Source organism: Carlito syrichta, unplaced genomic scaffold (assembly GCF_000164805.1).
Source record: "Carlito syrichta isolate Samal-C Ts95f unplaced genomic scaffold, Tarsius_syrichta-2.0.1 Scaffold313443, whole genome shotgun sequence".
NCBI lineage: Eukaryota > Metazoa > Chordata > Mammalia > Primates > Tarsiidae > Carlito > Carlito syrichta.
In genome coordinates this window covers 322,082-394,170 of record NW_007257539.1, presented here as the reverse complement: position 1 = coordinate 394,170, position 72,089 = coordinate 322,082, and the positions used below count along the sequence as shown (strand labels likewise).

The window sequence follows — 72,089 nt, the reverse complement described above, 5'->3', positions numbered from 1 at the left end:
ATTAATTTAATCTTCACCTCCCTGCAATGAAATTAGTGTGTTAAGGCAATGTTAGGATCTTTTTTCTTTCCTTTTTCTTTTTTTTAACAATTAGAGAAATAATTCTTCTCAGGGAGCCAACCTCTAATGGGGTACCACCAGGACAGACACCAATGCAGTTTCTCTAAATTAATTTTTTTCCAAGTATGAAGACAAAACATTAAATATATCTTGACTTTTGTAGTTTTCTGCAGTTTATGGCATTAATACATTTTTTTCTTGTATTTCTCTATCACTTATAAATCTTACAAATGTGATAGCATGGCATTTATTGGTAAAATCTGTTTACAAATCAAACTGGATATAGAGAAACTCTTATTTTTCAGTTCGTTACACAAAACCTCTTTGGTATTATATGACATGTCACTGCTACATTAACTTACTGTATATTTTTTTGAGAGTGGAATCTTTTCAATTTCTCCCACTGCATCTTGTTTTCTTCACTTTATGCTGGTATTTTTAGACTCTTTCTAACTCTAACTTTTTTCTTCTAGGCAATATATTTTGTTATTCAGAAACTTGATTTTGCGACTTTTGACTGAATCTGACTTTTCTTAACAAAATTTTTACTCTGTTTTGAAATTTCAATAGCTGTTTAAAATTATCAGCACTTTTCCCTTTCAAATGGATATAATTTGTAGTTAACTGTCTTTTCACAATTTCTAGACATTGCAACATTTTAACTTATCTGCCACAGACAACATGGAATGGGTAAAGCAACTTGGATTACCAACCCACGTGAGACTCATAGATAAGTAGCTTTCCTTGTAAACACAGATTTTTTTTTGTCTTCCTTGATGTACTAGTGCAGAGAAATATCCCAGAAGATTGTAATTCTTCATCACTAACCTTATGAGAATTGTTCATAGGCCTAAGTTTAAAATCTTTCTCTTTCATGGCACATCCTGTCTTCAAGATTGCCATATTGAAGCATCCAGAATTGGTTGTAAAATATAAATGCTAATAAAATATAAAAAGAGGGTGTATAATAAATGAGAACACTGCAAAAAATAAAACTTCATAATCATAACGCAATTTACTTCTAACCTACACAATCTATGTTTTGCAGTATTTATAACCACAGGAAAGCAATAATAAGACAATTGAGTTATGGCACATAGAAATATCTTTTTTGTAAAGAAAATTTCTCTCTGATTGTCTATTACTTCAGGGGAGTTGTTCTTTCCCAGTAAGTCAGTAGGAGGCATTCAAAGCAAAGAGCATAGGAAGAGATTAAAAGACTCAGGGAAGGGACATGTTGGAACAGATGAAGTATGAATATATGAGGCCAGAAAATTCATCAGGAGTTAATGAGAAACGTCAGGAAAAGCCTGAAGTTTAACAAAGTCTTCAAAAAGGCACTGGAGTGATGGGCACTGTTATCTCTAAGAAGTGTGCTTATAGTTCTCCTTTGCAAGTGACAGTACAGTACTGATGGCAGGAGAGGTGGTCACATCCTTGGTATATTAATAATAATGAGGATGACATAATGGATCCCCCAAGACCACAGCAAAGGGATTGTAATTATAGTAATAATTCACATGGTCATCGGGGCAGCAATAAAGTTCAGAGATGATTAATAGATTATTATAGCATTGGTGGTAATATAGATCAGCAGCTAATAAGAGTGTTACTTAATACAATACAACCAAAAGAAGGTAAGTCTGCATGTGCAAGAGACTTCCTTAATTGGAAGTCATGATCTTGTGCCAAGATACTCAACTTGTGTCAGTCAGACCCAGAACCCTTTAACTGAAGACATAATCAAGTCCCTAAGAGGAAGAGCATGTAACACCATGGCAAGTAAAGTTTGTGATGGTTTCCCCAATCTCTCCTCAGAGACACTTTTAGTCATTTACTCACTTGACATTGTTTCAGGGATAAAACAATTTCCAGACATATTGAAGGTTATTGAAGGCAGGGCCTGAGTTTACACTGACACTTGAAGTCCCAAATTATTACCACAGCCCCTGTGAAAGTGATGGCCTACAAGGACAAGGTAACAAACTACTGGACAAAGTTGGACTTAAAGTAAGACTACTGGTTCTATGACTTGACCCAGTGATCAACTTCCAGATTCTTCAATTTATAATAACAATTGATGTACGTGGCAGTTAAAGTAATTTTCACCATAGATCTTTGGTTTGTGGAAGCAGAATGATTATGTGGAAGCTTCTGAAATCATTGCCCTCCTCCATCAAAGTATAGTGAATCAAAAACATATGGTATTTCAAGAGTGGAATAAATTCTGCTCTTAAGAGTGTAGGAGTGGTTGCTCCTATTATGCCACTATTAAATTCAGAAGTCTTATCCCTGCATAAAAAGTATATATTTTAGAGAATGACTTTATAATGCTGCAAGCTCATCCACCTAGTAAAACTGATTATGCTGCTGTGGCATAAAAGGGGGTGGGGAGGGCTAAAAAAAAAGAAAAAAAAAACCAGAATTATTTTTGGAGAGCAGAATCCTTATAGTATAGGCTACCTCCACTAGGTAAGTGTCTGAGGAACCCATTTGCATCAACATACCAGCGAGCATTGTTGTAAGATGCTATGTTCAACTTCAGTGAATTATTTTTCAGAGATTCTGTCAACACATTTGCCCATTTTATGGATGGATGATTTACCAGCGCACCTGCCCACACTTCACTGAATGCTTAGAAATTTTTGAACAAAAATTGTGTTGCCCCCATACCCCACCCTACCTATTCACCCAATTTCTTCCCAACTGACTTTTTTTTCTTTTGTTTCCCTGGATGAAAAAAGTTCTCAAAGGGAAATGTCTTGATGATGTGGAAGAGGTAAAACAAAAAATGGCAGAAGCACTAAAAGGCATCATAACTGAAGAGTTGAAAAACTATTTTGAGCAGTGCAAAATATGTCTCAATAACTGTATTGCCCAGAGTACTTTGAAGGTGACTGAAATTTAAATGTGTAAGAATAAATACACAATTTTTAGTTCCCTCTTATATGTGGCTTCTTTGCTAAAGTAGATTATGATGGCTTCAGGAACATGATATGCAGCCACCAATTTGCAAATGCATTATTATCTATCACAATGTGTAATAGACAATTTGCTGTGTATTAATGTGTAATAGACAATAAAGTGAATTTGCTGTTTCGCTTCACAACTATATCTACTCTCCTGTTCTCTGTCCTAATATACTTAGAAGAGATCTGGACTGTTTAGACATACTGCAAAATATCACATTGGTCCATTATATTGATGACATCATGTTGACTGTGATGCAAAGCAGTCACATTCGGTGGCTAGCATGCTAGAGGCTTTGGTAAGACTTATGTGTTTTACATGAAGGAAGATAAAATTGCCATGCAATGATTCAGGGACTTGAAATAGTTGGGAAAATTTTAAGGGTCTGGTAGTATGGGTTGTGCCAGAACACCCCTCCAGAGTTAAAAGACATCTTTCTGTCCCTTGCATTTTCTACTGCTAAGAAGAAAGCACAATGCCCAGTAGGCACTTTTGGATTCTGGAGGAAACACAATCTGTACTGAGAAATAATGCATCATGTTATGTCTTAATTCATTTGGGATGCTATAATAAAATACCATAAGTGAAGTGGCTTATAAACAACTGAAAATTATTCTCACAATTCTGGAGGCTGGGAAGTCCAAAATCAATGTACTGACAGGTTTGGTTTCAGGTGAGGGACCATTTCCTGGTTCATAGTTGACACCTTCTTGCTGAGTCATTACATGGTAGACACTAGCTCTCTAAAGTCTGTTTTATAGAGGTATTAATCCCATTTATAAGGGAACTAACCTCATCACTGAATCACCACTCTTAAATCCCCACCTCCTAATTCCATCACTTTAAGGATAGGATTTGAACATATGAATTTTGGAGGAAAACATTCAGACCATAGCAGTTTGTATATGAGGTATTTGGAAAAGCTTCTAACTCTGAATGGAGCTGCAGCAGAACAGGGTGCTGCAGTAGTTCTAGGCAGTGGTAGAAGCAACACTTCCACTTAGGCCATATGATCTAGAAAAAACTACGATAATGGAGGTGTCAGTAATGTAAGTGAGGGTTTTGGCAAGTCTCAGTGGGAGAATCACAACACATGGCCCTGGGATCCTGGAATAAGCACAAGCTCTTTTCAGTGGAGAATTATGTATTTCTTATGAACAATTTCTGGCATAGTCTTGTAGAGATGGAACACTTGACCATGAGACACTAAATGACTATGCATTCAGAGCTGTCCGTTATGAGTTGGATGCTGTCAGATCTGCCAGGCTAATAGTCAGCAGCAGTACAGTATAAAATGAAAATGATACTGTGATACTGTGTTTAAGCTCAAGCAGGAATAAAAAACTTCCAATAAGCTGCAAGAGAAGTTAGTCCAGACACTCATGTCATCTAACAAAGTTGCATCAGTGCTCCTCCCTCAGCTTATATTTTTGATCACATAAAGGAAGGAGAAAAGAGATGGATCAGCTTGATTTGTGGGTATAGTCTTAAAATGTGATATAGCCACATTCAGGGGAAGCCTTGAAATAGTTATGAGGAAAAATATTCCCAATGGGCAAAGAATCAAGTGTTTTACCTGATCATCACCTCTGTGTGGAAGGAGAAGTGCCCTTAGGTGCGACTAAATACAGCAATTTGAACAGGGATTAATGGACTGGTCAACTGTTTGGGAGCCTGAAAGGAAAAGGATGGGAAGATCAGAGATGAGGAGGTCTGGTGAAGATATATGCGATGGGCATATGGAAACAGACACTAAATGTGAGAATTATTTAAACAGTGGGGGCAGGGAGGAACACATGAAAAACCCAGATGATTTGCATGGGTGCTTTTTAGTACTCCGTTGCCTAATTGTGACTATGGGTAGACAAACACAGCCAAGTGTGTCCTTAGAAAGATACAGTTACTTAAAAAATAAGAGTTTGAGTCACATCATCAGTTAAGCCACTGAGACAAGTACAGAATGGATACTTAGGATGGATAGTAGAGAAAGTGGCCCAACTGCTGTACTTTATCCCATGGATCTACCTTTTCTAAGTTTCTCTTCAGGATGAGTGGCCAACTGGGATCTGTAACCCAAATGTTTATGGAAAAGTTAATTTATCATGCAGCACATGGTATGGAATGTGGTATCCATGGAGGTATGCTGCCCAGAGCTCCCTTCAAGAAAAGTCTTGCTGATTAGCTATGAAGACACTACATTTAGTGTTTGAACAAAGACAGTATTTTTCCTGGGCAGTATCCTGTGATTGAGCATGACAGAGTAATACAGTCTGACAATTTATATCCCATGAGACACACCTTTATGGGCTATCTTTGTGACAGAGTTCCCTCTTTGACTGCCTGACACTTTCACCAAACTGCACTGTCTTCTTAAAATCTTTCTATCTGATTTTCATTTCTTCCCCTCTCCATATATAGATGTTAGATCAGCATTCCAGTCTAAAGGCTTTCCAAGCCTACCTCTGTTTTTTTCTGTATCTTTCATAGGCATTTCCCTCAATAAATCTCTTTTATTTTAACTCCATCTGGCACCTGCACCTGGAGGACCTAATCAATATGGCTTCAGAGAAGACTGATGAACATGTCTTGGAAACGAGAGGCTGATATCAATTGGTCTGCTATCTTCCCCTCAGTGTAATCCCATGCTCATCAACTATTATTGACCTCCCCTATCTTGTGTCAAAAACTGAGAATTTACTCAATCAAGTTAAGACAATTCTTCTGCACTCTGCTATTTACGGCTAAAAGACATCTAATTATATTACCAATTAGGCTGTTTGGTGACTGTCCACCACAGTAAATATTAGCATTATACAGAGCACAAAGTTCCAAAAACCACATTTAATTTCTTTTTTCAGTCACAATCTCTCAAGAAACCCCTAGTGACATTTTGTGGAACCTTAGGTTTCCAGAGAACTCAGCTTGAGAAACTCTGTTCTAGAAGAGTCTTCTTTATTCTTTTACTCATGTCCTCTATAAGTTACCACTTTTCCTTCCCCTTTTCTTTCTTTAGGCCTAACCTTCCATCATTTCTGGGAGGAGATATAAACCATCTTTTCAGATAAGTCTATGAGATTTGAATCTTTATTTCTGTTTCAAAACTGGACTGGAGAAATGGAAATAAAACCCAGTGTTTTTCCAAGAAAGAAGGGGGAGGGTCCCAGAAGAATAACACTATAATCCTGTCACATGTCTTTTTAGTAATGAACTTTGAAGGTCTAAAAACATTAGGATAACCCTGAATGAAAACATTGTCTTAAAGTAAATGTTTCTTTATAACACTGGCAAAGTTCTATAAACTCCCTTACATTTCTGTGAATTTTATTTTCTTTCACTGGCTAATTTACTTCTTGACATGTAGGTGCTGTTTGGTACTACAGAAAAAGAACTATGACTGTTTAGATGATTCCTCCATAGGCCCTAATTTCTAGCCTCATTTGCTAATTTAATGTAAATTGTGGCTCTAGTTTTTAGAATTTTTATTTGTTTTATACCAGTTTGTGACTTTAAACTTTTTTTTTTTCTCTAGAACTTATCTAACTTCTCTATCAGTGGGTTGAGAAGTAGCAAAAAGCACACCCTGACAAGCAAATGGGTGGATATTTGATGACAGCACTGAAATCCATGGGAGAAGAAGTCTTGTAGGTAGATTAGAAGACTGGCAGTTCACACTTGTTTTTAACAAGCTACATGTTTCTCGAGTACTTCAACATATATTTATGTCAGAATAATGACCATGCGGATCTGAGTATCACAAACCTGAGGTGGAGACTATTAAAGAAGTTTTCCCATTATTTTTATATCTGTTTATCTAGCATATCACAGAATTAAGTGTCTTACAAAACATATTTTGCAATAAATGTAGTGGTCCCTTTCAAGTGACAGTTAAAAAAAATCTTACTCATTTTTGGTGGAAATATTTCAAAACAACGTTACATATTTCACTGACTTTCTAAACTATTCACGTTGTAATTTTAACACTTTTTTTATAAAATGACTTGGAGGTTGTTGTCAGCTATGGAACAGTCTAATACATTATGTTTTCTACACTCAAGTCCCTACAAGAGAAGGGGAATTCTCACCTCAAAGATATGTTTTAGTTATGGAAAGAATCTCTACTCTGAGTTTCTGGAATCTGCCATGCCCCAGTGGGCCAGGATAAGCTACCTGTAAGAAGCCTTGAATCTCACTTTTCCTATTCTTTTGAGGTTAAATCTTGAGATTGGCAAAAATGGCAAGATTTTTTTTCCTTGAAGCTCAACTTTGTTAAAACTTACTCTTTTCAGCCCCATTACAAAGTGGGCAAAATATATGAATAGACACTTGTCAAAAGAAGACATATGAGCAGCCAACAGATACATGAAAAAATGCTCGGCCTCACTAGTCATCAAAGAAATGCAAATTAAAACTACATTAAGATACCACCTAAGTCCAGTCAGGATAGTTATCATCAAAAACTCAAAAAATAACAGATGCTGGAGAGGATGTGGTGAAAAGGGAACACTTCTACACTGTTGGTGGGAGTGTAAACTAGTACAGCCTCTGTGGAAAACAGTGTTGCGATTCCTAAAAGATCTAAAAATCAACCTTCCATACGACCCCGCAATTCCCCTACCAGGAATATACCCAGAAGAACTCAAATCACTCCATAAAAAAAGATACCAGCACACTATGTTTATCGCAGCATTGTTCACAGTAGCAAGAACATGGAACCAATTGTGCTGCCAATCAAAAGAGGACTGGATTAAAAAAATGTGATACATATACATGATGGAATATTATGCAGCCATAAAGAAGAACAAAATCATGAACTTTACAGCAACCTGAATGGACTTAGAGTCTATAATACTGCGTGATGTATCACAGAAAAAAAGAACTGAGTATCACATGTTCTCACTCATGAGCAGAACTTGAACAATTATTGTAATACTATAAGAAAAAGATTGGCAGTAGCGGGAAACTGCCAGGGCTGGGGGGTGGATGGTGGCGGTGGTGGTAAGCAGGATTGGCAGTAGTGGAAGTCTGCCAGGGGAAGGGAGCCCACACCTCATCAACAAGGGTACCTACATAATGAAAATTTGTATACCTAACACTGAATTGTACCCACATCTTTAAAATAAAAAAAATAAAAAAATAAAAAAGAATTCTCTATGGAAATCTCAGTCCCTAGGAAACAGATTTTCTGCTTTAGAAATTTTCCTAAGAAAATCTCAGTCCCTCATTCAGATACCATTTTATACTCAATCTTTTAGTCCTACAGACAGGTAGGGACTTGTTTAAATTGTGGGTTGAAATAACTAGGATGTACCTAGGATTCTGACATACAAGCATACATAAACAAAGAGCCTCGAGGGACTATTTGTTTTCACGTACTTTCTTTTTTCTTCTACTTTACACATACATGTGCTGCACACACGTGGACTTTTCAAAATGGAAGTGTAACTGAGTTCCTTAGGCAGCTGGAGCAGGATATCTGGGAAGTCTTGACAATAGCTACAAGGACAGTATTCAAAATTTTGAGAACACTGCAGAGGTATTTCTAATATATTTAGTCTTTCTGTCACCCAGTTGAGAATTGCTCATGCATGGACATTTGACGCATTCTCTGTTGCAGGTAAATCCATTGACAATACCATAGTTTCACATTCAGAAGACCTGAGGCCTTGTCCTGATTCTGCTGCTCAGTAGCTTTATGACCATGGCTAATTATTTCACATTTATCATCCTCAAGTTCCTTAGCTGTAAGGAGACATTAATGTTTAACAACTGAGTTTTGTTGAAGATTGCATGATATGTATGAGAAACTCTGAATATTCTAAATTTTTATGAAAATTGATAAATTTGTAAATTAGAAAACAACAGGAAACTCGCATGGTCACTTGTTTAACCATCATTCTAGAACCTTCCTAAGAGGCACAAAATTACTAAACTGGTCAAAGTCTGAGACATTCACTGGGACTCTTTTTACTAGGGTAGGTAAAATGGAAGGGGTACCCCCAAAATGGAATTTATTTATTAAAAATTGTGTATTTATTCTTACATGTTTAAACTTCAGTCACTTTCAAAGTACTCTGTTTGATGGAATACATCTATCAGGATACTTTTTCCACTGCTCAAAACAATTTTTGAACTCATCAATTTTGATGTCTTTTAGTGCTTCTGCCGTTTTTTGTTTCACCTCCTCCACATCAGCAAAATTTTTTGAGGACTTCTTTCATCTAGGGAAACAAACAAAAAGTTGCTTGGGGTGAGATCAGGTGAACAAAGAGGATAGGTTACTGGGATCATGCCATTTTTGTACAAAAAACTACTGAATACTCAGCATGATGTGGGCAGATGCACTCATAAATCACACATCATAAAATGGGAAAATACTGAAAGAGTCTCAAAAAAAAAAAAAGAAATTACTGAAGCCTTACACAACAACGCTAGCTGGTACACGAATGTCAGTGGGTTCCTGGAACACTTACCTAGCAGGGGAAGCCTTTATTACAGGCCTTTCAAAAAATAAGTTCTTTTGGGGGGAGTTCTTCCTCATATAGGGTCTTGAGTTTCACTTGCCTCTTATACTCCTTATGTCTATTTGGTAAGTTTACCTAGAGAGGCTTACCTAAGCAGGCTTTCTGTGTTCTGTCGGCAACTAAAGTAGTAAAGTGGGTCTCATTCTCATCCATATTGATGGCCATTTCAGATCAAGAAAAATTAATTCAAGAAGGTTTCATACATTTTTCTGTCTTTTTTTTTTTTTTTTTTTTTGAGTTGGAGTCTCACTCTGTCGCCCAGACTGGAGTGCAGTGGCCGATCCTGGCCACCGTAGCCTCGACCTGCTGGGCTCCGGCCATCCTTCCGCCTCAGCCTTCCAAGTAGCTGGAACTACAGGCGCACGCTTACCACGCCCGGCTAATTTTTGATTTATTATGGAGATGAGATCTCGCCAAGTTGCCCATGTGGGTCTCAAACCCACGGGCTCAGGCAATCCACTCACCTCAGCCTCCCAAAGGCACGGGATTACAGGCTGAGCCACTGAGCCCGGCTAGTTTCATACATTTTTCAAGGCCTAACCCTTTCACACTAGTAGACCTTACCGCGAATCTCTACATTTGGAAGAATAAAAAATTGACTGTGTTAATAAAGCTTATTCTTCATTACCTATTATGTTATTGTTATTTTTATATTTAACCCTTTTGGCAGAAACCCTCTGAAGAGAGAAAGAATAAATGTTAGTGTTTCCAGCCTCAAAACCACATCCCAAACTTCTAGTACTAAGCAGGAAAAAAAAAATTGATTGCTCATATGCTTCTGAATATCAGCAAGGGAGATAAATGCCTAATCAAATAGTTACAACATCACAAAATAGAGTGGTAAGATTGTGCAAACTGCATTTTTCTGCATCCAGGTCTGGAAAGGTTAGGAAAGATTCCAGAATAGTGTGAGTTCAGCTTGAGTCTTAAAGGATAAGCAACAGTAAACTAGGGGCAAGATCATTAGAAGTTGTTCTAGGTACAGGAGGTAGCATGAGTAAATGCATAGGTTTGTATGAGTAGAAATCATTAGTTTGAAATTGTTGGAGCATGCATTACAAGGTAAGGAGTAATGAGAAATGCAGCTGGAACACATGGCAGGGAATTTACAATGACAGGCTTATGCCACATTAGGAACTTGGATTTTATCCTGCAGTCAAAGGGAACTGTTGAAGGGTTTTGAGCAGATACTGTGCATCATCATACTTCAGTTTTTAAAAACAAATTTTGCTCAGCCTGTAATCCCAGCACCCTGGGAGGCCAAGGTGAGTGGATTGTCTGAGCCCGTGGGTTCGAGACCCACCCAGGCAACTTGGCGAGACCTTGTCTCTTCAATAAATCAAAAATTAGCCAGGCATGGTAACATGCGTCTGTAGTTCTGGTTACTTGGAAGGCTGAGGCAGAAGGATCGCTGGAGTCCAGCAGGGTGAGGCTGTGGTGGCTAGGAGCATGTCACTGCACCATCCAGTCTGGGTGACAGAGTGAGACTTCAACTCAAAATAAATAAATAAATAAAAACAAATTTTGACAGCAATGCACTTGCTAAATTTGAGAAGAATATACTGGAAATAGAAAGCATTTTGCAATAATAATTTATGTGAGAAGTAGAATTTAGCAATCTATGCAATATATATATATATATATACACATATATATATAAGTTTTAAGCAGAAATTCCTCCCATTTTATATATGTGCTAAAATAGAGGCATATCTGAGTTCCTTGGGCAGGTGGATCTAGACAGACTCAAGAATGGCTGCAAGGGCAGCCATATAAATTTTGGAAACAGCACAGGGGAATTTCTAACATATTTGGCCAATCTGTCTCCCACTTGAAAGTCAGTTATGCATGGACACTTGAAGTATGCTTGACTGAGAATTGCTGAGTTGAAAATTTCATAGCATTTTATATCAAAATTCTATCTCACTGTTATTGACATCTTGGAATATGATGAGTTTTTATTATGATGATAAATAATGGTTAACTTTTTTCCATTAGAGAATTGAGACCTTCAGGACAATATTAGCATGATCTTTGTTCACAAGTTTCTCTGTAATTAATTCTCAATTAAATGATTAATAATTTCAATTGCTAGTTATCCAAGAAACATCATGCTTGCCTACACTTTTAGCATGATATAATCATTACATATGACTAGGGCTTTCTCCTTCACCAAATAAAATGTATGATGTTTACTTATCTGTACTTTAGCATGTAGGTAAAGTCACAGAATATACCACAGTGAGAAAACCAAATAGCTACTGTCTTCAAAGTGTCTCTTTGTAAGAGTCTGATATTTTCTGAGGTGTGACATTTCACCTTCTGCTTGTAAGTGATAACTTTAAGCAGTCACGGTACTTTTCTGTTTATGATTATATCATATTATTTGAAAAATATTTGAATAGGATTGTATAAAGGAAAACACAATTGCTACATCTTCAGAACAGATGAATATTAAACATTGGTTCCAAAAATGATTTAATGGAAAAAGCTAGTGTGATTTGGAATCATCTTCTAACTTTACTACTTCTTGGCAATATGACCTAGGGCAAATACATAGCATCTAAGATCTTGGTTTTCTTTTATAAACTGTGGATATTGAAGTCTGCTTCACAGGATTGTTTTAAATTATATAAAGTATTTAAAGTGTCTAACTTCAAAGAGCAGATATTCTGTAATTATTATTTCCTTTTTGTTCTTTGCTGTCACTTTGTGATCATTGATTTTTGTTTCTCTCCATCACTGGCTGGAGGTTTTCTTTCTTTTTTTTTTTTTTTTGAGTTAGAGTCTCACTCTCACCTAGACTGGAGTGCAGTGGCTGCTCCCGGCCACCGCAGCCTCAACCTGCTGGGCTCTGGCGATCCTTCCACCTCAGCCTTCCGAGTAGCCGGAATTGCAGGCATGTGCTACCACGCCTGGCTGATTTTTTCATTTATTGTAGAGATGAGGTCTCGCCAAGTTGCCCAGGTGGGTCTTGAACCCGTGGGCTCAGGCAATCCACTCACCTCAGCCTCCCAAAGGCGCAGGATTACAGGCTGAGCCACCGAGCCCAGCTATGGCTGGAGTTTTTCTTGCTAAGTGTTGGAGTATTACACAGGTGTTAATGAGAACACATGGCATTTTCTATTCAAAGTGCTATGTATCCTCATTCAGTTCCAAGAACATCCTCAGTGTGCCCAAGACCTCCAAATCTGTATCTTCACCCATGACTCTCCCCAGTAACTCTGGATTTGCATACCCAATTTTCTATTTGAAATCAATACTTAGATAACTAGCAGGCATTTTATTTATTAAACAAATGCTTATTAGGTAGCTACTGTAATTGTAGATGCTGAGGATATTTCAGAAGAAAAAATGGACAGAATTTCCTCTCAATATGTTTACATTCTAGAAATGGAGAATTACACAACAATCAAAATAAATAAAGCATATGTTATAATAGTAATAAATGCTATGAAGAAAAATAAAAGTGAGGAAATAGATATTTATTGTTGCATTACAAATTACTCTAAAACTTAGAGGCTTAGAACAACACATATTATTATCTCCCAGTCTCTGTGAGTCATAGATACAATTGTGGTTCAGCTGGGTGGTTCTGGCTCAGGATCTTTCACAATATTTTAGTTAAGACATTGATTCATGAAAATGCAAACATCCAGGTTAGGATACTATCACACATTAATAAGAAATGTTAAAATAAACTGACTGACAATGTCATGTGTTGGCAAGGATGTGGAATAATGGAAATTCTCATTCACTGTTGGTGGATGTTTACCTTTATGCAAACTATTTGAAAACAGTTTTAAGTTGTTTAGTCAAATTGAACATATTCATGTTCTTATACCTAGAAATACACTTTCAGAGATTCTACTCCAGGAAACCAGGGAACCTTTGAACCACAGCACTTGTACAAGAATGTCCAGAGCATTATGATATTCATATGTTCATTACAACAGAATAGGTAAGTATATTATGGCAGTTAGAAAGGTGAAGAGAGAAATGACACGTTTTCTTTTCTTTTTTTTTTTTGAGTTGGAGTCTCACTCTGTCACCCAGACTGGAGTGCAGTGGTTGCTCCCGGCCACCGCAGCCTCGGCCTGCTGGGCTCCGGCCATCCTTCTGCCCCAGCCTTCTAAGTAGCTGGAATTACAGGCATGCGCTACCATGCCCGGCTGATTTTTTGATTTATTGTAGAGATGAGGTCTCACTGCCTAGGCGGGTCTCGAACCCACGGGCTCAGGCAATCCACACACCTCAGCCTTCCAAAGGCGCGGGATTACAGGCTGAGCCACTGAACCTGGCTTGACACACTTTCTTGATGAGGTTTGGGAAAAAACTAAGGCATTAGTAGCTCAGACACCTTCTCTTTTCTTTCTTGTATGAGTGAGATATTGCAGGGAATATGTTAGTTTCTGCTCTGCTAGATGTAGGTACCCATGTGTGAGGTCTGTCCCAGTCTACAGTTAACTGTGCATGGATGGGCTAGTCCCATTCAAGATCTAAGAATAAGGAGGATCACTTGCTCACAAAAGAAGCTACATTCTCAAATTTCCACATTGCTAGTAACAACATCGGTGATTTGTATATGTATCTGCTGACTTCTGACCTTATTTTTTAATTAAATCTAAACCTTTGTGGGTTAAAACCCTTATTACTACCATACACAATCCCCCTGTCATGGTAATGAGTAAGACGGCCATGTCAACTCATTTAATGAGGTCTATATCCAGCTCCTAACTTATTCTGCTTCAGAATTTGAGTGGCATTATGGCTCTCTCTGTGGCTTAGCGGTTTAAAAGTAATTTCATCATCCCTATTGTTCTTCAGATTAGAACTAATGTAGGACTATTATGATCAACTGTATAGTTATGGACACATTTGGTAGTCGGTCCTCAGGATTTCTTGGCAGCAATGACAAACATGAAAAACAAAGGCAAAGCCAATGCAAGGATGTGTGCATGAGAAGCATAATACAGTTGTAAGGAATAATAACACAAAAGAAATGGAACAATACTAAAAAAACAGAAGCTGTTATATAAAAGTCTAGTAAATGTCTACCTCATGATATACCTTTACTATATAAAATAGAATAAAACTAGAACACCTCAATTTTAAAGAACCAAAGGGCATATTGTAACTATATATAAGTACAAGCCAGGTTAAAAAAAAGAATGTGTAGTACAATAAACACTCTAATAGACCCAATAAAATAATTATTGTTAATAATAAAAATGTTATTAGTAGTAATATTTGTAAGTGCTCTATGAATTTGGTAGCTGTTATTGCGAGTTATTAAGAACACTGATATCAAAGTGAGAAACAGAAGAGGGTTGTGAAAACCCAAAGAAAGAGTTAAGATCTATTTGTTTCTCTATAACTGTACCCTCCTTATTATTTCATCCTCCCTCTCGGCTGTTTGACTCTTTCATATCTACTTATTTACTGAAGAAACTTGTGGTCTCTGGATCTAGAACATTATTTTTTAAGAAACATACAATTGTAGTAAAAACAGATAAATAAAACAGAAAAAGAGAGGAGTCTTTCTGTGAAAGACTGAAATAAAGAAGTAGCTTAAGTTTAGTAATGGCTCTCAGTTCTCATTAGAGATCAACATCATATTTTACATTCAAAACGAAGAGAAGCTCAGCCAGTGTAGAGTTCAGGATGTCACCAGAAAAAGATGACTGAGTTGTCTTTCATGAGGCTTCTCAAGGTGCCATTTAACTTAACTTGGTGAATTTGTCAAGGTCCAGGGTATGATCTTTGGCTTTGCAGTCTCAGAAACCTGAACTACTTTTCAATTCAAGTGGAATCACAGTAACTAAGTTCACCAAACTCATGTATAAAATCAGAATGCTAATATATTGACTTAAAAATAAAAAGAAAACTTTTACATACATTAGCATTCTTTTATTGGTATTTCTAGAATGTGCTTTTCAAGCAGGCAAGTTAATGTCTGAGAAATGCTTCATAAGCACAGAAGCAGAACAAACTCACCATCATCTCCCACTTCCACTTTTTTAGTAAACTTTAAATCTGGGCTTATATACATGTTCACTCTTTTCTTCTTAATACGTTCACAAAGTGAAACCAGAGTGATCTTTTTTCAAAAATGCAAAACTGTACAGTTTTGCCTCTATGTAAAACTCTGCAGTTACTTGTCACTGTAGACAGAAAACCTAAACCCTTAATACTGCCTAAAAATCTCTGCATATTATGACCCTATTTGCATGAGAGAATTTAAATTGAGATACTTAAGCTTTACAATACTTTCAAGTATAAAAACATGATTATTCAGATTTCTGGAAAAATATTTTTGTTGTACTCTGAAACTATCCAAAACACTTTCTACCTTTCCTTGTAGAAAAATAATTGTTTTTATAATTTTTTAATAATGTAGGTTTATTTTTGGCAGAACAATTTATTTTGAAAATCAATTGGTACCAAAATGGGCATGATCACTCTCTCTTATTGACTTATTGAAACAGTTTGACCTTCATTCACAGGAGGTACCAGAGATCATATACTTATTTGTCCATAAATTTAATGTTTATTAAACACCCTATAAATATCAAGTACTATTTTAGATGTAGGAAAAAAAAAAAAAAAAACTAGGGGAGAGGATACATAGCCACAACTCAAGACGTCAGTGGGAAGATGCATACCTGGAGAAAGCCCCTGAGGCTACCCAGCTCTAGCAACTCTGCTCACATCATAAAGTGCAGGACTAGATCTAGTTACCCAGCAGATTGGTAAGGAAGAGAACACCAAGGATTCTGCCTGGAGACGAAGGGTCTGGCCCAGATTTATTCCTTATTAGTTTTTGATTATAAGATCGCTTTAATTTTTTGTTTCTAATACTTACTTTGTATGACCCATTTGCGCAGCTGCATGAATAGGTAACTGCCAATTGTCCTCATTACAGTAAAGATCAGGATCTGCCCCACTGGACAGCAAAAGCTCCACGCATTTTGTGTGACCCTCTTGAGCAGCAATGAACAAGGGAGTAGCTTTGTCCAGGGCTTGACAATTGACATTTGCACCTAATACAAAATAAAGCATTTAACAGATAATCCTCATTTAGGTTTAAAAAAAATTAACATAAATTTCAAAGCAACTGCCATAAAAGGGTTTCATAGTACAAAAGCTTTTCCCCATCGTTGGATGTTGTTGTATAAACATACTTATTTTGCTATCTTGTTGGTAATCATATAAATCATTTTTGCTTTTATGTTAGCAAGAAAACAAGTGGTTCATATTTTGGGATTCATTTTTAAGCTAAAACAAAAATCTTATTGAATGAAGGATTCATTTCATTCTAATCCCTTCTCTAATTTCTAGGCACTCTGTGGGTCCAATAAGAAAATGTTAAAAAAGGAAAAAATGCAAAACATCAGACATGGATAACATTTCTAATAATTACTAAAAAAGATAAAATCTAAATTATAAAACTTTATAGAGTCAGGCTAAGATTTATTTTAAAAATTACCAGTAAATACGACATAAATGGAAGCTATGTTTTCAAACTAGTATTGACTAAGCTCTTTATTACATCTCTTCTTTCATGACCATCATATGACAATTAAAGCCTATACGATAAAAGAAATTAAGTTTCTTTAAGTAGGTTTCTGAGTTCATTTTTAAAAATCATAAATATAAGCAAGTTATTTAGATACCAGTGTATAAAGACTTGAAAAGACCTCAGTTGAAAACAGCAAACATTTCCAAACTTTTCTTGTTGGTAAATAATGTATTAAATATGCTAAGTATGGCATTATTATATGACCATAAGAATTTTCAAATTTCTGGAATATATTGCAAAGATGTGGAATCAACCTAAATGCCCATCAACTGATCAGCGGATAATGAAAGTGTGATACACACACACACACACACACACACACACACACACACACACACACACCATGAAATACTATTCAGCCATGAAAAGGAATGAAATAATGTCTTTCACAGTAACTTAGATGGAATTGGAGACCATCATCCTAAGTGAAATAACACAGGAATGAAAAACCATCCTAAGTGATATAACACAGGAATGAAAAACCAAACACTGCATGTTCTCACTTATTAGTAGAACTAAACTAAGGAACTACAAAAGCATAGATAATGACATAGAGTTGGAAGGGAAATAAGGATGAAAAATCACCTATCGGGTGGAACGGACAGAGGTGGGGATAGAGGGTACATGCAAAGCCCAAACTTATTTGCTACTGGTGCATCCATGTGACCAAAAAGTATTTGTATCCCCTAAAACTACTGAATTTTTTTTTTTAATTCTGGAATATATTTCAGTGGACAAATCATCATCAAGTGGGAAAAGACTATCCTCTACTTAAAAGAATATTCCATAAATGCACCTTGAATAAACCATAAGTCCTCAGAAGGGTTAAAAACTATGCAAAATAGGCCCGGGTGTGGTGGCTCACATCTAATCCTAGCACTCTGGAAGGCTGAGGCAGAGATCACTTGAGGCTAGGAGTTTGAGACTAGCCTGGCAACATAGCGAGAGCCCACCCCCTGAAAAAAAAAAAAATATGCAAACCACAAATGGTAAGTTAAAGAGTCTATGGAATCGTCAGAAATTTCAAATGCTAGACAACTAGAATCTTCTTGATTTATATGGGGTAGATGCTTCACCTACTGTTAGCTTCAGAAAGAAATAAACACCATAACTGAAAAAGGACTAACTTCCTTTTTTTAGTCAATGCTTCATTTTGAGTGACAATGTCAAGATATCAGAAAGAATAAGGACAGTCCCTAAAAGAATACAAGTGGAAAAGCTGAAAAAACGACAAGCCAATTCACTGAAAGGAGACTAATTTATGGAGCTGGAAATATACATAGCTACATTATAAACATACCTACTTGTTATTGACTTGTTATGAACTTGCTATTCATAACAATTCAGAGAGGAGAGAAGGCGGGGGAAAGAACAAAGCAAAATGAAAGAGGAGCTTAGAGCTCCAGGTGACAGGAAACAGACTTAGCATGAAGAGAGGGCCATTAAGGTGTAGTTTAGCCTACTGTATTCTAAATATTAATTAAACACTAATAATTGGTACTTATGGGACTACAAGCCATAAACTGCATTAGGACAGTCCTCAAGAAGGTATGCTGTACTAGAAGAAAGATTAGAGGTCAGAAGGCCTGGATCCAAGCCCCGATTCTGCCAGGAAATAGTTTCTAGATCTTTGACAAAGCACTTAGACACTTGGGACCTAAGATTCTTACTCTAAAAAAAACACATGTTTGAATAAATGATTGAACTTGATTTAAGAGATACCCCTTAACTCTAAGATCTGTTGACTCATTATTTATAACTGACACTTAATGTATGTTTGTTTATTTTACTTCCTATTTTGACTTAAATGTTTGAAGGCTTGTAAGGAGAAAGCAGAAATAAGAAAACACATACTCAGATGTCTAAATAAACTTTATAATGTCTATCTGTAGGTAGCTTATAAAAAGTTCGGGTATGTTTTTTAAAATTGCCTGGCAGCAGGAAAATCTAGTAGTATTTTCCTTTCTTTGACAATCATGCTTCATCAGGTTAGCATTGTGTGAGCATACGGTGTTGGGAAAGAATTTAAAAGCCCCTACCTAAGAAATGTTTCTGGTCACAAAAATGTTACACAGAGTAACAATGCCACCTTAGCACCATCTTCTCTGGCTGAATGTATAATGGTGTCACGGGGAAACCTTTAGCAGGTTTATGTTGCTATTAACTTAACAAGGTATAAACATGCTTTGGAAAAAATCCATTTAAATAATCCCACAATTAACAAAACATACAACTCAAAGTCTTAATATACAGACTAACTATCTAATAAATTAAGCCTAAACTAGTCTTGAACCCTAGAAACTTTGAGTTGCTCAAGTCCCTATGAGAAAGAACAGATCCATAATTCAACTTGCCAATAAACCTGCTTTAGTGATAGATCATTATGTTCCTACTCAGATAAATTAGTAGCTATGCATTGCATTGTTAGTAATAGACACTTAATAACCAGGTTTACAAATCAGCTTGTATTTACTCTTATTTGCTACTTACATAAAGTCACATTTCATAACCCAATTTATTCTTGAGTCTAGAATTACTCTTCCTAGGAAGACACAAAGTGTATAGCTCATGATCTTAACACAGTGGAAAGGCTAATGGATTAATCTTACCCCATGAAATAAGTATGCTCAAGCTTTCTAGCTTGCCATACTGGGCAGCCACAAATAAAGGTGTGATTCCAAAGTCATCCTGGCATTCCTTGTTTGCTCCTTTTTTAAGAAGCAATTTTATGATCTCAGCATTTTCCTAAAGCACAGATTCATATTTTAAATAAGAAAAAACAAAGAAAATAGAAGGTATCTTTTTTTTTCATTGTTTTTTTTCTTTTTTAGCCTCTCACTAAAGGGCAACTTGAAGAAGAAAACAGACAAAACAGTGTACGTTATACTGGCTGGGGAAGACAGGGTCAAACAATCAGATTATCCTATATCTCTAGCCAGCCCATTAAACATAAACCCCAAACACGGATCTCTTGGAATTATAAACCTTTTAAGTTCCTGCAAAATTAGCTTGCTAACTCAAGTACCGAAGATCTACCACAATTTCTAAACACACTATTATAAATAAAATAAGCCATTGCTCTTTATCAAATTATATCCAAAATATTCTGGTTTCTTAACTATGCTATCAACATTTGAAAAACTTAGATAATCCCTACAGCCCAAAGCTACAGCTACTACAGCAGTTGGCTTATTCAGAATGATCATTAGCATTTAGACTGCCTTTTCTGTACTGCACTAACCATCATAAATCACAGGCAAGTAGGAAGCAAAAACTGTATAGAACTGTCATTTTAAAAGGGTAAAACACACAATTTACATGGAAATGAAATAATAAATTCAGAAGTTACCTGAAAAGAAGCCTGGTGCAAGGAGTTCCATCCACACATAGAATGGGATCCATTAACATTTGCTCCGTGTCGAAGCAACAGCCTTAGCACATCTATCTGTCCATTTTCAACAGCTGCAATACAGCAGTCAGAAAAATTATTGTCAGCAAAAAGGCATGTTTGTAGGACTGGACACTCTGGTGATGTGCTCATCATGTATTCACCTCAGAACTCACAATGCTGTGATTATTCCCAAACATAAACCACAAATGTCTTAGCCCAAACCCATTAACATATACCTAATTCTTTCTGTGCACATACAAAATTATTTTCAATGGTATGTTAAAAGACACAGAGTAACTGAAAGTGACAAGCAAATACTTATTATCTCTGATAATGAAGAAAATTTAGCCCTTGTCTATTAAAAGTAAAATTGGGAGAGGACAGGGTAGATGTTCAGAATAAACATACCAGCCCGGGAAAATAATCCCAAAAGGAATGAAAGGTTTGTTATCATTACCATTTGATCACAAGTAACAAAAGTCATTAACAAAATGAAAATGCAAGTTCTGCATCTTAGATATTTTTCACCAGTGTAAACAATGATCATGGTTAAAATAATATTCTTATATGCACCAATGAAAAAATAGTAAATCTTCCTGCATATGTGAACTAAAAGGGGACTCCAGATAATCTAAAGAGTGCTGTTAAAGAAACGCATTTTTGGATTGCCTGAGCCTGCGGGTTCGAGACCCACCTGGGCAGTGAGACACACACACACACACACACACACACACACACACTTCATTAGCAAATAAGGTATACTGTGAATGTTATAGGTGTAAGGCTACTGAATAAATTCTTTGAATTGTAAGTTTAAGAAATAGCAGTATCTATAAGAGAAGGAACTATGATGTGTATAAGAAGGTCTAGGGCTTCATGTGCTTGGATATAGAAAAGTAGATTAAGAAACAAGTAAGTTTTTTTTTTTATTTCAAACATACAATTATTCTGTATACTACAATAGGAGGCAAGAAGTGGGAATCAACAATTCTCAGTCACAAAATTAGAAAGGCACTAGACATGTGGATACTTAAAAATGCTAATATAAATGAAACAATAAGAAACAGAAAAAATCCCTCAAAGTGTAAAACAAGAAATAAGTATGCTCATTATTACTGAAAATGAGAAACATGCCACTGATATTCTGCTACTTTTGCATACTGAATTTATACCAAAGTTTGCTTCCCCCAAAAAGACTCTCAGAAGCCCTTTAATCAAAAATTATCTTACTCTAGAAGGTTTCAGAAATATAAACAATAGTTGATAGTATCACTGAGAAAGAGGTTTAACATATCTTATTTCCAAGTTAATGTTTCAGAGCATTTTACCAAAGAAAGAATAGTTTTTCAAGCTAAGTTATTTTTCTATAATTAATCTAAAGTCAATCTAATTAGAGGTAGAAGTTATGAGAGAAAAGAAAGACAATCTGTTTCATATCCAATTCATATATTGTCATCAGTGATTGCTGGCAAAACTCATTCTACAGCCAGACCCTGAGTTGAAGATTATCAGGTTGTCAGCAGTGATATAGGAAGCAAAGTGAAGATAAGTTTGTTTTCCATGAGTTAGGCTGACCTTATAAAAATGAAAGTCAAAAAAATTGTTTTATTAAATACAGAAGTCAAGAAAAAATTGTTTTCACTTTTAATATCATAGATACATTAAAATATCTGATTTCTCCAGCTCTACTGAAAACAATTCCCAATGGCAAAAGTAAAACCTACACATAAGCAGCTAGATAGTATTTTCACAGCCCTTGCTAATTATTTCAAAATAAAGCAAACTTAATGGTTGTCAAGTGAGAAATCATGGTTTAGAAAAGTGTATTTAGAGCTTAGATTTACTACCAAAGTCTCCATTTTGGAAGAGGAGCATTAACTTTATCAAATGGGGGTGAGGGAGGGGGGTGGGGGACCTGTAGCTGTACTGAATGGTTTACTTCCAAAAGGTAGTCATTACTTCCTACAGACACCCTTTCTCAATCCTACTGAAGGAAAAAAAAAAAACAAGTATAAGAGCATGTTTAGAAACTATCCAGCGTGTATACCTAACCCTTAACTGTACCCCACAATATCATAATAAAAAATATTGATTAAAAAAAAAAAGAAACTACCCAGCATCTAAAACAAACTATGCAATCTTTTCCAGGAGAGTCAACCACTCAAGAACCTGTAAACACTGAGTACTTCAGGAGTCCATGGGGACAGTGGGAATACAGATTGGGGTGGGGGAAAGATGGAGAAGGATACCAAGGTATTAAAAGGGTGCTTCAGCTTTGATGACTGTCTACATGTAGAGAGAAATGATAAATATGTCACAACAGCAAATTAACCCTAACTGAGTCAGTAATGTTAACTCAACAGTGATACTCTAAACTGTATTTTGTGTAGAAATTTAATTTACTAATTCTTTTTTTCCTAGCTCATGAGAAAAAGCAGGCTTCCTCCTTTTTGGAGTTTCATCTGTGTCCTAGTCCCAATTCTGTATCTTCTCCACTTCTGAGGTTGTTCCTTATATTGATTTTTCTCCAGTTTCCCTCAACAGCCCTTCTCTATTGGGTGTTACTATTCAAGTTGCAAACTAGTTTAGGTTTCCTTTCCACTAAAAATAAGAAAAATAAACAAAAAAAAAACCTTTCATGACTCCTGCTATCAATATGTTATTTTCTCTCCTTTTCTTTTTTTACCACTAAACTTCCTCAAAGACCACTCTTCTTGACAACATTCAATGACTCAATTTTCCCACAAATCACTCGTTTATGAATTCAACAAATGTTCTATGTACTGGCAATCCAGAAGTGAATGACAGACAAAGATTCCTGTCTCTGTGGACCTTACAAACACTCAGTCGATAATTATCATGCAAACTGTACTGCCATAATTCATTTGAAGCTACTCCCTTGACAATCATCATCAAATTCAATGGCCTTTCTTTAGCCTTCAATCTCCTATTCATCCTACTGCCTCTGACAAATTCTTCATATTTCTCTGATATCCACTTTCCTCTCAGAGTCAACTGCATTATTGTAGTGTTACACCTTTCTCAAACAACTCATTCTCTCTCCTTGGCTTACTTTGCTTTTTTTTTTTTGAGTTGGAGTCTCACCCTGTCGCCCGAACTGGAGTGCAGTGGCTGCTCCCATCCACCGCAGCCTCGACCTACTGGGCTCCGGCGATCCTTCCACCTTAGCCTTCCGAGTAGCCGGAATTACAGGCATGCACTACCACGCCCGGCTGATTTTTTTTTTATTGTAGAGATGAAGTCTCGCCTGCCCAGGCGGGTCTTGAACCCGCAGGGCTCAGGCAATCCACTCACCTCAGCCTCCCAAAGGCGTGGGATTACAGGCTGAGCCACTGAGCCCGGCTTCTCCTACCATTCTAAAAATGTTGTAATTCACCAAGATTTTGCTTTTAACACTTATTTTGTAATTCTTTATACGTTCTCCTTCAGTGAACTTGCTCAATTCTGAAACTTCAATTTTCATCTCTAGTGAATGATTCTTCCTAGTCTACTCTCTCTTTCATGGCCCAGAACCAAATTCTCAAATATCTGCCAAATATTTCCATCCAAGTATTCTATCAGCCCCTTAAAATAAACACATTTAACACAAAACTGAAAGGGAAAAAAATAAGTAAAATATGTACAAGATCTCTAACTAAAACTTACAAAATACTAGTGGGAAAAATAAAGATCTTTAAAAGCCGTAGAAGGATATACCATGTTCATGGATATAAAGATTCACTATTGTAAAAATATCAATTCTCCCCAAAACAATCTAAAGATTCAGTACAAATCCAATCAAGTTACCCAGGGGTGTTGTGGGTGTTGTTTTCATAATCGGGGAAAAAAAAATTTAAAAACCTGATTCATATATACAGGAATGCAAAGGGCCGAATACTGCCAAAATGTTGTGTAGAAAAAGAATGAACTCACGTGATCAGATATCAAAACCAATAAAGCTGAAGTAATTAAGGTATTATGGTATTGGCACAGAATAAAGAAAGAGACCAATAAAACAGAAAAGCAACTCCAGGAATAAATACCCTCCCCCCAACAAATGGTTACTTTTAGGACAAAGATAAGAACAGTGTTAGGACAATAACTATCCATATGGTAAAAAAATAAATCTTGACTTCTGTCTCACATGATATACAATAATCAATTCCAGATAGATTAGGGTCTAAGTATGAACAGCAAAGTTTCTAGAAGAAAACAGAAAGAGAAAAATCCATGACCTATTCTTGGGATAGAAAATAATTTTTAATCATTCTTAAAAGCAATTAATATAATGAAAATAGTAAAAAACTGAATCATGTCAGAATAAAGAACTCCTTAAATTAATAAAAAGATAAACCAGTTAATTTTAAAACATGGGAAAATCTGTATACGCACTTCAAAAAGAGATTATCCAAATGGCTAACACAATATATGAAAAAGTGCTGAACATCCTTTCATTCCCATTAAGAAAATGCAAATTAAAACCTCAATGAGCAACCACAACACCCACCAGAGTATCTAAAATGAAAAATACAGAATATCAAATACCTGGCAGGTTTGTAAAACGAGTGGAACTCTTATAACTTGGTGGTGGAATATAAATTAACAAAACCTGAAAAATTTTTGGCAGTGTCTTCTAACACTGACCACACATACACCTTATGATAGAAAATTCCACTTCTAGGTATAAATGTAGCAGAAAAACATACGTATACTCACCAAAAGAAATATCTCAGGCTGGGTGTGGTGGCTCAAACCTGTAATCCTAGTACTTTGGGAGGCCAAGGTGAAGGGATTGCCTGAGCCCACGGGTTCGAGATCAGCCTAGGTAACTTGGCAAGACCTCATCTCTACAATAAATCCAAAAATTAGCCAGGCGTAATGGCACACACCTGTAGTTCCGGGTACTTGGAAGAATCACCTGAGCCCAGCAGGTCGACGCTGGGGTGGCCGTGAGTATGCCACTGCACTCCAGCCTGGGTAATGGAGTGAGACTCCAACTCAAAAAAAAAAAAAAAAATAGCTCAGATGTTAGATTTAACAGATTAACTAAAGGAGTTATTACATATATGTTTTACACTTTTAAGAGAAATATACTCAAATATTTTACTTTTTATATATATGGTATAGGCTGGGTGTGGCAGCTCAAGTCTATAATCCCAGCACTTCGGGAGGCCGAGGCAGGAGGATTACTTGAGCCCCGGAATTCCAGATCAACTTGTGCAACATAGTAAACCCTTGTCTCTACAACAAAAAATACAAAAATTAGTTGAGCATGGTGGCATGCACCTATAATCCCAGTGACTAGGAGGCTGAGATGGAAGGTTCACCTGAAACCTGGAGATCGAGGCTGTGGTGAGCCAAGATGACACCACTGCAAACAGCCCAAGTGACATAGTACTATCCCGTCTTAAAAAATTTAAAATACAACACAATAATAAAATAAAATATATATGTTGTATACATTTATAGTATAGAGATAGGCATAGAGACTCTTAGCAGAGAAATAAAATCACACACAAAAAGAAGCAAATGGAAATTCTAGAACTTAAAAGAGATGAAAAAAAATAGATGAGCTTAAATGTAGAATAAAGATGGTATAAGTCAGTGAACTGAAAGATATCAATATAAATCGTCCAATCTAAAGAAATGAGGGAAAAAAGACTCAAGGGACCTATGGAACATTACCAAACAGTCTAATATACAGGTATTGGAGTCCCAAACGGAAAAGAGAATGAGAATGGGGCAGAAAAAATATTTGAAAAAATAATAGCTGACATTTTCCAAAATTTGATTTTGAAAGAAAAAGAACACACACTGATTTACAGTTCCCAGAAAATCAAAGGTTTATGGTGCCTTAGAAGAAATCACTGTATTTCTCATGATTTCACATGCTATATAAATTGAGGATGACTATATACACATATGTGACAGGTCTACTGAAGAATATGAATTACATAAAAGTGGTCTGCGAAGCACAAACCACTAAAATCAACTTAACAACGATAATAAGAGTCTAAAATTTGAAACCATAAAAATGTGAGGACATAAGACAAACTGTTGCCTCCCTAACTAGTAAGACAGGTGAGTCACAGTTTACCTGTTAGAGCACAAATCACCTGGAAACCAGTGCTGGAGGAAGAAAACCTGAACTGCAATTGAACTACTGAAAGCCCAGAATGAACAAGTCTGAGAGTTTAAAACTCCAGTCATAAGGCAGTTCCACACTTGTGATTTTTTACTTCCAGGAGCCCAACCAGGTTCTCACAGTAAATACAGAAAAATCCTTCAGGCTTCTGCACAGGGAGGGGAAACTATTTTGAAATATGCCAGAGTACTTTATTCTTCTTAACAAGGCCTGCCCTCAGGAAAAACTACTTAACCAGAATTTTTATTCACCTAAATTTAGAATGTGCAGTTGTCACTTAAGTGTATATGTTTATAGTCAATGTCAATCATAATGGAATATCCTAGAAACCTAATAAGATGTTCTATGACAAAATACTTCAGCAACATAATCATTATGGTAAGGCTGAAGAACTGTTTACTGTTCATTGAAGGGATATCATTATTAAACTTGAATAAGTATACCATATCTGTGTATTTACAAATAATTTAGGGACTAAAAACTAAAATTGTTTTCCTCAATCATGTGGTGATACAAACCTTCTTAAACTTAGAAGCATTTCTACAATTCAAGTGATTCAGAGCAGAGAAAAAAAATGATTTGCGAATATTATCAAATAAAACAATTTCCCACAGAATCCTAGGATAACATCATATTCATCACCATATACATAATACTAAGATCACCATATATACCATATACATATTTCTAATAAAGAGTATGCTGGGTATACATCATGGAAAAGTATGGAAAAATCTGTTAGCAATGAGTATAAAAGGATCTTCTGCTGAACTGGGAGGAATCAGTTCTCCTTTTTTGCTTACTTTAAAAAAAAACGTTAGTGGCTGCCCTAGAGTTTGCAATATACATTTACATCTCCATATACAGAATATTTTGAAGACAAAAGATAAAAGAAGGAGAAAATAAATTATTTCATGGGTGCAAATGAACAGGACCAGGCATTTCAGAATCATGGAACTATAAGTTCCCTTATATTGTTTGTGTCTATCAGTAGTAACAACAGCCATAGTATCTTCCAAGAGAAGTAACAAGCACAACTAAACATCAGTAATAATTTATGTACAAGAAGGCATCTGGAGAACAAAGAATAACTGACTCAACTGATGCATATCATATTCTTTAGAACACCATTATCAAACCTGGCAGATGCCAGCTGGTCACTCATTCACTCAATGTTTTGTTCTAGAATCAATATGTGATCAGGTAGCAAATATTAAGGAATAACTGATAAAGCACTACATTAAAAGAGACATAAGGGAGATATCAACTAATTATAAGAAGTTTACCTGGATTCTGAATTCAGTAAATTTAAAAATATACATATACCTATACAACAATCTGAGAAATGCGAACATTACCTGAATTTCCAATTTTAATACTGTAGCACAATGTAATCAATTCCCCTTTTCTTAGAAATCATTCAAAAGCATTTAATCCAAAATCAGCAAGGAAAATGAAATAAAAATATACTGTCCCTCTTTAGTAAAACTGGCATTATAGTTCTACATTATTGAACTCCAGACCAAAAATAGTTGCAAAAGAGCCTCCAGAAGAATGGAGATCAATCCTGAGTACTTGTGGAAGGAAGGAGAGAGATGTCTCCATGCTTTTGCACATGTTTCAAATTGTCCATGAAGTTTTAAAAAAGGAAAAGTAATTGCCACAATTCTGAAGGAAATTAGGATTTCAAAAACACTTCAAGTATCTAAAATACTTCTAATTTGCATATAGTATACCCTGAATTTTTAAAATCACATTAGAATAAAAACTGAACGGAATACTGTACTACTTATTAATATTAAAGTCACGTATATTTTGTATATTAATTGAAAAATGTTTTAAAACCTAAAGAAACAGAGAGAGGGAGAAGAGACAAAGAAGAGATAAATCTACAGCAGAATAACTGAGTAATTAGGACAGAACTAACCTCCAAACACTTTGTACCTCCTATGGCACTTATTACAGGCTAACTTGAATTCTGGTTATTGTAATATCCTCAATTTAATGATAAGTCCTTGATATCAGGAACCAAGCTTAATACTGTAGAAGCCTGATTAATCACCTAATCAATGGAGGATAATTAGGGAAATCAGTTATAACCTCTATAAGCTGGTGTTTCTTTGCTCCTTCACTTCTCTATGTGGGATCCACCAGTACCCCATGCTAGGGCAAAGGAGAGAAATATTTCAAAAATAAAAGAGGACTATTGTTCAGTTAAGGATATATGATGAGCTGCACTCATTCTGTTGCTACCTAGAACTGTTCTCGTCAATACAGAGCCACTATTGGCTACATTTGGCTGTTCAATTAATTTAAATTGAATAAAATGTGAAATTTGAGTTCCTCAATCAAACAGCCAAATTTCAGGTGTTCAAGAGCCATATGTAGCCAGTGACTGTCATAATCACTGCAGATATAGGACATTTTCAAATTCTATTGGGCAGCACTGGTCTAGAGCTTGGAATTTAACTGAATTGAAACGTAACCTAGAATACCTATCACCAAAATACACGTCTGACATTGGAAACATTAGTTGTGGCCCCTATGTCTTAGGAAAGTGTTCAAAGAGAGACGGGAAATGTGTGATTCTAGAACCTAAAAAAGTACCATAAGTACCTAGAGAGAAAAAGAAAGCAGAATCGTAATATGAGGTGTTAAACTTGCATCCAGTGAAGACAAGAGCCCAAGGATAAAAATTAAGGATGAAATAAAAGACTACACTCTGTAAGACAGAGCTCAAAGTGTCTGGGGTACACACAGATATGGCAGACAGTCTCACCAATCCAAGCAGGTACTGTCTGTAAGACTCCAGCTGAGACAGTAGAAGAGAAAAACTAGAAGTTCTGAGGGTAAGGACACTGCCCCTCCCTTAACAATTTAAGTGCAAACATTTAATAACCAAGAATGACATGAGAACATCATTTCCTGCAATAATTTCTAAGGAGAAATTCTATATTTTTGAAAAAACAAGTTTTTTCCTTTCCCAAATTAGAAGGAAAAGGAGAAAGCAAAAAGAAGTAATCTGAGAAAACATATACCAAATAACAAAATATTTTAAAAACAAGAAATTGAGGAACTAGAAGCAGACTTTGGTCCACATAAAACTTTTGATCACAATCAAAACTCAGCTGTGGCACACAACACATTGAATGCAGTCACAAGCTCCATATGAAGATTTTATAAAGACAAGCACTCAAAATGGGATCCTCATCTAGGACAAATATGGTAGACCTATACGTACATATAAGTCCTGAATACAACCAGAAATAGTAAACAATAATTGTTGTTTAACACAGGCTTCCTTAAATAATAATTAAGAGGGACATTTTCAATGTAATAAGCCCTGAAAGTTCCTTTAAAAAAATTCCCATAGATGAGTTCTGTATGAAATGTAAATCACAATGAGTTTTCTATCTGTAAGCTAGAAAATATTCTCTTTCATTTTGAGACTCAGATTTTGACAGTAATTCTAAGAAACACCATGGTCAGTGATGAATCGTTTACAAAAGGTCATCCATCTCCTCCAGTTATAGCACCAGGTTGGCAATTTCTGAGAGGTTCAAGGATCATATATATTCCATTAATACATTTAAATTATAATCTGAATATTTAGTTTTATCTATACTTTTGTGAGTTCTACTTATACTTTATTCTCCATTAAGCATCTAATTTTTCTACAATTTAACAGCAAAATAATCTTTGACTGTATACCTAGTTTATGTAAAACTTTTTTCCCTGATTCTTTTATGAAAGCAAAAAAAGAATGTTTATAAGCAATTTATCTACTACAGTATTTCTCTGGTCCTGTGTTTATACTGACATCTGGTGGCACTAGACAAGAAACACTACTGACAAAAGAGTTTTTTCCAGTGTTGTCAATTTATTCTAAGTATTTTCAAGTTTATGTTTTTCTGTGACTTTACCTATATCCAAGACAACAGAACTAATGAAGTACCGTCCTAACTCAAACTGACTGTATCCCTTAGTCGCATCCCTTCACTCTGGCAATGTGACTGGCAAGGATGTAAAATCTTGCATTATTTTAAAAATGTCACTGGCTGAGTAAGACTGTCCAGTTATTTATTTCATAACTAAAACTTATGAACAGAATGGTTATACAGTGAGGCTTTCTCAGTTAGGATATGCATAACTTTAAACTATTCTCTGCAGATTCAGATATATTCTTATTATGTGTCTTAGCCATGAATCTTTAGTGTGAAATGTGATATTTTATTCACATTTAGAAAAAAATATTTAATGATAATGAAAAGTTACACTTCTGTCTTATAAATTCCCTTAAGCTAACAATCTTAAAGATGTATACATGAGGAAAACCATGATTTTGTGGACAAAATTCATTATGTTAGGAATATAACAAAAAGGTTGTGGCAAATATCTCAATCAAATCTGACATGTTATCACTGACATGTCTCGTGGTTTCTAACAGATAGGGAGAAGTCTAATTACCAAGAGACATCAGAGACCATATTCAGAAAAATAAATCCTTCAATCACATGCAAGTATTAAAAGACGAAAAACTAAAATTCCACCATCCTATTATACAATGATTTTATTTTTCCATATGTATCAACAGCAGCAGAAAGAGTCCAGAGAAACATTTGATTTAGATAACCCATCTTTGTCTAGGACTGTAACACTGAATTCTATTACTTTTAGTATTTATTCAAGTTTCTGAAACATCATATAGCAGGATTCTCCTTACAGGAGCCATCCCTATAAGAACAATCCGTGCTAAGGCTTAGATAAATAAATTATTACTCTGAGGATTCGCTATCAAAGAAAAAGTGTATGGACCAACTCTGCTTAATCTCAAGGGCTCCTATTCACATAGGCGCAACACTTCTAATTCAGTCATACTAACCAGTGATAATCATAAATAATCAGCTGACCGATGGCAGTAATAATCATGAAGAAGACAGTATTGCATTAAGCAAGTAACAATTCGGCTTGATAGCCACAAAGCACACTGTACAGCAGTGCTACTCAACATCACTCACAAATTGACTGCCAATCTGCAAACCGTTACCAGTCCTTAGCAAGGTAAGAAGTTTTGGACAGAATGTATATCAACTATGTCCCTAAGCACACTGCTTAGTTCAGCTGATATTTTTCTTGAGACAAGACTTCATTGACTTATATTCTGGCTCAAGCCTCTATATAAATTGACTGGCATTTTAAGGAGCACTGCTCTATGGTACCTAAATAAAATAGACTATACTGTATGGGTGGAGGTAGGGTTATCTAGATCTATTTATTTTTAAACAAAGAATGACACAAAGAAGTTATATCTACAAGAACAGCCTGTCTCTGCTACCATAGAAAGGAAACTACATTGCAAAGAGCCTACAAATGCCAATCCCCACTGACTGGTGAAAGACATCAGCTAAATGAGTATACCCTGAGTATAAATGAGTATCCCCTGAAAATAAAGAAACACTAGTTAGTATGGAATGTGGCTCTAGCTCCTCCCTGTTATAAACCTCCTGAAAACAGTTAGCTAAGCAAAAATTCACATATTCTCAAGATGAATTATCACAAAGGAACCAGCACAAATCCATACAAACATACAAGAAAAAGTCACAGAGAAAAACAATAAGTAGACCAAAAACAGAAAGACTGTCATAAAAATACTGCTACAGTGAAAAGAAAATCTGTGGCTAGATCCTTTGCTATACATTTTTTAAAAGAAGTTAATAAAGTAATTGCTTTATTGTACAACACTGAGTTCAAGCGTTCAGGTAAAAGAAAGCTAGGTGATAGGAAATTACATAATTTAAACTTGGAGAATTCAGAAATGACCTAGAAAAAAACAAAAACAATCATAAGAATGCAGTTGAAATTAAAAGAAACACGAGAGAGAACAGACATTTCTGACTTCTGAAAAGGAACAAAGAGGCTTAAAAAGAAACGAAAAAAGGAAAAAAAAATAAAAAGGATTAGACAGGAAATGATAGACTCGGAAAACAGGTACAATAACCAACATATGAATAATTTGAGCCCAAGAACACTACCACATTAACAGAACAGTTGAGAATTTAAAGGTATAATTCCAGAAATATTAACTAAAAATTTTAAAATCTGAATCTACATAGTGAAGGGGTAAATCTTGTCTCAGAGAAAACGATAAAGGACATGCAAAAATACTGTCACGAAAAAAGAGAAGAAAATTAGGGTAGCCTAAGACCTCAACTCTAGAACAAAATGAATGGATCACCATTTTAAAAGTTCTCAAGGAAAAGAACGAAAACTCAAGGATTCTGTACATAATCAAACTGCTGTTCAAATATAAAATCATTATTCAATTCTGAACATGCAAGAACTCAGGAAATATTATTTTCATAGGTCCTGTTAGAGGAATCTCTTAAAGGAATAATTTAGCTAACCAAACAAGGCTGGAAAAATCCTGGCAAAATAACTGATAAACTGCCAAACAATTTAACCATAAAACTAAGAATAAAATAAAATGATGAACTTAAGATGCCAGAACACAATGCAAAATGTTATGAAAACTGACAATGCAAATATGATAATAATTGACAAACATTAGGAAGGGATAGGAGAAAGCAAAAGAGAGCTACAACACAGAGACACTATAACGACACTGACTGATTTCCTCATCTTTAAAAGTTGGAGATAATCTATCAATCAAATGTGACTAATAAAATGACAGATTGTATAAACATACTTATTGTATGAAGGTAAAATAATAAAGATAATAAATATCCTAGTTTCATAATTGCTTACATGAGTATTAAGTAATTAAGAGACAGTGCCTTAAAGCATAAGATACAATATAAAATAAAGTTATATCAAGAGCCATAAAACTAAATAAAGACAAAAGTAAATACTAGAACATGAAATTAATACTTTTTGTTTTGAAATTAACATTTTTAAAATATAACTTCTAGCAAACTCATACTCTTTAAGAAAACTCAAATCTATGTTTTCAAGAACATATCCTCAAATAAAAATGCTTACATTACAATCTCTGAGGAAGATAACTAATCTTTCAGTTGAAAAAATTCTCAATATAACTATAAAAATAAAATTTAATAGAGATAATATATATTAAGATACATAAATGTGAAACCTCAAAATTCTTAGCACCTCAAAAAATAGACTTATGAATGATCACTTATCCATGAAGACACTAATGAAAATGAAACATGGTAGTGTGTTCAATGTTTTAATATATCAGCAGTCATAATTAAAGGATATGACATGTGAGCTAAAGTATGACACATTTCACAGTTAAATATTGAAATAAGCAGCCTCACCTAGCACTATTTATAAAACACTTTGTTCTTATTAAACATTACTTCTATGTTTAACACCAAAGGTTACACAGAATAAGCAGACTCAGAAGAACAAAAAATGAAAAACAATCCATCAAAAGCCAAAAGTGTGTGCTGTGCAGTTCCCACAGAAATTGTTCTATGAAATCACATTGGGTTGAACTTGAGCCTCCAATTTATCAAGGTTTTTTTTAATATATAACAAATAAGAAAACCTACTTCCTAAATAATTAGCTGGGTTTTTACTTAGAATCTATTATATTTATAAATAAGAATATTTTTATTTTCAAAGCAGTTTTACAAACTCATCCTTAGAGTATTTATTGTGTATGTATATATGGAGCAAGGAGAAGGGACAGGGAAAGGGAGTGAGGAGGGAAAGCAAAGGCAGAAAAAGAAATAAGGGAGCAGACTCCTTGTTAAAACATAAACTCTAAACTGCATGTTAACAAAAAAATCTTCAGAAGGACAATATTCATGCGGACAGATGAGGATTCCACTTTCTTATAGAGTTTTCTCATTTTGATTCTTCCTACCATCGAGTTGAAGAGTTCCCTTTCAAAGCTCATCTTTATTAAATTTTTGGCGAGCTCTGTCTAGGGAAGATATTCCCATTATAAACAGTAGAGTAGTAGATTTTCTAACTCTCTACACTTTGCCTTACATTCAATCATAACTATATATACACAATACACCCCTGAAGTCAATAACTTTTCCAGTCACTTGGGAAGTTTCTACAGTTCTGAATTAATTTCCTATCCCTTGATCCTCTGGTTTTATATTCCACAGCCTCTAGCAACAGAGTAGGTGGTAACTGAACCATCAGGACAGGTCTGAAAACTTGCCAGGGTGTATAACTTCTCTTGGGGGAAGGGAACAAAATACCTCCAACAACATATGCCAAATTTCCATGGCTAAGGCCTGTGCTTTTAATCTTCTTTTCCTTTTTTAAAATACCTATCTACTTCCAAACAAGGATCTCATACAGTTGATGCAGTACTTGAGAATTAAAAATACTATATGCAGCCCATTTCCTTGGGCTAAAGTCACAATTGAGTCAAATTATTTTGTGTATTTTGTCAATACAAAATATAATTAGAACAGTAAATGTGCTTTCAGAGAAACTAAATAAATCCTCTCACTAAATATAAGCGATTTGATATTATTGACTGGCCAAGTGTGGTGGCTCACACATGTAATCCCAGCACTTTGGGAGGCAGAGGTAAGAAGACTGTTTTAGCCCAAAGGTTCGAGAACAGTCTGGGCAGCATGGGGAGTCCTCGTCTCTACAATAAATCAAAAATATTGGGCAGGTGTGGTGGCACACATCTGTGGTTCCAGCTACTTGGAAGGCTGAGGTGGAAGGATCACCTGAGCCCAGAAGGACGAGGCTGCGGTGGCCATGAGCATGCCACTGTACTCCAGTCTCAGTGACAGAGTGAGACTCCAACTCAAATAAATAAATAAATAAAGTTATTCACTGATTTGAATTATCTTAGCAACTCTTTCTTCATTAACATAAAAAGTTGCAAGTTAATTAGATCTGAAATATAAACCACTAAAAGTTCTCCATATCTGATTTTCTCCAAATACTTATATAAAGTACACACAATACTGAATTTCATAAATGAGACTCATAATAATATTCTGAAACTATAAACAGACCAAAATAGCATTTCTTAAATAGTCCCATGGGATGTTAATGCTCCTTGAAGTATTCCTAAATGTTCCATAAAGAAAAAATAACACTATTGTCAAATATTTTCAAAGTGCTGGGTTAAACAAATGTTTAGGGAGAGGTCTTCTCAGAAATTTTCATTCTTTTATTCAGCAAATAACTTACTGAATGCCTACCATATACCAGGCACCGATCTGGCCTACGAAGTTACAATGAACAAGATAAATAAAATTCCTGCTCTGTTGGAACATTCTTTCTAATGAAGGGGATAGTCAATAAACAACAGAGCAAATAAAATAACTGCAATCAGTTACAAGAGCCATGAAGACCTAAAACAGAATAATGTAAAGAGGACAACAGATATTTCACACTAGGCAGACACAGTAAGCTACATTGGATAAAGTTTTTCATGCTTTTCTACATTGGGGAACATAGCACATAGTGTTTCCCAAATATGCGTGATTCGGGAACATCTGTTTAATAGTTCACTGAATCAGTTCAAGAAAGGCTATTCTACCCAAAACACAGAAAATAGCAAACTCAAAATTCAAATATAGCTTCTCTATTCTTGAATCAAGGCTTTGAATAGTTTCTTCATCTGTAATAGTAGGAATAATAATAGTAAACATCTTACAGAGTTGTAGTGAAAATTAAATAATCTAATTCATATGAAATTCAAATGTAGTCCCACACAGGGCTTGGTATACATTCTGCTCAATTAAGATTATTTTTACTTTTTATTTACTTATTTTTAGAGACATTCTGCTGAATTATGATTATTTTTCCTTTTCATTTATTTATTTTTAGAGACAGGGTCCTGCTCTGTCACTCAGGATGGAGTGCAGTGGCACGATCACAGCTAACTGCAGTTTCGAATTCCTGGGCTCAAGTGATCCCAAGTAGATGGGACTACATGCATAACACCACCACACCCAGCTAATCTTTTTAATGTTTTTTAGAGTCAGGGCCTCACTATATTACTCAGGGTGGTCTCAAACTCCTGACCTCAAGCAGTCCTCCCATATCAGCCTCCCAAGTAGCTGGGATTACAGGCACACATCACACCCAGCTAATTTTAAAAGAATTTTTTTTTTTTGGAGTCAAAGTCTCACTCTGTCGCCTAGGCTGGACTACACAGTGGCACGCTCAAAGCCACTATAGCCTTAACCTGCTGGGCTCAGGTGATCCTTCCACTTCAGCCTTCCAAGTAGCTGAGACTACAGATGTGCACCACCAAACTCAGCTAATTTTTTTTTTACTTATTGTAGACGCAAGATCTCAACAAGTTGCCCAGGTTGGTTTCGAACACATGGGCTCACGCAATCCTCTCACCTCAGTCTCCCAAAGTGCTGGAATTATAGGCGTGAGCCACCATGCCCAGCCTAAAAAAATTTTTTTGAGCCAGGGTCACACTATGTTGCTCAGGCTAGTTTCAACCTCCTGGCCTCAAGCGATTCTCCTGCCTCTGCCTCCCAAGTAGCTGGGATTACAGGCACACATCACTATGTCTGACTTATTGTTACTATCAATACAATACTTTGCACATGAAATCTTCCTCTGAAAGGGTGACTTGTTTTCCCCTCTTTCAAAATCTTGAACTTCTAAATTCACTTTTTTTACTTGTCTATATAGAAGATTCCTTGAAGGTAGCAATTAGAAAAGAATGACTACATGTAGTTGGACCTCAATAAATGCTTACTCTGTTGTTGTACAGAATATCCTAAGTGGGTTTTATATGGATACAGGGGACAAAAAGAAACAATATTTTAAAAAATGACCTCTCTTGGAAACCCAAACCATATTACTACACCAAAACTTCCATGAAACATCTATATAATGACACTTTTCACTTATTTAAAGTGCTTTCATAAATTAACATTATTCGTAGTGAGTAATATTCTTCTTGATAAGATGAGCTAAGATACCACATCACTTCTGCAGTATTCCTGCCAGAAATGCACATCCTGAACCTCATCAAGAAGAAACATCAGACAAACCCAAATTTAAGAATATTCTATAAAATAAATGACCTGAATTCTTCAAGAATGCTAAAATCATAAAACATTGAAAAACTGTTTCAAATTAAAGAAGGCTAAAGAGACATGACAACTAAATGTAACAAGTGATCCTGGACCAACAATTTTTTTTCTTTTCTTATAAAAGACATTGGTGGAAACAGGCATGGTGGCTCACACCTGTAAGCTCAGCACTTAGGGAAGCTGAGGGGACAGGATTGCCTGAGCCCAGGTGTTTGAGACCAGCCTGCGCAACATGGTGAAACGTCATCTCTGCAATAAATTTTTTTTTTTTAGTTGGAATCTCACTCCGTCACCCAGGTTGGAGTGCAGTAGCATGCTCACAGCCACCTCAGTGTCGACCTGCCGGGCCCCGGTGATCCTTCTGCCTTGGTCTTCCAAGTAGCCGAAACTACAGGCATGCACTACCGTGCCTGGCTAATTTGTGATTTATTATAGAGACAAGGTCTCGCCAAGGAGCCCAGGTTGGTTGGTCTCGAACCCGCAGACCCAGGCAATCCACACACCTCGGCCTCCCAAAGTGCTGGGATTACAGGCTGAGTCACCAAGCCCAGCCTACAATAAATTATTTTTAAAAATATTGGCCAGGCTTGGTGGCAAGGGCCTGTAGTTCCAGCTACATGGAAGGCTGAGGCGGAAGGATAGCCTAAGTCAGGCTGAGGCTGTAATGACTGTAACCGTGTCACTAAACTTCAGCCTAGGCAATGGAGACTCTTGACCAAAAAAGAATAAAGACATTAATGGAACAATTGGAAAACTTAAATAAGGATTGTAGATTAAAATAATGTTAACTTCCTGATTTTGATCATCGTATAGTAATTACATAAGAGAATTTTATTGCTTTTAGGGGTTCACATTGACATAGAGTTAAAGGAGCTTTCCTTACAACTTAATCTCAAGGGGTTCAGGAAAAAAATATGGATAAATATAAAGAAAGAGGCCGGGCTCGGTAGCTTAGCCTGTAATCCCGCGCCTTTGGGAGGCTGAGGTGAGTGGATTGCCTGAGCCCGAGGGTTCAAGACCCGCCCGGGCAACTTGGCGAGACCTCATCTCTACAATAAATCAAAAATTAGCAAGGTGTGATAGCGCGCACCTGTAGTTCCAGCTACTTGGAAGGCTGAGGCGGAAGGATCGCCAGAGCCCAGCAGGTCGAGGCTGCGGTGGCCAGGAGCAGCCACTGCACTCCAGTCTGGGCAAGAGAGAGACTCCAACTCAAAAAAAAAAGAAAGAAAGAAATTAAACGATCAAACATGGCAAAGGAACAAAAGCTGAGTGGAAAGATATATAATTATTATTTATACTGTTATTAAATATTTCCATAAGTCTGAAATTATTGCAAAGTCTTTAAACACAAAGGTAATGAGGAAAAACAGAGAGATGGAAAATAATCATATGAAAAGATGCTCCATTTATGCAAATTAAAATCACAATGAGATACCACTAAACCCATATTAGAATGACTAAAACATAAAAGAGAAAAAGAAAAATCTGGCAACACCAAGTGCTGGCAAGGAGGCAGGGCAACTGATACTCAAGCATTACTGAAAGACATGCAAACTGATGGAATCTTCCAATTTGTTTTCCAAAGTTAAGCATACATTTACCATAAGTCATAGCAATCCTAAATATTAACTCAAAAGAAATGAAAACTTATGTTCACACAAAATCTGTATGTAAATGTTTATAGCAGATTTATTTATAATTACCAGACGCCAAAAACAATTCAAATGTCCTTCAATAGGTGAATGGATTGTGTTACATTTTTGTAACAAAATATTTCTCAGAAAAGAAATAGGTTACTGATACACGCACAATGTGGATGGAGTTCAAAAGCCTTATGCTAGGTAAAAGAAGCTATCTCAAAGATAACATCGAATACATTATTCCATACATATATAATACTCCACAAAAAGAAAACTACAGGGATGAGAAGAGATCAGTGGCTGTCTGGAATGGACTTGTAGGGAGAGGAGAAGGTCACTTAAAGACAGGCAGCATGATGAAATTTTGAGGAGTGATAGAATGGTTCTGTATCTTGATTGTTGTCATTACAGAATTTTATGAATACATCAAAACTCACAGAACTGTATACTGAAAAGAATGAATTTCACTGTGCAAATTTTAAAAATAAATATTTTTAAGTTCACAAGGAAAAAAGTACTTGCACAAATATCTCATTTTATTCTCAGTCCAATAATAAAGACTCAGTAGGTACTATTACTCTTTTTATTGAGGAACTGAAATATACAGTTTAAAAAAATAAATATACAAATTACATGTGGCAGGACTAAAACCATAGTCCAGATACATTGATTCTATTCTAAGCGCTTTAGTCTCTTAATTTTCTCATGTTACACTAAACTTTATGAGACACAAAATACCTCTGTAGACAAACAGGATCGAAGGGAAGAAGGGAGAAAAAGAAGAATCATTGGGGAAAAAAAAGCCAATCATTGGAAGTAAGCTATTTAGAATTTGGCTGTTGTTCTTATGGAATTAAGAAAGTGTCTTTAATTAAAAAGGTCTGAATAGTGATCCATATAGGCAACAAATTAACTGGCAATAAAGGATTAGCTGGTGATTTCTTCCATAAAAGCTTCTTAATTTCTTAATGCTAAGAAGAAGAAAAAAAGCAAACATAAAATGTTGACAGGTAACCTTGTAACAATTGCTACAATTTAAGTAATACCGGGTCTACACTGAGAACAAAAGTGATGGCTACTACAGTTCAGAACACATTTTGTAACTTTAAATAACATATAAAGTCCCAAATGTTACAAATGAAGAGCAGAAAACAAGAACAAAAATTTTAGAAATACCTTCTCAGCTTCAAAATGAAAGAAATGGTGGTATAATATTTGCCAAAGAACATACTGCAAGTACAACAGCTCAGAGAAAAATTAACAATTTGATTTTAATTAGTTTAACAAAAACAAATAATTTTTTAAAATTTCATCTGTACTACAAACAACATACATACCTAAAAACAATGGTGTGGTTTCTTCTAAAGTAGTTGCATTAGGATCTGCCCCAGTTTCTAAAAGAATCTGTACAATTTTCCAGTGTCCTTGACTCGCAGCAAGATGTAATGCACAGAAACCTTCAAAAGTCTTTGTCTTAATGTAGTTTTCAGATGAATCTACGGGAGAATAAAAACTCATCAACTAGAGGATATCACTTCTATTTCTTGAGATTAAAAAAGCATAGATTTCAAGAGGAACTTAATAAAATACTAAAATATAAGTAACTTATACATGAGAGGTCTCACAGTTTAAAACCCTCCAGGAAATCAAGAAAAAGGTCTCCAGTGATCTCAGTGTGAACAACTCTTTGGTATTCTTAGTATACAAATTTAGCCCACTTCATTTTCTCTTCTCTAATTTTTGGTGGGTGAGAGAAGAGGAGTGGCAGGAGTTGAAAAGTAACACAAAAGCAAGACCTGAAGAGGATGCAGCACCAAAGATTTGCGTAAGCACGATTTGTTGAAATATTAATAAATTTGATTTATTTCTAAATTTCCATTAGGGAAATGGTCTTATCTCTAGCATTATTACCTCCTTGTACTCAACTAACAGCATGAGGCAATTTTAAATACTCCTTTTTAACTTAAGACTAGTTAGTGAAGACTACACTTCTAAAAATAAAATAAAATGCACTCCGACAAAACCAAACATTGACATACTAGTTATCAAGAACCTATTAGTTAATTTAGGATTCTAGAGTTTATTTGTTACAAAAAACAAGGTTCTGGTAACATTCAAATTATGTAAGTAACATCTACATTAAACTTTTTGAAACTCCACAGCAAAAGATAGTATCGAGAGGTGACTTTCTTACCTGTTTCCAAAGCAATAAAATTCTATGCCCATACTAGAAAGATAAATGGTGAAGGTATTACTGAGAGTAGTAATTAACTAAACAAAACAAACAAACAATACCAAAAAACTTAACTTTTTTTAGAGACAGGTCTTGCTCTATCATGCAGGCTGGAGTGCAATGTCTCTGTCATGGCTCACTGCAGCATCAAACTCCTGGACTCAAGCAATCCTTCTATTTCCCAGGTAGCTGGGACTATAGGCACACACCATGACACCTGGCTAATTTTTAAAATTTTTTAAAAAGACAGAGTTATTGCCATGTTGCCCAGTGTGGTCTCACACTCCTGGCCTCCAGTGATCCTCTAGCCTCCCAAAGTACTGACACTACAGTCATGAGCCACCATGCCTAGCCCCCCAACATTTTAAAAAATATTATATCGGCCAGGTATGGTGGCTCATACTTGTAAACCCAGCACTTTAGGAGGAAGAGATGAGAAGGCTGCCTGAGACCAGGGGTTCGAGACCAGCCTGGGCAACTTGGGGAGACCTCATCTCTACAATAAATCAAAAAGTTAGCCAAGCGTGGTGGTATGTGCCTGTGGTTCCAGCTACTTGGAAGGCTGAGGCAGAAGGATTGCCTGAGCCCAGCTGATCGAGAGGCTGCAGTGGCCGTGAGTGTGCCACTACACTCCAGTCTAGGGTACAGAGTGAGACTCCAACTCAAAAAAAAAAAATTGTCTTATCTTTGGAAACTATCTTGTTTAATTGTTTAGGTGTTTACTGTCTGTCTCCCCTGATAGGAACAAGCCCCATGAAGGCACCTTGCCCCATGCTCTATGGTATCCTCAGCAAATACAGAGTCTAAGTAATTGGACAGGTTCCCCAAAAAAGGAAACTGAAAAGTATTTCAAAGAAAAAAAAAGACTAATTCAAACAAAACACTCACACCCTCAATATCAGCAGCACTCCACCTTTTGTTTAGAAAAGGAAGAAAGAATGAACATGGCCAGTGACTACCAAATCCTTAATTCTAAACAGCAGACTACTTTTGCCACATCACCTAGCTCAGTCGATAAAAAAGAAGCCAGGCACAGCTATGTCCACAGATGTTGGGTGGAACACCATACTGATATAATCCAAGGCAAGGAATCTTACCACCGTTATTATTATTTTATGATTATAGAAAGAGAAACCAATACTAGTGTTAATAACTCATGAATTACTATTTTCTTTTCTTTCCTTTTTTTTTGGAGGGGGGAAGCAGGATTTATTGAGAGGACAGGAAAGCTCCCAAAGCAAGAGGGGACCCAAAGAGTTTGCCCATTCAAATATTTAATTTTATTAATATTTTATTAATACAGCTTGTAGGCACAGCCGCTGTACACTGACTTTACCTGCATGAATTAACATCTGCAAACATTCTACAGAGTTGTGATAAGCTGCTTCATGAATTGGCATCCATCCCCTGTTATCAGCAACATCGACACTTCGGCCCTTTTTGAGCAGTTTCCTTAAGACTTTAACATTGCCTTCCCTGGCAGCAAGTCCAACCGTAGAGCATGTGTCTGAGTAAGCCTCTGTAAAATCCATTATTTTGACCAGTCTACAAAACAAGGTAGAAAGATAATATTATAGTCAATGAAACAACACTGCACTCCTAGAAATTAGCAGATCACAGTGGGCCTATCTAGCATCTCCCACAAGACTGCCGAGGAAGAGCCCACAGTAGAAAAAGCAACTCTCATATCACAGCCTCTGCTGGAGTTTAAACCAGGAAGTCTTTGTTTGGCAAATCAGAATTCCTTGGAATGTACTTATTAAAAATATCAAGGGACTTTTAAGTGTTCTACCATTTCTTCTCTGGAAATGGCTACACAGCTCTTTGCAGCAGGCTTTCTGCTCCTGTTCATACCCCAACAAAACATACTCTTTGGTGCTCTGTTGATGAGAGAGCTAAACACCTATAATTAGTCCCAAACATATGCTCTCTATTATGCACAGGCTAACTACCAGCACTGCTCAGCTCAACATATAACCCTCCACAGGAAGCAACTACACCCCAAAAGGCTAGCAAGCAGTGGAGGAAATTTACTAAGAAAAAAGATAAATGGCCTTCTAGTTTTCCTAGACCTCATCACGTCCTTTCCAGGGGATAAACACTCACATTCTCTATGCTTGGTGAAACAGTCCCAATGACAGAATATACTGAAACCAACAAAGAAAACCACAAAGAGATGAGCCCAGTTTTCCTACACCAGACTAGGAAGTTCTTCACAGCATTACTGCCCTCATCACCATCATCATCATCATCTCTCTTCAAAGCTCATTTCCAGATCCCTTGCAGTCAGAGTCTAGTATGGCTGTCATATACGGCTCTCGTACAATTTCTTGTTAGTGACACTCTGAAGTAGGTTGAACATGGAATAGATATTTGATGATGTAATTACTGTTAATTTTCCTAGATGTGATAATGGCATTGTGGTTATTAGGAGAATGTCCTTATTCTTAAAAGACACATGTAGAAGTATTTAGCAGTAAAATGTCATTACACATACAACTTACTTCAAATGTTTTAAATAAAATAGCATATAAAGAGAAAAAAGGAAGGAACTGTGCCAAAATGCTATTTACTGGATCTAGATGAAAGGTATATGAATGATCATTATATTCTTTCTTCTAATTTTTGAGCATGTTCGAGGTTTTCAAAAAAGTGAGGGAGATTAACCCCCAAGCAATATAAAACTACAACTTGGATAACATATAAAAATATCTGGTTATTCTTAAACTAAGTTTTTCCTTATAGCGGCTTCCTGCTGATTTCTTTCTTTCTTTCTTTCTTTCTTTCTTTCTTTCTTTCTTTCTTTCTTTCTTTCTTTCCTTCTATCTATCTATCTATCTATCTATCTATCTATCTATCTATCTATCTATCTGATCTATCTATCTATGTCGGAGTCTCACTCTGACGTCCAAGCTGGAATGCAGTGGCACACTCCACAGCTTCGACCTGCTGGGTTCAGGTGATTCTTCCACCTCAGCCTTCCAAGTAACTGGAACTACAGGCACAAGCCGCCCCGCCCGGCTAGTGATTTCTTAAGAGCACGAATTATAATTTTCTTTGAACCTGATTGTTTTAGCATCCAAGACTATGAAACAGAAATCCTCAAGAAAGAACAAGCATTTAGTAAGGCTTCTGTTTCCACATTAAAAAAAAAAAATAGCCATGATAGTCCATAAGCTTCTTAAAGACTATTTCAGAGCAATAGCTCTAACCAACATGTCTTAAAAAAATTTTTAGGATCCTTGACCCTTGGAGGAACTCATGAAAGTTATAGTTTCTCCCCCAGAAAATGTACATAATCCCAATTTTCATACAATTTCAGCAGGTTTTCCAGCCCCTTTCCAAAACCTTTGCATGAGTTCTCAAGTTAAGAACCTCTGCCTGCTTTTTTCTGAGTGAGCTAATTCTGTGGTTGTTTCGCACTTAAAATGTAAATGCGTAGACAATTTCCATTGATATAACAGCTTCTCTTTCACAGATGTAAACCTCTGTTGTAAACTTTCTGCTTTTATTTGAAAGGCAAAAAGGAGTTTTTTTTGTTTGTTTGCTTGCTTGTTTGGAATATAGAATCATGCCTGGATTACGTTCCCGGCTTGCGCTCCTCTGGCCGCTCTTGTACGGGCAGAAGCCCAATTTTCAAGGCAGAACATAACGCCTTCCTGCGAGTTAACCGCTGCGCCGGGAACAGCGCCTCCGCACGTGGATAGCGCCCGGGACGATTCTTGCCCTTGCCTCCTTCCCCGCCGATAGCAAAGAAGCCCAGCTCCAACTCCAGAGCCACACGTTTCCAGTAAGGGTTGTGGGTAGCGTCGTTCTCTGCACACGCGCAGCAGAGGTGGGTTAGGGCGATTTACAGAGGCTGCAATAGAATCCACCGCTTACCAGGCAAGGTCAATGTCTCCTGACCCTCACTTAAGGAAATAAAACGCTGACTGAGGCTGAGTCGGAAACCTTCCTGGAACTACAATCCCAGTGCGCTTTGCGCCCCAGGCCGCAGCGCGGCCACCGCGCCTGCGCCCGGCAGCCGGTTAGCCGCGTCCCGGAGGCTGCAGTCCCGGCGGCACCGCGGAGACCTCGGGGGAAGGTCGACCGCCGCCGTGGCAGACGAACAGGGAAAAGATGTGGGTTTTTGGTTACGGGTCCCTCATCTGGAAGGTGGACTTCCCCTATCAGGACAAGCTCGTCGGCTACATCACAAACTACAGCAGGCGCTTCTGGCAGGGCAGCACGGACCACCGCGGGGTCCCCGGCAAGGTGAGGCGCCGGCCAGTCCCACACGTACAGCCCCTGGAGCCCCCACTCCCCAACCCAGGCCCGCCTGCGCGGGACCCACTCGCGGACGCTACCTGGGGCCGAGCACGTGGGTTGGGGGTAACACATCTGTGCATCGTCCTCGGCCACCTGCCATGTCTCTAGCCAAAGCCCGCTTAAGATGTTTGCTAGTGGCTAGTTTTTTAAGGAGGCAAGAAGCGCGGGCACAAGCTTGTGTGCCTGCACAAGGCTACCGTGCTGGCAGGGGGCCCCAGCTCTTGGCAACCTCTGCACTCCCCCCCCAAAAAAAAACCACTGGCGGGAAAATGAGTTTTCGTTTTACCACCAAGTTGAAATATTAAAATCAACTTGCAAATTCAGCTTTTAAGCAATTAAATTTGTTGGCATTTCTGCATTCTAGCAGACCTTCATTGGCTTGAGTTTAAACCTGCACGTTATTTCTAGGATTTCCTTATATCTTTCAAAGGTTTCATTTTATGATAACTAAAATCATAGAAGAACTAGTTCCCAAAATTATGTCCGGTTATTATGGAGTCACTTTCGTTGTCAGGTACTAGCAAAGCTTTTTAAAAGTTAAGGTTTTATGAATAACAGTACCAAACCCATTACTATATCCAGCGTTATTTTAATATTACTATCTCAGTGGTTCTCATAATTACAAATGTGAAATGTAAGTTCTTTGATCCATTTTTCAGTCAGTCATAGGAAGACACTAATCTCCATATATGTGTACAGAGAATTAATAGCAGATAATGCTTGAGCAAATCAGCCTTGTAAGGCTGCAAAACAGCTAACTGGCGAAGAAAACTAAGACTGTAATAACTAATAATGTGGATAACTTAGACCCTTGTTTTGATTGACTCCCTAACTTTTGGAAGAATACAAAAATTATTATTGCTTTTATGTCCTTTAAAAAAACTCTGAAGATTTATATGAGCATGATTACGGCTTTTTTAAAAAAAATTAACAGTGGCCCAAAAGCCCAATATTGAAAATGCTGGAAATCAGGTGCAGGAAGATATTAGGGTTAATTCCAAAGAAGGACCTCTAGTCATGGAAGGGGAAGAGATCAAGGCTCTCAAGTAGTTTGCACCTGCTCATAAAGAGACAGGATTAAAATCATGAAAAGAACCTGAGTTAGAAGTCATTCAATCTCAACTAGAATTGGTCAGTTGAGAACTTGGCTTTAAGGTAGACTATACTGGACTATTGGGATGCTGGACACAAAGACTTGAAAAAAGGGGGGTTAGCTTAGGGCAAATGCACATTTACTGGCCAACAGAAACACTGTGGCCAAAGTATCTCCAAGAGTGTTACAAAACAATATTTAAGACATTAAAGAACTAAGCTAAAGAAAATGCCTTTTGCATTATGAGGTTTTTGTCTTTTTTTTTTTTTTTTTTTTTGAAACAGAGTCTCATCTGTTGTTGCCCAGGCAGAAGTGCAGCGGCTTGATCATAATTCACTGTAACTTCAAACTCCTGGGCTCAAGTGATCCTCCTGCCTCTTTCTCTCCAGTAGCTAGAACTATAGGCACACGCTACCATGTCTGGCTAATTTTTATTCTATTTTCTGAAGAGACAGGGTCTCACTATGTTGCCTGAACTATAGGCACACGCCACCATGTCTGGCTAATTTTTATTCTATTTTCTGAAGAGACAGGGTCTCACTATGTTGCCTGAACTATAGGCACATGCCACCATTTCTGGCTAATTTTTATTCTATTTTCTGAAGAGACATGGTCTCACTATGTTGCCTAAGCTTTGTCTTAAATTCCTAGTGGAAGCGATCCTCCCACCTCAGCTTCTCAAAGCACTGGAATTACAAGTGTGAGCCACCATGTTTGGCCAAGCCATGAGTTTTTAGGTGAACACTTAACATTGCCATTCCAAAGAGAAATCTCTCAGCTCAGGCTCCAATTTTAATGGCCCATTACCGAGTATTTATATATGTGGTTATAACAGCATGTTTTACTTAGTCTCAACCAAAATGTATAATGTGTTATATAACACATTGAGATATGAATGCTGTCAGAACAGACTGATAAGAAACTGTCTAGTCAATTAAACAGTCCATGATTCTTTACGAGGAGAAAGGAGCTATAAAAGCCAGTATTAAATTTACTAAAATATAGGAAGGAAAAATTAGGGAGGAAAGTCTTCACTGGCCAACATTTTTACTGTTACTTTCACTTAAAGAATCCATCGTAGCAAATTAAAGTAAAATCTAAGTACTAAACATTTGCTAAGTACATATAATATTCTGTTTTTAAAAAAGGAAAGAACATGATAATTTCATTTCACATTTGTTATTAAAATGGATTACCAGCCTTACAATATCACAAACTGGCAGTTTCTCACTAAAATAAGAATTTTATTTAAATGTGAAATTTTTTTCACACATCAAATAGAATATAATTTCAAAAAAAGAAAACATTTCAATGCAAGAGACAATCATGAACATTTACTAGATCCCTAACTTTACTCATTACCCAATGAAAACATCCATTAAGGCAACTTCCAATTTCATTCAGCTTGAAAGAGCCCTTCTTCAGTTTCAATGCCAAAAAAAAAAAAAAAGGATTTAAGTGCATTTACATTGTTTCTCAATAACATTTATTTTAGAGACAAAGAGCTTAAATTTTAGGAAAAGATTTCCAAGTAAATTTATCATAGTGCCAACAGTCCATGTCTGTATCATTCATAGCAGTCACAGGATTCCATTTACTTCCTCTTAAAATGACTCCCTACATATTTGTCTTCTATCCCACCTGCCACCACCCAAGTCCCAGATTTCACTACCCTTCTTCTTCCTTTCAATAATTACCACTGAGCTGGGCACAGTGGCTGATGCTTGTAATCCCAGCACTTTGTGAGAAGATTCCAGCAGAGGTGAGAGGACTGCCTGAGCCCACGGGTTCAAGACCAAGCTGGGCAATATGGCGAGACCTCACCTCTACTATAAATCAAAAAATTATCCGGGTGTGGTAGTGCACACTTGTAGTTTTGGCTACTTGGAAGGCTGAAGTGGAAGGATCGTAGGAGCCCAGCAGGTCGATGCTCGGGTGGCCATGAGTGTGCCAATGCTCTTCAGCCTGGGTGACAGAGTGAGACTCTAACTCAAGAAACAAACAAACAAAAAACTTGGTAAGTGCTAATAATAAAAAGGAATTAAAAGTTTAGGAGAAGAAGCTGCTGAGCCCATCTGGAGAGTGAGTTAATATTTTACGGAGGACGTGGCTGGGTGATATCCCAGGCAAAAAAAGAGGGGAAGAGCACTACACACTAGGTGCCAGTAAATTAAAAGATATGTTTTTAAGAGTCAAATAATTCAGTACAGCTTGAGAGGAAAGGGGTAAAGAAATGAGGTTTGTAGTTAAGGTATGCTAAGGAATTTTGATTTTATCCTGTAAATATCACAATCCTGAAACAACTAAAGCAACAGGGTGACTGGCCCAATTTATATACCAGAAGGTTATTCTGGGCTCAAGTAGACAATAGACTAGAGAGAGGCAAAACTAGAGGCAGGCAGAAAAATCCCTAAGGTAACACTGTAGAATGAAGAGGAACCAGATTCAGAAGATACTCAAAAGACAGAGCCACCAAGAATCGATCACTAGGCTGGATGTAAAGGGAAGCAAGTAGGGTGCAGGGAGGGCAGAATACGTCACCCAGACCACAACATTTCTTATTCTGCCTCTTCCTCCTTCCACTCTAACTTTCGTACCACACACTTTACCAAACTAATCTTCCCAAAACACTTCTTTTATCATGCTGGTCACCTGCTACTCAAGTGCTGTATAGCTCCTTATTTCTTCTTTTTTTTTTTGAGTTGGAGTCTCACTCTGTCGCCCAGACTGGAGTGCTGTGGCCGCTCCCAGCCACCGCAGCCTCGACCTGCTGGGCTCCAGCGATCCTTCCGCCTCAGTCTTCCGAGTAGCTGGAATTACAGGCACACGCTACCACGCCCGGCTAATTTTTTATTTATTGTAGAGATGAGGTCTCACCAAGTTGCCCGGGTAGTTCTCGAACCCGCGGGCTCAGGCAATCCACTCACTTCGGCCTCCCAAAGCGCTGGGATTACAGGCTGAGCTACCAAGCCCGACCTATAGCTCCTTATTTCCTGTTTCTCTCAGATTTCAGTTTATTACCATTGTCCTCTAATTTCAACTCTACTCTTTGGCTTTTCAAATACAACTCTATCCTATTTCTCCAGTCATCTTTATGAATCATCTCCCCTATATGAGGACCCTGTGCTAAAGTCAGACACATGGCCTGGTATAGTCCTGCCTCTAGGACAGGACTTATGAATCCTGAGCCATGCCCTTTTGGCAGAATGGGAGACGTTCTCATCACCTAAGATGCACAACTCTTACTGCACTTAATAAATACCATTATCTTAGCCTTTAAGTATTCTTTACTTATTTCACATGTTAGTTTGTACTCCAGAATTGCAGTAAAAGCTACTGGAAGCAAGAATCAAGGTTATATCTTCTCCACAGAACGAAAAGGTATTCAAAAACTAGCTCCCAATTCACTTTGAAATTGAAAGTAATATGGCAATATCTACTTGACCCACACCACAATAGGTCTCCTAACTGTAGCACTATCTGAAGAAGAAAATAAGCCAGAAATCTAAATGTCCAAGAACACAGGAATGTTTAAATGATACATTATGCAACTATTAAAATATATGAGAAGACTAATAGAAAAATATAATTATATGAGAATTCATAATCCAAAATCCCATGTGTTCCATGATTATGAATTAATAAGAACAGATTAAAGACTGGGAGGAAATAGCAACAAAGATGGCACAAATATCTTAATTATTTTTGTATTTAGGCTCCCTATAGCCAGACATAGGGTATACATAAATAGATAAAATTGTAACTTTTACAACTCAGCATTCTCACTCATGATATTAACACATCAGTAGACACAAAGCTTCTAGCACTATGTGGAGAAATTTTATAAAGAAAAGCTTGTAGCCACTGAGGCTGCAGGAAGCTATGCACCACTGCATTTCAACCTGGGTAACAGAGGAAGACCCTGTCACTTTAAAAAGAAAAAATGGGGCCCAGCACGGTGGCCATGCCTATAATCTCAGCACTTTGGGAGACCGAGGTGAGAGGATTGCTTGAGCTCACGAGTTCGAGACCAGCCTGGGCAACTTGGCAAGACTTCATCTCTAAAATAAATCAGAAAATTAGCTGGGCGTGATAACACATGCCTGTAGTTCCAGCTACTTGGAAGGCTAAGGCAGAAGGATCACCTGAGCCCAGCAGGTCGAGACTGCAGTGGCCATGAGTGTGCCACTGCACTCCAGCCTGGGTAACAGAGTGAGACTTCAACTAAAAAAAAAAAAAATTTTTTTTTTGGCTAAATAATATCTCGTTTCAATCTCAAACTGAATGATAAAAAGTCAAGCTTCTTTCCACATAATGTTAACTGAGCTGTATTAAAACCAAAGTGGAAACATAAAATTGCCGAGAACACAGGTAGTCTAATTGTCCCATATCAGAGGAACTATATGAGTAAGCCAGTTCTAATATTAATTATTAGTAGTGAAATAGAGCAAAGTAATTGTCCCATATCAGAGGAACTATATGAATAAGCCAGTTCTAATATTAATTGTTAGTAGTGAAATAGAGCAGAGTAAAGCTCATTTATGAACTTTAAAAGGGGTGCCTACCTTAAAGCTTCTGCTGCCATATATAAAAAGGTCAGAGTGCTTCATAACTCAGAAGTGTATATCACTCATTCTCTCACATTTGAGACCTCTTAGTATACCCTGGTATCAGTTGTGCTTAAAGTATAAGCCCCAAAACAATTTTGCTGGAACCACCTGGGAAGTTACAAATGCAGATTCTCAGAAAGCTCCAGACCTATAGAATAGAAACTCTGGAGATTTGGCCTACAATGTTTTTATCAAGCCTCCAAGTAATTTTAATCTACACAAAAATTTGAAAGCCATTTCCCTATAGGAAAACACCTTGGAATAACATATTCTTTCCCCTAATAAAACTGTAACAATCTTAAGAGAAAACCAGCATTTTTATTTATAACTACTGCTTCCATTTGTCTTGCATTTTAGATGAGCCTTAGTCACTGGTGTGTTTTTGAACATATTCATTTTAAGTGAATATAATACTGTATACCTAATATATACAAACTGATGAAAAATTTTAGAAAGGCTAAGTAGCTTGGATATGGTGGACTCTTACTTAATTCACTTTAAACTTTATCATTAAAAAGGTAGCTTTAAAAACTAGTGCTTATGAGCAAACGTAGTTAAAATATTCCATAATAATAAGTTGCTAATGAATGCTTGATTATTTAATGAACTTTAATTCAGAAAAACAATTCTTTTTAACCTTTTTTAAAACAGCCTGGAAGAGTTGTGACTCTTGTTGAAGATCCTGGGGTATGGTATAATTATTCTTTTTTGTATAATCTTTGTGTGTTTAATGTTTAGATGTTTCTTAGTTTTAATCAATTAAATTTTATTAAAAATCATCTAGACAATTTGAACTACACTAGGTCTAGAATTTCTCTTTGTATTTGTGTTCTTGATCATGTTTGTCTATGGAAAATGAGACCAGTGGGAAAAGTCAGAATGCGGGATGCAAGGCGCATCTAGTCTCGTGTGTGTGTGTGTGTGTGTGTGTGTATGTATTTTAAATAGAGACAACACAGGGTCTCACTGTGTTGCCCAAGGTGGTCTCAAATTCCTGGGATCAAGTGATCATCTTGCCTCGGCCAATTGAAGTGCTGAGATCACAGGTGTGAGCCACCATGCTTGGCCTCATTTTTGTGGTTTTTAACAAGTTTGTTGACTAAGAATTTTATGAGCCCTCTTTGACATTAATGGAAATAGCCTCCAGATAGAACCATTAGAAATCAAAATGGACCCCCTGAAGCTCTCTTCACATTTGCTAGGAGTTTAATATTTTCAGCAGAAATAAAAGTCAGGAATTCTCGCTTTTCATTACCTAATTTTATCACTAGCACCTGTGTTTTCTAAGTAGGTTTGAAGCACCAGAAAACTTTTATTTAACTGACAATCTTCACTTTCTTAAAACTTTCCAGGACTGGGCGCAGTGGCTCAAGCCTGTAATCCCAGCACTCTGGGAGGCCAAGGCAAGATGATTGCCTGAGCCCAGGGGTTCAAGACCAGCTTGGGCAACTTGGCAAGACCTCATCTCTACAATAAATCAAAAAAATTAGCCAGACATGGTGGCACCCTCCTGGAGTTCCAGCTACTGGAAGGCTGAGACGGAAGGATGACCTGAGCCCAGTAGGTTGAGGCTGTGGTGGCCAGAGTGATATTCCAACTCAAAAAACAAAAAACTTTTCAGCTAGGCACAGAGGCTCACACCTGTAATTCCAGCACTTTGGGAGGCAGAGGCAAGAGGATTACCTGAGCTCAGGGGTTCAAGGCCAACCTGAGCAACATAGCGAGACCTCATTGCTACAATTAAAAAAAAAAGAAAAATCAGCTGGGCCTGGTGGCATATGCCTGTGGTTCCAGCTACTTGGAAGGTTGAGGTAGAAGGATCACCTGAGCCCAGCAGGTCAAGGCTGTGGTGGCCATGAGCGTGCCACTGCACTCCAGCCTGGGTGACAGAGTGAGACTCCAACTCAAAAAAAGAAAAAAAAAAACTGTTCAATCATTTTATTGGGGGATAGGTTCAAAATTTTATATTTAAAAATGAAAGATGTAACTTCAGAAAGGAGTTTGATATACAAAAATCAAGCAGGCTAGGTGTCGTGGCTCACACCTATAATCCCAACACTTTGGGAGGTTGAAGTAGAAGGATCAAGTGAGACCAAGAGCTCAAGACCAGCCTGAGCAACATAGTGAGATCTCATATCAACAAAAATACAAAAAGTGGCTGGGTGTGGTGGCATATGCCTGTAGTCTCAGATATTCAAGAGGCTGAGGCGGGAAGACTGCTTGACCCCAGGAGTCCAAGACCAGCTAAGACAGCATAGCAAAACCACATCTCTACAAAAATTAAAAAAAAAAAAAAATAGCTGGGTGTGGTGATGCATGCATATAGTCCCAGCCACTCAGGAGACTAAGGTAGAAGGATCGTCTGAGCCCACGAGGGCAAGGCTGCAGTGAGCCATGATTGTGCCACTGCACTCCAGCTTCGGTGACAGAATAAGACCATGACTCAAAAAAATAATTATTCAGAAACAAAATACCTTTTTATTTTATTTTTATTTTTTACTTGGAGGCTCACTCTCTCACCCAGGCTGCGGTGCAGTGGCATGGTCGACCTCCTGAGCTCAGGCAGTCTTTCTGCCTCAGCCTCTCGAGTGGCTAGGACTACAGGTGCATGCCACTATGCCCAGCTAATTTTTTTGATTTTTTGTAGAGACGAGGTCTTTCTGTGTTGCCCAGACTGATCTTGAACACCTAGGCTCACGTGATCTTCCTGTGTTGGCCTCCCCAAGTGCTGGGATTACAGACGAGAGCCACCACGCCAACATCCAATAGAAATTTTTAATGACCAAATAAAAACATGATCTTTTTTCATTTCAGCCCCATTTGTTAAAAGACCTAAGTTATTTACAATGTGTTTAATATTTTGCTGTGCTAATGATGCAAAGATATTTATTCAGAATGAAAATTTTAAATTGAGAATGTTCTTTAGTATGGTGCTCTTCTGTGCACTTTGAAGACTGTATTCTAATAGTATATAAGATATGTTGTTAGATGAAGCAAGACTGTATTCTGATAGTATATAAGATATGTTGTTAGATCACAAAATATCTTCACCTATTTTAATAAGCCTTATAGGCTTATAGGCGTGACTTATACCTGTAATCCCAGCACTTTGGGAGGCAGAGGTGAGAGAACTGCCTGAGCACAGGGGTTCGAGACCAGCCTAGGCAACGTGGCAAGATTTCATCTCTACAACAAATCAAAAAATTAGCCGGGCATGGTGGCACACCCCTGTAGTTCCAGCTACCTGGAAGGCTGAGACAAGGATGGCCTGAGCCCAGGAGGTGGAGGCTGCAGTGGCCATGAGTGTGGCACTGCACTCCAGCCAGGGCACCAGAGTGATACTCAGATTCAAAAAATAATAATAATTAGCCTTATAAATACTAAATAGTGTATTCTTTTCATTTTCAACAGGGTTGTGTATGGGGTGTTGCCTACAGACTGCCAGCAGGAAAGGAAGAAGAAGTAAAAGCATACCTTGACTTCAGAGAGAAAGGAGGCTACAGAACCACAACAGTCATTTTTTATCCAAAAGATCCCACAACAAAACCATTCAGTGTGTTGCTATATATTGGGACATGTGATAATCCTAATTATCTTGGTCCTGCACCTCTGGAAGACATTGCTGAACAAATTTTTAATGCAGTTGGTCCAAGTGGAAGAAATACAGAATATCTTTTTGAACTAGCAAATTCTATGAGGAACATTGTGCCAGAAGATGCAGATGAGCATCTATTCTCTTTGGAAAAATTGGTAAAGAAACTTTTAGAAGGAAAACAGAACCTCAATTGCATATAAAGACCTAACCATTGACTTCCAACAAACAAAGCTTTTAGTCTTCATAAAATTAACTTCAGTGCACAATGGCAGTATGATTTAGAAATGCGCTCACTTCAAGATCTTATTTTTAATGCAGTCAGGATATTATCTAAATTTATAGCTTAATCGCAAGTATCCTGAAACACTTATATTCAAAAGATTGGGATACAGTGAAATAAAAATTCAAGTTTTAATAACATAATGATTTGCTAGTTATATGATACTGAACACTTGCTCATTAGATGTGAGTTCTTTAGAAATATACACTGAAGGACTCAGTTCAGTTCTTGTCTTTAACAGTTTTATATTGTTTTAATTTTGTTTTTATAATCCTATTATTTCGTGTCTCAATACTGTTTTGAAGTTACAGAGAATTAAACCAAACATCCAATAAATAATAAGGTTATGCCTTCAACACATCCTAATTCAATTTTTTAATCATGGTTTAAAACATATAACCGTAGCTGGGCGCAATGGCTCACGCCTGTAATACCAATATTTTGGGAGGCAGAGCCCACAGGTTCAAGACCAGCCTGGGCAACCTGGTGAGGACTCATCTCTACGATAAATTAAAAAATTAGCAAGGCATAGTAGTGCATACCTGTGGTTCCAAATGCTTGGAAGGCTGAGGCGTAGGATCACCTGAGCCCAGCAGGTCCAGGCTACGGTGGCTGTTGAGTGTACTACTGCACTCCAGCCTGGGCTTAACAGTGAGACTCTGACTCAAAAATTAAACAAAAAACAATGTAAAATAACGTAACTAGAAATATACGGGAATGTAGATAAGATTTCAGCCTTGATTGTGAATTTCCTTGTTATTTAGGTATTAAATGAGACCCTTTCAAATTTAAGTCAAAAATTGGCTTTTTTTAAAATATAAAAATCTCCCTGGAATTATAATGTACTATACCTCTCTTTTTTTGAATAAATGCATTTTACTATATAGGTAGGGAAAACTCGCTAAGCTAAAGCGCACAAATTACATTATACAAATCACGTTAACTATGATGTAGTATAAATAACTTTGGGGGTATAAGTACAGTCTTGTTATATGCACAGATTCTATTTTTTTTAAAGAAGGAAGTGGCATTACCTGATTGATTGCTGTATAACTTTTTTCTTATATTGTTATTTAAACAAGAATATCCATTGTGTTTATGCTGCTACTCAAGTAGGAAACAAATACCTAAATTGTTTACTCACATAATTAGCCTTGATTCAATCTAATCAGATTACTTCTGATTATAGATGATGTCTTTCTTAATAGAGTATGTAGTCTCTCCAGAATCTTGCAACGTAAAAAAGAATTTCAGTAGGAAATCTAATGTGAAATTTATTAAAAACTCCTCCAACTCAGGCACGACTAATAATTAGTACTACAAAAGTTTTTCTTGTAAAATAAAGCTGTCCTACATGTCATTTTTATGTTTTCTTATTAACATCTTATTTAAGGCCGGGCGTGGTGACTCACACCTGTAATCCCAGCACTTTGAGAGGCTGAAGTGAGAGGATGGCCTGAGCCCACAGGTTCAAGACCAGTCTGGGCAACTTGGCGAGACCTCATCTCTACAATAAATTAAGAAAAACCAGTCGCGCGTGGTGGCACATGCATGTAGCTCCAGCTACTTAGAAGGCTGAGACGGAAGGATCGCCTGAGCCCAGCAGGTCGAGGCTGCGGTGGCTGTGAGCATGCCACTGCCCTCCAGCCTGGGTGTCAGAGTGAGACTCCAACTCAAAAAAAAAAAAAAAAAAATCTTATCTAGTAATTTACTTACCTTAGGTGACTATTTTAAATATTTTACAACATTTTAAGTATTAGTTTTCTAGAAGGCATTTTACTTGTCCTGTGTAACAGAAAGGGTACTAAAATTATAAATTAATATCTCATAAGGATATCATAGGCACTTTACATATGGAGGTGTATGTCCCCATTTTTGGATAATTCCTCAGAGCTTGTTTCCATAGTAACTTGTACTGTTACACATCTAACCAATGGCAGAAATCCAAGTCTGTCTGACTTTAAAGCACAAGATCCTTCTATAATGTTTAAAAATCTACCTGAACCATTTTCACTGCTGCATCTTTTTTCAGAAGGTAAACAAGATTCAGGTTTCTGTATAATGAAATAGTATGTAACATGTAACATAAATAAGTTAACTTTGACAGATGTATATATGTTCCCACAAATGGTAATCCCACAATGAGCCTATCCAAGACTGACATGCTACAGCTCAGAATCATGTAGGTCAACTCAGATCTAGCTTTTCATTTTACAAAGTTCAAAGGAGTTTGTGACTCACCAAACTGATTATTCTACCATTTAATAATTAACTTACAAAATATCAAGAGGGAGCGAGTACTTTAGGATCTACATTCATGTGTCTTTCTAGGCTTTTAGCTAGATGTTAACTTAAAAGACGGGAATATACATGTGGCGTGCCATCATCATTTAAGAGGCTGTGTTCTGAAGAGATACTCATTTTCATTAGGATGGGAAGAAACCTGACTGAAATGGAGAAGTTAAATTTCAAAAATAGAAGCTAGGATTTGGAGCCTCCAAGCTAGAAAGAAACCTAACTCTGGTGCCAAGTTGTCTAAAGCATAACTTAATTTTTTTCACAAAACTGCAAGTCTCTTTACAGCCCTCAGATCTCACTTTCAAAACATTTTCTCTCATTCTGCCCTAATAACACACACAAAAATCAAACTCTCATTCCTCATAGTAGAAATAATTAGGTGTTATGTTTTAGGAAGTCAAGAAAAGCGTAAGGGTAAACCCTAGATTTAGAAAAGAAACTTTAAACTTTTATATCTCTGGTGGAGTAGATTTTTTAAAGTGGGTCTTTCTACTCCTTTTCCAAACCATTATTATATTAGTACTTTTCTTCATTCCCAAACAATACATTCACTCTTCAACCTGCTGAGAACTGTAAACACCAAGTACCACATGTTCTCACTCATAAGTGGACCCTGAACATTTATCATAATACTACAAGGAAGGGATTGGCAGTAATGGGACACTGCCAGGGGAGGAGGGGTTACACATAACATCAATAAGGATACCAGGCGAAGTGAGGACCAATGAAGGCCCAAAGTTCACCTGTAGGTTGACCACTTAAGTACGTAATTCTGAATTGTACCCAACATCTATAAAATAAAAAGTTTTTAAAAAATAATAAGCCGGGCTCGGTGGCTCAGCCTGTAATCCCGCGCCTTTGGGAGGCTGAGGTGAGTGGATTGCCTGAGCCCACAGGTTCGAGACCCGCCTGGGCAGCGAGACCTCATCTCTACAATAAATAAAAAAATCAGCCGGGCGTGGTAGCGCATGCCTGTAATTCCAGCTACTTGGAAGGCTGAGGTGGAAGGATCATCGGAGCCCAGCAGGTTGAGGCTGCGGGCGACAGAGTGAGACTCCAACTCAAAAAAATAAATAAATAATAAAGCACATGGCATTTTGTACGCATAGGTATTCTACTTTTTCAAAATTAAACTTTTAAAGTAAAAAAACAAACAAAAAACCGAGCAAAGTAGGGACCAAGGGAAAGCCAAAACTTCACCTGTGCGATGACTACTTATGTACTTAATTCTGAATTGAATCCCGTATCTCTAAAATAAAATTTTTTAAAAATTAAAAATAAAAGAACCATAAGCACCATCTAGATACCACTACCTCCATACATAAAAAGTTATCCTTTAGGCAAACAAGGGTTGGGATGACAACTCTGGATATTTGAAAGCATGAATGTGACCCATTTTGTTATGACCAGTCTTAAAAGTTTGACCGCTGTTTAGTGATAGACATTTTATCTTAAGGAAAAAATTTAATTTTCTAATAAAGCACCTGAAATATACATTGTTATACATTTTGAAAATGTCCATTTAAAATAATATAAATAAAGCATTACAAAGTGCCTGGTAAAACCATCTACTTTATATCATATATTCAGAGTAACATGAGTTCAATGTGTCTTCAAGATTCATAATGATTACGATCATGCCTACAGTTTAAGAACCATGGTTGGTCAATTAGCTATTTTTCAAACACTTTCCAGTTAAATTTCTGTTAAATTTCCCTTTTCAATAGACACTTATCTTTTTAAACTTATAACGTCAAAGAATAATCTCAGTAAGTACATATCCCTACATCCTAGTATCAACATAAGCATCATGTTCTTGTAATTTACATCCCTGATTCATTCTTTCAAGACAATTATAGGATAAATATGCTTTAAGGCCGGGTGCAGTGGCTCATGCCTATAATCCCAGCACTTTGAAAGGCCAAGGTGAGAGGACTGCCTAAGCCCACAGCTTCAAGACCAGCCTGGGCAACTTGGCGAGACCTCATCTCTGCAATAAATCAAAAAATTAGCCGGGCGTGGTGGTGCACATCTGTAGTTCCAGCTACTTGGAAGGCTGAAGCAGGATCACCTGAGCCCAGCAGGTTGAGGCTGCAGTGGCTGTGAGCGTGGCACTGCATTCCAGCCTGGGCAACAGAGTAAGACTCCCACTCACAAAAAATAATAAATAATTAAAAATATGCTTTAAAATTCCCTTGCATCACATCATGTTAAAACTTACCTATCAAATGTTCCTATTATGCCTATCTTTTTTCTGCAAAAATACTGAGTACATTTATTCAGCCTTTAGCAACCTCTTTTTATGCATATCTAAACCCTTACATTTAAGTATATGTCAAGGCTGGGCTTGGTGGCTCAGCCTGTAATCCCAGTGCTTTGGGAGGCTGAGGAGAGTGGACTGTCTGAGCCAGAGGGGTTAGAGACCAGTCCGGGCAACTTGGTGAGATCTCGTCTCTAAAATAAATAAAAAGTTAGCCAGGCGTGGTAGCGCATGCCTGTAGTTCCAGCTACTTGGAAGGCTGAGGTGGAAGGATCACCTGAGCCCAGCAGGTTGACGCTGGGGTAGTCATGAGTGTGCCACTGCACTCTAGCCTCAGTCACGGAGTAAGACTCCAACTCAAAAAAAAAAAATGTATATGTTAAAGACTCAGATTTTGTAATCCTGTGGCCATTCTCAACGAATTTTAAATCCTCCAAAGACAACTACTGTACTAAAAGTATTCATCTGTATGTCAGACTTATATGATGAAGATTATCTTCAGCTTTATGAGATTCAGGGGTTTTTTTCATTCTTAACGTTCATTTTACCTGTGTGAAATATTGTATTTCAGTATCATTTTCTTGGTTGTTTTATTTAGTTGTACTGACCCTCCTTCTTAGAAATAGTTCATCTATACATATACACATACTATAATTCAAAAACTGCCACTTAACCCTATAATTTATTTTATTCTTTCAACTTTTCTTATCCTTCACAGAAATTTTTAACTACCAAGTGCTGCACTTCCTTTTCAACTCATCTTAGCCTCTCCAATCCAACTTTACTCTGCTTTGCTCCACCCAAATACTGCGGTCTGAGTCTTGGCCACTTCCTGATTCAATCTAAAGATTTTGATTTTCATCCTACTCTAAAGCATCAGACATTCGTGATCTGCTTTAGTGGCATGAAAACCAAAAGAACAGAACATTTCATTGTATTTCCATTTACAACTCTTAGACTATTCTTCATCAGATACACAACTCATCAGATCATGGGTTCCAATGACCATTTTATTTGGACAGCCTCCAATCTCTAGCCTACTCTCACAAGTTCTTTACAACTTTATGTGTTACATGAAGGCAGCTACACAAGCATAGAAACTTAGTATATTGAAAACAGAATTCATCTCCTTTGCCAACTAGAAAATGTTTGCCCCACATTTACCTCCCAAATGATACACATTAAATGTTGAATAGTGGTCAGGCTAGAGGAAAAAAACAACAAACAGAGTTAAGTACTTATATCAGTTTACAGGCATTTGGAGAAAATGATGGTATTTTCACCATATGTATAAAATGTGCTTGTGCCTTTTTTATACTGTTTTAGTCTTTATCTTACTAAAAACTCTGTAAAACATTTCATAGAAAGTGGTAAATATTTTTTTGTTGTTTTTTGTTTTTTGTTTTTTTGAGTTGAAGTCTCACTCTGTCACCCAGACTGGAGTGCAGTGGCTGCTCCCGGCCACCACAGCCTTGACCTGCTGGGCTCTGGCGATCCTCCTGCCTCAGCCTTCCAAGTAGCTGAAACTACAGGTGCACGCTACCACGCCCGGCTAATTTTTGATTTATTGTAGAGATGAGGTCTCGCCAAGTTGCCCAGGCAGGTCTCGAACCTGTGGGCTCGGGCAATCCTCTCACCTCAGCCTCCCAAAGTGCTGGGATTACAGGCTGAGCCACCAAGCCCGGCTGGTAAATATTTTTTTTAATTGGGAGGCCACTAGGCTGAGATAGTTCTAGAACCTTGGGTTCCTATGTAAGGCAAACTGAAATCCAATGTAAATAATAAGACAAAACTTAATAGTTGTTTTCAATTTTTATTTTTTTAATTTTAAATGGACAAGTTATAGTTATTTTTATTTATAGGGTAATACAAAGTGATGCTATAATATATAAATGTAATGTAGGATAATTAAATCAAACTAACATATCCATCTCAAATACTTATTATTTTTTGTGGAGAGAACATTTTTAACTTACTCTTTAACAATTATGAAATGTGCACCATTATTTACTATATTCACTACACAGTAAGCTATATCTCAAGAAAAAAACATATCCCTCCTGTCTACTTGAGGCTTTGAACCTTTTGACCACCATCTCCTCACTCCCCAACACTACCCCCATCCCAGTCTTTGGCAACCACCGTTCTACTCTCTCCTTTAAGGCTGACGATTTAGATTCTATATATAAGTAAGAACATATGGTATTTGTCTTTCTGTGCCTGGCTTATTCCACCTAGCATCATGTTCCTCCAATCCATCCATGTTGTCACAAATGACAAAATTTCTTTATCTTTTAAGGTTGAAGAGCATTCCATTGCATTTATAGACCACATTTTCTTTTCCATACATCAATTGAAGGACACTTAGGCTGATTTCATATCTTGGCTATGATGAATAGTGCTGCAATGAACATAGGAATGCAGACATCTCTTCAACATAACTGATTTCAAATCTTTTGGATTAATATCCACTTCTGGATTCATTTTGTAATTCTATTTTTAGTTTTTATAAGAACTCCATACAGTTTTTCATAATGGCTGTACTAATTTACAGTGCCACTAATAGTATACAAGCATTTCCTTTTCTCCACATCTTGTCAACACTTGCTATCTTTCATCTTTTTGATACTAGCCATTTTGACAGGTATAAGGTGATCGCTAATTGTGTTTTGGGTTTTTTTTGAGTTGGGGTCTCACTCTGTCGCCCAAGCTAGAGTACAGTGGCACCATTAAGGCTTACTACAGCCTTAACCTCCTGGGCTTTGGCAATCCTTCTGCCTCAGCCTCCCAAATAGCCACCACACCCAGCTGATGTTTTGTAGAGAGGAGATCTTACTATGTTGGATAGGCTGGCCTTGAACTCCTGAGCTCAGGCAATTCTCTTGCCTAAGCCTCCCAAAGTGCTGAGATTAGAGGTGTAAGCCACTGCACTTGGCCCTCATTGTGATTCTAGTTTGCATTGCCCTTATGATTAGTGGTGTTGAGCATTATTTCACATATCTGTTGGCTATTTGTATGTCTTCTTTTGAGAAATGTCTATCCAAGGCCCTTGCCCATTTGTTAGCTGGATTATTTATATTCTTCCTAAGAGTTGAGTTCCTTATATATTTTGATTATTAACACCTTGTCAAATGTATAGCTTGCAGATATTTTCTCCCAGTCCACACATTATCAAAACTTAATTTTCACCAATCAGAAACTAACAACTATCTTCTAATGAAGAACTTTCCACCTAATTATGCCCAAATAAGCCATAGCCAATGAAGTAATTTATTTACTTTGTTTCCATGTAAAACCTATAAAAACCCATGCTTACACTACTAAAACAGAGCTCTCTGAATCTCTTCCAGTTTTGGGTGCTGTCCCACTCATGAATCCTTTAATGTGCAAATAAACTCAAATTTATTTTGTCTGAAGTGTTTCTTTTAACAGAAGTCAAAACAGCCAGTTGTGGCGGCTCATGCCTGTAATCCCAGCACCTTGGAACACAGAGGAGAGAGGATTGCCTGAGTCCAGGGGTTCAAGACCAGCCTGGGCAACTTGGTGAGACCTCATGTCTACAATAAATCAAAAAATTAGCTGAGCATGATAGCACACACTGGTGGTTCCAGCTACTTGGAAGGCTGAGGCAGAAGGATTGCCTGAGCCCAGCATGCCAAGGCATGCCATGAGCGTGCCACTGCACTTCAGCCTGGGCAACAGAGTAAGAACCCAACTCAAAAAAAGAGAAAAAAGAAGTCAAAATTAGCAGGGAAGCCCTGAAGGCTTTCTTTGATAAGGCTTAAAAGGTTCCATGATGGCTAAAGGTTACATGCTAGAAGATCCTCAAGTAAAATAAGAACCTTATAATATAGCAAGAGCCAGAATTTCTTACATATTCTCCTTGTTTCCAATCTCTTTTCCTCTTTCCAGTACATTGTCTACTCTGCACTCAGAATAATCTTCCTAAAATATGGAACTAATATTGTCAGTAATTTTTAAAACACCTCCCCACTGCATATAAAATAAATTCAAAATCTTCAGTCTAACATTCAACTACTTACAATCTGGTATCAGTATATTTGTCAAGCATCACTTCTCACTGATGTACCCTTCACCCCCCATACTCGAGTCACCCCATCCTCTTCATCCTTTGAGACCCAGCTCAAATGAGAGAACTAGTGATATGTGGCAAGCAATGACTATGCATTGAGACCATGAAGATAATAAGATAGGTTCCAGCTATCAAGAACTACATTTGAGCCAGGCTCGGTGGCTCAGCCTGTAATCCCGCACCTTTGGGAAGCTGAAGTGAGTGGATTGTCTGAGCCCGCGGGTTCAAGACCCACCTGGGCAACTTGGCGAGACCTCATCTCTACAATAAAAATCAAAAAATTAGCCGGGTGTGGTAGGGCACGCCTGGGTAGTGAGACCTCATCTCTACAATATATCAAAAAATCAGCCGGGCATGGTAGTGCATGCCTATAATTCTGGCTACTTGGAAGGCTGAGGCGGGAGGATCGCCGGAGCACAGCAGGTCAAGGCTGCGGTGGTCGGGAGCGGCCACTGCACTCCAGTCTGGGCGACAAGCGAGACTCCAACTCAAAAAAATAAATAAATAAATAAAACAGCAAACCCAAACCTTTTAACATACCACCTCATACACAGGAAGTCCGGTGGCAGCAACAGTATTTGTTTCTGGCTAAAACTCAACAGACTACCTTGGAAGCATTAGAGCACCTTCAAGCTTCATAACAAAGCCTTCATTATTTGGGTACAGGATGGAAGAAGAGGAAAGAATAACTCTTTTCTTACGTTTCACCCAAGAACCCTAAAGTGGGACCCTTTGGAGCAGGGCACTAGCTGTGCCCTGCTCTACAGCTAGTGCCCTGCTCACTTACAAAGTGCTCAAGAAACATTTCTTTAAAAATTATTTTGCCGGTGGCTCAGTCTGTAATCCTGTGCTTTGGGAGGTTGAGGTAAGTGGACTGCCTGAGCCCGCGGGCTCGAGACCCGCCAGGGCAACTTGGCGAGACCTCATCTCTACAATAAATCAAAAATCAGTTGGGCATGGTAGCGCTCATCTGTAATTCCAGCTACTTGGAAGGCTGAGGCGGAAGGATCACCGGAGCCCAGCAAGTAGGTAGAGGCTGCAGTGGCCGGGAGCAGGCCACTGCACTCCAGTCTGGGCGACAGAGTGAGACTCCAACTCAAAAAAAAAAAAAAAAATTATTTTAAGCAAAAGCACAAAGGGATGAAAACAACTGACCGAAAGAGGTAGAGCTAATTCTGGGAAATGGAGATAAATACTTAAAAGCTGTAAGTGCTATCCTTAAATAAACTCATGAAGACATTGCATCTATTAAAAATGAGCAACTGGAAACCATGGAAACAAAAAGCGAAACCACTGAAAAAATAAATTCAAAAGAACTGAAAGTAATAAAAATGAACCCTGTGGACTAATCCTCCATATTACTTCTTTTTTTCTTTTGTCTTTTTCCTATTTGGAAGACTCTAGCTAAATGGCATTCTGAATAGAACAGGGAAAATGGAGGGAGAACATAATTAAGAAATTAAGATGAAAATTTCCCAGAAGTAAACAAGTAGGACTCACAGAGTTCCATGAAAGATGGATTAAAAAAGACTCACTATGTAGAAACATTCTCATACAATATCTATTTTTTTTTTTTTTTTAGGAGAATCTCTTTATTTTTAGTAATTTTTTTTTCGAGTTGGAGTCTCACTCTGTCACCCAGACTGGAGTGCAGTGGCCGCTCCCGGCCACCGCAGCCTCGACCTGCTGGGCTCTGGCGATCCTTCTGCCTCAGTCTTCCAAATAGCTGGAACTACAGGCGCCCACTACCACGCCCGGCTAATTTTTTTGATTTATTGTAGAGATGAGGTCTCACCAATTTGCCCAGGTGGGTCTTGAACCCGCGGGCTCAGGCAATCCACTCACCTCAACCTCCCAAAGTGCAGGATTATAGGCTGAGCCACTGAGCCCAGCTTCAGTAATATTTTTAAAACTTCATTTATAACACAATAAACATACCTTCAGTCAATTTCTTCACAATCCAAAAAACAAATTTCCTGAATTAAAACTTACATTTTGCCTTTTTTTTTTTTTTTCTTTTTGAGTTGGGATCTCACTCTGTCACTCAGACTGGATTGCAATGGCATGAAAATAGTTCAACTGCAGCCTTGACCTCCTAGGCTCAGGCAATCTTTCTGCCTCAGCCTCCCAAACAGCTAGGACTACAGGCACATGCCACCATGCCCAGTTAATTTTTTTTTTTTTGTAAAGATGAGGTCTTCCTGTGTTGCTTAAGCTATTCTCCTGGGCTCAAGCAATCCCCCCACCTCGGTCTCCCAAAGTGCTGAGATTACAGGCTAAGCCACCATGCCTAGCTCATTCTGCCTTAAATATTTCATCCATCCATGTCAACTTTTTACTCTTGCATGATATTATGATATTTCTCTTAAGAGCAAACTTTGAACAGTGGTCAAATTTCTAATTTTTGCTGTTTAACCACTTTTTTTTTTTTTTTTTTTTGAGTTGGAGTCTCGCTCTGTCGCCCAGACTGGAGTGCAGTGGCCGCTCCCAACCACCACAGCCTCGACCTGCTGGGCTCCGGTGATCCTTCCGCCTCAGCCTTCCGAGTAGCCGGAACTACAGGCATGCGCTACCACGCCCAGCTGATTTTTTGATTTAGCCTGCGCTACCACGCCCAGCTGATTTTTTGATTATCGTAGAGATGAGGTCTACGCCAAGTTGCCCAGGCGGGTCTCGAACCCGCGGGCTCAGGCAATCCACTCACCTCGGTCTCCCAAAGGCGCAGGATTACAGGCTGAGCCACCAAGCCCGGCTAACCATTTTTCTTTATCTTGCTCTCTGATACCATCCATTCCAACTTTCCGAGATGAAGGGAAATTTATTGCTCATTGTTTGCCTGAAATCTTGGTTTGTGTTCATCTTAGTAAACAAAAAATAGGCTCCAAAAATGCCCACAAGTTCAGCGACTAAAATTCCTTTAAAAATCTTCTTTTTCCCAGTGGTTCCATAGAGCAAGCCATGATTAAGTGCACACACGCAGGGCTGCCTCATACAGTATCTTACAACCAATGACAAAGAAAAGAGTTTAATAAAATCTTCCAGAGAAAAAAAGTGTATCACCTGCAAAAGAAGACTAGGTTGGGTGCGGTGTGGCTCACGTCTGTTAATCCTAGCACTTTGGAAGGCAAAGCTGGGAGGATAGCTTGAGCCCAGGAGTTCAAGACCAGCCTAAACAACATAGCAAGATCTCATCTCTACAAAAATAAAAAATAAAACAAAAAATTAGCCGGGCATGGTGGCACATGCCTGTAGTCCCAGCTATTCAGGAGGCTGAGGCGGAAGGACTGCCACTGCACTCCAACCAGGGAGACAGTGAGACAACTCAAAGAAAAAAGAGACTGGAATTAGGCTTCTGATCAGATACACTTGATGCTAAAAAGCAATGGAATGTCTTCAAAGTTTTGAAGAGCCGGGCTCGGTGGCTCAGCCTGTAATCCCACGCCTTTGGGAGGCTGAGGTGAGTGGATTGCCGGAGCCCGTGGGTTCGAGACCAGCCTGAGCAGCGAGACCTCATCTCTACAATAAATCATAAAAACCAGCCCGGCGTGGTAGCGCATGCCTGTAATTCCGGCTACTCGGAAGGATCGCCGGAGCCCAGCAGGTCGAGGCTGCAGTGGCCGGGAGCAGCCACTGCACTCTAGTCTGTGAGACTCCAACTCAAAAAAAGAAAAGAAAAGAAAGTTTTGAAGAAAACAAAATGATTGTGACTAAGTCTATTCCCAAGTTATTAATTAAATGAGAAAGCAAAACACTTTCAGACATATGAGGCCTGCAGAAATTAAATTACTTGTTTTATTAATACATCCTTTTTGAAAAAAATTACTTGAAATTAGTTATATTACAGTAGGATGGATAAAGAAAAACCTGAGACAAATGAGTACATGGAATACATAAAACAGAGTCCTAACCCAGGAGTAATACAAAGAAACCCCAGAATACAGGTACACAACTGATTTAGAAAGCAACTAGTCTAAATTAGAATATGTCTGGGAGCTAGAAATCTATCTTCAAGAACAAAATGAATACATTTCAGCAAATACAGTACTATCACTAGGAATCTAATAGAACACTTAAGTGGCAGAAGGTTAAATGGCAGAGGTACAGCTCCAATTGCACCTCTCAGTTTTATAGCGAATGATGCTTGCATAATTAAAATACAGTAGATAGTTTAAAATCAAAACCTCTAAACAAAGCACAGAAGACTTGATTAAAAAATCGCAGAACGTAGATTATAAACATATAGTAGTGTATCGCAGAAGTAGTGACAATGATAACAAAAACTAACAGGTATTACATGTTATGTTCTAGTCACTATGCTAAAAAAAGTCTTAATGCAAAAATTCATTGATAACAAAATGGCAGCACTGAGTCCTAACCAAAAGAATGGATCTAGAGCCAAACTGCTTGGGGTTTCATATCTAGCTCCACTGCTTACAAGTTTTATGACAAATTGCCATATTTCATTAACAACTTTTTTTTTACATTAAGACCTCTGAAATTGGGATGGGTCTTATAATACATGGCATGTTATAAGTTTAATTTGCAACAGTTTATTAATAGTACACAAAACAATAGTGAGCCTTAAACTCAATGGCAAAAGGGGGGTTGTTATAGTTTAAAAGAGACTTTAAGCATAACAGTTGGTTACAAGGTATGAACCTTGATTGGCTATTGAATGAAAGAGAAAACTAAATAAAAAATATTTGGGGCTGGGCACAGTGGCTCACACCTGTAAACCCAGTGCCTTGGGAGGCCAAGGCAGGAGAATTGCTTGAGGTCAGGAGTTTGAGACCAGCCTGGGTAACAGAACGAGACTTCCTTACAACAACAAAAATTTAATTTAAAAAAAATTGAGAAAAAGATAAAAAATAGAACTTGTTATTTTTTATTTTTAAAAAACATATGATAGTATTACATCTTAGGTTACATAGGAGTCTCTTTATTCTTAGTCACCAACTTTTAAAAAGTCCTGGCTATCTTGTACAATGTACCACATTTAGAATTTGATTACTGTCTTATTATTTGATCAAGATTTAGCAAGAATACTATATAGGTGATGATATACACTTGGAATTTTAACTCTTCTTTCTTTTTCCCTGTGCCTAATAAATGAGTACAATATTCACAACTGCACCTGCATATTTGCTGGCATTCAGTCACCTACTTACATGTGTTGTACTTTAACCAAAAATGTCTGTAACCAAAAAGCCTTTCTTTTCTTTTTTCCCCAAAATGTGCATCCCAATTCTCTTAAATCATCGTTCCTATTACCTCAGAATAAATTATATTAAGAAGAGAGAGTGAGGGCCGGGCTCGATGGCTCAGCCTGTAATCCCGGCACTTTGGGAGGCCGAGATGAGTGGATTGTCTGAGCCTGCGGGTTCGAGACCCGCCTGGGCAACTTGACGAGATCTCATCTCTACAATAAATCAAAAAATCAGCCGGGTGTGGTAGCGCGCGCCTGTAATTCCAGCTACTCAGAAGGCTGAGGCGGAAGGATCTTTGGAGCCCAGCAGGTCGAGGTTGCGGTGGCCGGAAGCAGCCACTGCACTCCAGTCTGGGTGACAGAGTGAGACTCCAACTCAAAAAAAAAAAGAAGAGGGAGTGGAAGAGGAAGTAATCAGTATGGGAAATTAAGAAAATAGGCTAAAATGCAAAAATATATTGTTTCAGTTCTTACACACCTTAGCAAGTCCTCCATTTCAATACAGGTCTTTTTTCCTTAACTCCTCCTTCACACTGCTACATCCAATGGTCACTTACTTATCCTCATCTTATACAACTTCTCAAAAGCATTTGATGCAGTTAACTGGTCACTCCCTCTTTCTTGAAACACTCTCTCTTGATTTCCTTAATATCTCAGTTTCCTGGTTTCTTCCTGTTTTAAATGGGTAGACCTTCTCCATCTCTTCTGTTAACTCTTCATTGCTGTTTAATATCTGTGTAGCAATTGTCCTTGTCTTTCTTTCTTTATCCTCAATTTTTACCTAAACGATCTCAGCCAGTACCATGGCTTTAATTACATTTATATGCCAATAACCACCAAACTTATAACTCCAGCCCTGACTTCTCTCGTAAGCTTCAGACTCATTTAACCAACTTAGTTGTCTGACATCTAAAACTTATCACGTTCAAAATAGGACCCTGATTCAAAAATTGTTACTATTATTAATATGTGTGTATAGGTATATACAAAGGGTGCCCAAAAAGTATACACATTTTAAGAAAGGAAAAACTGTAATACTCAATAATACTGATGACAAAAGATAAATACAAGTCACGTTTGACTTCTGCAATTACAAGAGGTGCTCAAAGTGGTGACCATCAGCATTCAGACATTTCTGATTCTGGCGAACTAAAAGCAAAAATACACATCTTAAAATGTGTATACTGTTTTTGGCACTCCTTGGTACACACATTAAAATATATATATATATATATATATATATATATATATATATAGAGAGAGAGAGAGAGAGAGAGAGAGAGAGAGAGAGAGACAAAGAGAAAGAGAATCAAAATACATATCAGGAAAAATGTTAACAATTGGGGATGAAAGTTTTTTGTACATTCTTATAACTTTTACACAAGTTTGATATTATTTCAAAATAAAAAATAAAACAAAAACATTTAATTCCCAACAGTATATATTCTGTTCCTTTATCTGCCTTCCCTCGTTCAGTAAACTACCAGCTGCTCAAGAAAAATATCTAAGCATCTAAGCATATCTAAGTATCATCCTTGATTCATTCTTGTAAAATCATATCACACCTAATTCATCAGAAAGTTCAAGATGTTCTTCCTGAAAATATATTCCAAATCTGGCTGCTCCTCTCCATCTCCATAGCTTCCAGACCCCTAAATAATCCCACCGTCGTCACATTTGCCACTCTATTAGATTCCTAGGGCTGATGCAACAAATTACCACAAACTGAGTAGCTTAAACAACAGAAATCGATTGTCTCACAATTCTAGAAACGGAAAGTCAGAAATGTTTTCACTTAGAAAGTTCTAGGGGAGGATTCTTCCTTGCCTCTTCCTTGTTTGTGGTGGTTGCTGGCCATCCTTAGTGTTCTCTGACTTGCAGATACATCACTCCAATCTCTGCCTTCTTCTTCACAGGCCATGGTCCCTCTGGGTCTGCCTGTATCCAAATTTCCCTCTTCGTATAAAGACACCAGTTGTTGGATCAGGGCCCATTCTAATTCAGTATGATCTTATCTTAACCTGAATTACATCTGCAAAGCTGTATTTCCAAATAAGTTCTCATTCACAGATCCCAGAGGCTAGGACTTCAACATATCTTTTTAGGAACACTAATCAAGCCACAACACCCCCTACAATCAGTTTTCCACAAGACTGCCACAATGATCTTCACAGGTGTATGTCAGGTCCTGTCAACTCTCCTGCCTACAGGGCTGTATCCAGCTGGCCTCTTCCTGCCTCTCAAACTGCATTTCTTACCACTTTCCCCTTATACTCCAGCCACACTGGCCTTCCTTCTGTCCCTCAACGCACCCACCTCATCTCTGGCTGGAAATTTTGTGTGGCTCCCTTCTTCTCGTCATTCGAGTCACAACCAAGTATCACCTCTTCAACTACGTCTACTCTGACCACCTATCCAAAGCAACACATTCTCTTTGGACCACCTATCCAAAGCAACACATTCTCTTTCAACACATTCTCTTGGTTTCTTTGCAGAATTTACCAATACCAGAATTTTTTATTTATTTTTGAGACAAAGTCTTGCTATGTTGCCCAGGCAGGTCTTGAACTCCTATGCTCAAGTGATCCTTTTGCCTCAGACTCCCAAGTAGCTGGGAGTCACGTACCACAGTGCCCAGAGCTTCTGAAATTATTTATTTTTTAAGTCCACACATCTTACTTGAACATCAGTTCCATTGAGCACAAATTCAATTACCATCGATAGCCCCAGAGGCTAAAAAAGAACCATACAAAAAAATTTTCATCTTTATT

At 37.4% G+C, this 72,089-nt stretch overlaps 2 protein-coding genes across 3 annotated transcripts; one reads left to right on the top strand and one right to left on the bottom strand.

Annotated features, from left to right (window-relative positions):
- Positions 1 to 16,412: 16,412 nt before the first annotated feature.
- ASB3 (ankyrin repeat and SOCS box containing 3) lies at positions 16,413 to 43,120 on the bottom strand. 2 transcript variants are annotated; one of them, XM_021718779.1, is made up of 6 exons: positions 42,912 to 43,118; positions 40,680 to 40,838; positions 20,483 to 20,595; positions 19,743 to 19,878; positions 18,988 to 18,995; positions 18,000 to 18,058 (listed from the first exon to the last, which is right to left on the bottom strand). In XM_021718779.1, the coding sequence occupies exons 1-5, from the start codon at positions 43,105 to 43,107 to the stop codon at positions 18,988 to 18,990; spliced, it is 612 nt and encodes a 203-aa protein (XP_021574454.1). In that variant the 5' UTR covers positions 43,108 to 43,118; the 3' UTR covers positions 18,000 to 18,058. The 2 variants fall into 2 exon arrangements, with proteins under 2 accessions (XP_021574453.1, XP_021574454.1); XM_021718778.1 differs by lacking the exons at positions 18,000 to 18,058; positions 18,988 to 18,995 and adding an exon at positions 16,413 to 16,594 and having other exon boundaries at positions 42,912 to 43,120.
- Positions 43,121 to 45,586: 2,466 nt separating this feature from the next.
- CHAC2 (ChaC cation transport regulator homolog 2) lies at positions 45,587 to 55,905 on the top strand. The gene is made up of 3 exons (XM_008070481.1): positions 45,587 to 45,829; positions 52,238 to 52,273; positions 54,998 to 55,905. The coding sequence occupies exons 1-3, from the start codon at positions 45,695 to 45,697 to the stop codon at positions 55,379 to 55,381; spliced, it is 555 nt and encodes a 184-aa protein (XP_008068672.1). The 5' UTR covers positions 45,587 to 45,694; the 3' UTR covers positions 55,382 to 55,905.
- The last annotated feature ends 16,184 nt before the right edge of the window (positions 55,906 to 72,089 follow it).

Coding starts and splice junctions, on each gene's coding strand:
- ASB3 (XM_021718778.1), bottom strand. CDS start 43,107: ATGGATTTTACAGAGGCTTACTCAGACACATGCTCTACGGTTGGACTT. Junction 20,596..40,679: donor AACCACACCATTGTTTTTAG/GTATGTATGTTG, acceptor GCTGTATTGCAG/CTGTTGAAAATGGACAGATA. Junction 19,879..20,482: donor TGCACCAGGCTTCTTTTCAG/GTAACTTCTGAA, acceptor TCTGTGCTTTAG/GAAAATGCTGAGATCATAAA.
- CHAC2 (XM_008070481.1), top strand. CDS start 45,695: ATGTGGGTTTTTGGTTACGGGTCCCTCATCTGGAAGGTGGACTTCCCC. Junction 45,830..52,237: donor ACCGCGGGGTCCCCGGCAAG/GTGAGGCGCCGG, acceptor TTTTTAAAACAG/CCTGGAAGAGTTGTGACTCT. Junction 52,274..54,997: donor CTCTTGTTGAAGATCCTGGG/GTATGGTATAAT, acceptor CATTTTCAACAG/GGTTGTGTATGGGGTGTTGC.